This window comes from Pleurodeles waltl, chromosome 3_1 (assembly GCF_031143425.1).
Source record: "Pleurodeles waltl isolate 20211129_DDA chromosome 3_1, aPleWal1.hap1.20221129, whole genome shotgun sequence".
NCBI classification, from domain to species: domain Eukaryota; kingdom Metazoa; phylum Chordata; class Amphibia; order Caudata; family Salamandridae; genus Pleurodeles; species Pleurodeles waltl.
This window is the reverse complement of record NC_090440.1, coordinates 331,442,678-331,514,766: the sequence shown is the minus strand read 5'-3', so window position 1 is coordinate 331,514,766 and position 72,089 is coordinate 331,442,678.

The window sequence follows — 72,089 nt, the reverse complement described above, 5'->3', positions numbered from 1 at the left end:
CCAGTGCTCATAGTTGTGGCCTGAATGTGTTCCATGTGTGGTCCTAACTTTGTCACTGAGGCTCTGGTTACCAGAACCTCAGTGCTTATGCTCTCTCTGTCTTTAAAATTGTCACTGCAGGCTAGTGACCATTTTTACCAATTCCGATTGGCACACTGGAACACCCTTATAATTCCCTAGTATATGGTACCTAGGTACCCAGGGTTTTGGGGTTCCAGGAGATCCCTATGGGCTGCAGCATTTATTTTAGCACCCGTAGGGAACTCAGACCATTCTTACACAGGACTGCCATGGCAGCCTGAGTAAAATAACGTCCACGTTATTTCACAGTCATTTTACACTGCTCTTAAGTAACTTGTAAGTCACCTATATGTCTAATCCTCACTTGGTGAAGGTTAAGTGCAAAGTTAATAAGTGTGCGGGCACCCAGGCACTAGCCAAGGTGCCACCACATACTTCAGAGCAATTTCCCCGGACTTTGTGAGTGCGGGGACACCATTACACACGTGCACTACATATAGGCCAATACCTATATGTAGCTTCACAATGGTAACTTCGAATATGGCCATGTAACATGTCTAAGATCATGGAATTGTCCCCCCATGCCAAATCTGGTATTGGGGTGCCAATCCCATGCATCCCCGGGGCTCCAGCATGGACCCCGTGTACTGCCAAAGTAGCTCTATGGGGTTTTACAGCCCAGTCCCAGAAAGGCAGAACAAAGAATTTCCTCTGAGAGAGGGTGTTACACCCTCTCCCTTTGCAAATAGGTGTTGAGGGCTGGGGAGGAGAAGCCTCCCTCAGCCTCTGGAAATGTTTGAAGTGCACAGATGGTGCCTTCTTGCATAAGCCAATCTACACTGGTTCAGGGATCCCCCAGCCCCTGCTCTGGTGCGAAACTGGACAAAGGACTGACTGCTCCAGGACGCCTACAAAACTGCAACAAAGTAGCAAGACGACTACCAGAAACATTATAGCACCTAATTCTGCCAGCTTTCTTGACTGTTTCTTGGTGGTGCATTCTCTGAGGGCTGTCTGCCTTCACCCTGCACTGGAAGCCAACAAGAAATCTCTCGTGGGTCGATGGAATCTTCCCCCTGCTAACGCAGGCACCAAACGTCTGCTTCACCAGTCGTCTGGGTCCCCTCCCATCTCAACTAGCGTGGTCCCTGGAACACAAGAGCTGGATCCAAGTGACCCCGACAGTCCAGTGGTCCTTCTGCCAAATTTGGCATAGGTAAGTCCTTGCCTCCCCACGCCAGACAGTAATCCTCGGTACTGCGTGAACTGCAGCTGCTAGGGCTTCTGTGCACTTTTGCAAGGAATCCTTCGTGCACAACATAGCCCAGTTCCCCAGCACTCTGTCCTGCATTGCTCAACTCGCTGAGTTGACCACCGGCTTCGTGGGACCCTTCTCTGTAGTGTTGAGATGACTGCAGTGCTCAGATTTCTTGAACCCCCTGTTCAAGTGCTTCTGCTGGTGCTGCCTGTTTTTGCATGGGTTCCCTGTGTTTCTGAGCACCCCCTCTGTCTCCTCCTCCCAGGGGCAACTTCCTGGTCCTTCTTGGCCCCGCGCAGCACCCATTTTCTTCAACCACAACCTTTGCAGCCAGCAAGGCTTGTTTGTGTTTTTTCTGTGTAGAAACAACTCTGCTTTCTCCAGCACACTGTGTGACATCTTCTGTGCAAAGGAGGAGTTCCTGGCATCTTCCGTTGTTGCAGAATCTTCAGCTTCTTCCACTCGGAGGCAACCATTTTGCACCTTCATCCAGTGTTTAGTGGACTCCTGCACCCCCGGACACTTTCGTGACTCTTGGACTTGGTCCCCTTCCTTTGCAGGTCCTCAGGTCCAGGAATCCATCTTCAGTGCTTTTCAGTCAGTTGTTGTCTTTGCAGAATCTCCTATCACGACTTTAGTGAGTTTCTGGGGAAGTAGGGTAACTTTACTTCTACTTTTCAGGGTCTTGGGATGGGATATCTTGGACACTCTTAGTGTTTTCTTATACTCCCAGCGACCCTCTACACACTACACTAGCCGTGGGTTCCCTAAGTGGTTTGCATTCCACTTTCTTAGTATATGGTTTGTGTTGTCCCTAGGCCTATTGCATCCTATTGTATTCTACAGTGTTTGCACTACTTTTCTAACTGTTTACTTACCTGATTTTGGTTTGTGTGTATATTTTGTGTATTTTATTTACCTCCTATGGGGGTGTATAGCCTCTTAGATATTTCTGGCACATTGTCACTAAAATAAAGTACCTTTATTTTTTGTAACTCAGAGTATTGGGATTCTTATGATATAGGGGGTTATTACAACTTTGGAGGAGGTGTTAATCCATCCCAAAAGTGACGGTAAAGTGACGGATATACCACCAGCCGTATTACGAGTCCATTATATCCTATTGAACTCGTAATACGGCTGGTGGTACATCCGTCACTTTACCGTCACTTTTGTGATGGATTAACACCTCCTCCAAAGTTGTAATAACCTCCATAGTGCTACATGATATAAGTGGTATGGTAGGAGCTTTGTCTATCTCCTAATTCAGCCTAAGCTGCTCTTCTATAGCTACCTCTATCAGCCTAAGCTGCTAGAGCACTACTAATCTACTAATAAGGGATAAGTGGACCTGGCACAAGGGGTAAGTACCATCAGGTACCCACTATAAGCCAGGCCAGCCTCCTACAGTAACCGACTGTCCGGAGATCCCTGATAGGCTAGGTTGGTCATCCAGATCCCGGCGTCCAGAGCTGCTGTCATCACTGTGGGCCTCTTCTTGGGAAGGGGGGACTGGATGTTGCTGGCACCTCCTCTCCGGTGACCTTGGCTGGGGGACCTGTGGGGATGTAAATGCAGTGTTATTGTTTCTGCGTGTGACATCTTGTGAATGGGGGTATTGCCCTCTACTGTTGTTTTTGTCCTGGCAGCTTTGCCTTGTGTGAGTTGTTATTTGGTGGGCTAGCTGTTTCCCTCTAGTGTGCATGCTTTAGTGATAGGTGCCCATGCACGTCTGTGATGGGTGTCCATGCATTGGTGTTGCATGCAGGGCTTGGTATTGGGATGGGTGGGTTGTGATGGTGGGGTGTGTGGAAGGTGGTGGAGTGATGGGAGTGAGGGTTAGGGTGGGGGCATGTGATGGCATGCAGGTAGGGGGGTGAAAGTAGTAAAGAGTTGACTTACCAGAGTCCAGTCTTCCTCCTACTCCTGCCAGGCCCTCAGGATGCATGATTGCCAAGACTTGCTCCTCCCATGTTGTTAGTTGTGGGGGAGGAGTTGGGAGTCAACCACCAGTCCTCTGTACAGCTATTTGATGTCTTGCTGCCACGGAACGCACCTTCCCCCGTAGGTCTTTCCACCTCTTCCTGGTGTCATCCCTTGTTCTGGTGTGCTGTCCCATGGCCTTGACCCTGTCCACGATTCTCCACCATAGCTTCATCTTCCTACCAATGGATGTCTGCTGCACCTGTGATCGGAATAGCTGTGGCTTAACCTGGATAATTTTCTCCATCATGACCCTTAGCTCCTCCTCTGAGAACCTGGGGTGTTGTTGTGGTGCTATAGGTGTAGTGTGAGTGGTGTGGGTGAGGGTGTGTAGGGTGATTTGTTGGGGTGTGTGATGTAAGATGCGTGGATGGTGTATAGGTGATGGTTATGAGTGGCTGTGGTTTTGTCTGTGGTCTAGCATTCTCTCTTGTGGCACTTGTTTTTAGTTGTAAAGAGTTATGGGTAATGTGGGTGTGTGTTTTATAGTGGTGTGAGTGTGGTGTGTGTATGTGTGTGTCATCTGTGTGTAGTTTGAATTGTCCAATGTGGTGTTGTTTTCTATGTGTGTGTGTATTTTGAGCACGGCGGTATATACTGCCAATGGTTCAGTGCCATTGAATGTCCGCCATGGTGATTCATTGGTTATAACGTTGTGGGCGTAGTTCTATTGGCTTAACAGTGTGGGTTTGGATACCGCCAGTTTATCACCTACCTTTGGGCTGGCTTACTTGTGTGTGTGGCTGTATAGTGCCGGATTGCTATGTGTGTGTCATAATATGAGTAGCGGTAAACCGCTGTGGCGGCGGTATGTTGGTGGCAGTCGGCATGGCGGTAAGCGGTACTCACCGCCAATGTCATATTGAGGGCCACAGTTTTTTTCAAGAGCCTCTATTGATTCCTTTGCATTGATCAAAGTTTTATCATCAACGATTTCATGTATTACCTATGGGATCTCCCTTTCTAATTTCTTGGTGTGCTCTAAATATGTGTATATGCCTCATACCATACCGTGCCTGGAACACTTAGTAGCCACAAACTTAAATTTTCCTTGAACTTTGGATCTTCGATGACGATTGTTGGTTTGCTTTTAATCTGTAAACCCACAGAGATTACGCGGTGGCCATGTAACTGAATCTCAATCAGTCTCTTCGTGTAGCGATCATCTACTCTTGTTGGTGCTTTCTCAAGAAAGAGTCGACATTTCAAGAGTTAAGGTCTGACATAGATCTTGGTGAATGGGAATATTCAGTCAAAAACATGATGGATATCTCTTCCTCCATATTGCAATCCCATTACAGCCTATGGAAATCATAGTATGGCATACGGGATATCTGTCACATTTGTGTCAGAGTATTCCATCCATCAAGATCTTAATTAGACCCTTTGTCTGTGTAGTCCCCAGTGTAAGACAGTGTGTACTTCTCAGACATACTATTATGAAATATATCAATGAGTAGTCAAAGATGTCCATGTAGTCATGTAACTGCAAAGTTAAACTTTTTCAATTACATGTGACCACCTAGTATTCATGAGAACCTAGATATAGCATAATTGAAGATAGTAATGGTTCCCTTGAAGGAAGCTTTAAAGCCTATGCTTCCTTGGCCTGACCAAGGTGTCTACATCCACATATAAAGAAGTTGGTTTATTCATTGTATAGTTTTAGATCATGTACACAAAAATCGCATTTAATAGGAGTGCCAAAGGTGAAGTGATTGTGAGTAGTGGCAAAAGTGCATAACAGTGCACCAGTGCTGTTAATAAAAATAAGAAACAATGATGATGTTCACATAGTAATTAAATTAAAAAAAGTAAAACATGGTAAAATGGGGCATCTCTCTTTCCTTTATGTCAAAAGGCTTCCATCATGATCTCATTGAACTGCATTCTGTACAGTTGGATAGCTCTTAATCCTGGCCAACTCAATCAGTTTTTCTTTGGATGTTTCAGTTGGGGTTCACATATCCAAAATCTGATGACCCTCTACTTCAATTATAGTCATCATCTGGACTGCCATGCTCCATCTGCAGTATTCATCATGCAGGGACGTCCCCACTTAGATATGACAAAATTGGCTTATGGAATGAGAAACACTGCAGGTGATATTGGTGTTGTATTATTAACATATGAACTGAAGTGCACATATTGACTGTGAATATATACAAGGATGGAAAGTGAGGAGCCAATAGATTTATAGGCAGTGGTGCATTGTTATGAACTCCCTAGGGTAGAGTTAAACTTGTGGGAAGGGTATTGGCTTTTCTTCAGTAATCCTCATCCTGGTACCCACACCTTGAGGAATGTATTGAGATGGATGGAGAGACATTTCCAATCCAAACAGAAGATAATATAATATCAACCTAATTAGGTTTTTCATGCAATTGAGTAGTACTCTGCCTGCTTGGGTGTGACATGGATTAGAACAATCTGGATTGACATAATAAAAGCTAGCCTGCCTCTAGGGCCAATTGTCAAACTACAGCACCAGTGACTACAAGGCAGACAATGACTGTGGTCAGTAGGGAAGGGAACACCTTGTTGGAGTATCTGGCTTTCTGTGACTCTGAGCAGGGCTTAGGAGAAAGAAGAAAATGAGTTAGAGTTACAAGGATGTGCAAGACATCACTTAAAAAGTGGTCAAATCTGAATAACTGACAAAGAACTAAGGGCCAGATGTAGGTACTTGACAAATTGCGACTTACAATTTGCGAGTCAGAGCGACTCGCAAATTGCAACTCGCAATTTGCGATGCAGAAAGGTGTCTCAGACACCTTCTGCAACTCGCTATGGGGTCGCAAAGACCCACCTCATAAATATTTATGAGGTGGGTTGTAGTTTGCGAACCCATAGTGAGTCTAGGCACTCACGGGGATGGTGGCCTGCTGGAGACAGCAGACCACCATGTCCATGACTGCTTTTCAATAAAGCAGTTTTTTTTTCTCTTTGCAGACCGTTTTCCAAAAAGGAAAACGAGCTGCAAATAGAAAAAATACTGAAACCTTTTAGTTTCGCTTTTTTTCAGAGTAGGCAGTGGTCCATAGGACCACTGCCTGCTCTGAAAAAATATTTTTGTGAGCATTCACAAAGGGGAAGGGATCCCATGTGGACCCCTTCCTGTTTGCGAATAAGTTACCATCCACTTCAAGTGGATGGTAACTGCGAGTTGATTTGCGACCGCTTTTGCGGTCACAAAGCAACTCTACATCGCGGTGCGACTCGCAAATAGGAAGGGAACACCCCTTCCTATTTGCGAGTCTGAAACACATTTTGCGAGTCGGTACCGACTCGCAAAATGTGTTTCTGCATCGCGTGAGGGCTTTTGCGCTTCACAAACAGCGTTTTTTGCCGTTTGCGAGGCGCAAAAGCCTTCCTACATCTGCCCCTAAATGTATGCTGTGATATCAGAAGCTGCAGCAAACACAGAGAATAAGAGAGGTCCAAACATGACTGCAGGCCTATACCTTGGTGATTTTTACGATGTATTCAGACCAGGCTGGGGGTAGTTTAACTAATGCAGAAAACAAGATGACTACTGTGAGTCCTTTGAGACCTGCTAAGACCCATTATATGTAGTATTGTCTCCAAGGGTCCCAGTGGAATTCAAAGCTGGATTATGCATGTAACCTGAAATGTAACTTGTTCGTTGTTGTTCTCCGCCTTTGGTCACTGTTGTATCTCTCTCTCTCTGTGCCAGAAAAGATCAGGGTTGAAAATATCTTGGAGATTTAAACCGATCTGTTTCTAGGCTACTGATGGGAACTCATAGTGGAATGTATGGTGGCTACTATAGACACCATGTATGAGGTGCTGGGTCGCACATCTTGCATTCCTGAAGAGGTACAAGAAAAACCTCTGTCACAGGTGTTGGCCTCCTTTTCTCTGGAGGAGAGTGAGCCCCATAAGCTGGGAAAACAGTGTCACAGACATGATTAGTGACTGTTGGACAGTCCTAAGCTTTTGGTCCTCCCACTTTATACTAAGTTGTTCAAATGGTAGGTTTTGAGCATGACAGGCTAAATGCTAAAGTGTTCAACCTTCTCACCCTGCTTGAAGACAAGGGTGCCTAAATACCAAAGTCAGGTCCATTTCCTTATTTGTATGACAAAGTTATAAAAAATTTCTGGTCTCAGGACCCATCACAACCTTGCCTTCCTGTGCCTTGTTTAATAAAGTATGTTTTTTTAGGATTGGCTGTAGTATGATGCTTTACCTTGCACATGTACAGAGAAAAGAGAAAGCTAACAAGTATTGGTAAATGCATTAGGTTTTGCCTATGTGGTTATTAATAATTAGTTTATTTTGTGCCCACATCCTTCACATTTAGGAAGGTAAAATAACAGCAGAAAGAGCATCAGAAAGCACATTTAGTACTGTAAGATTATAAAATGAATCACACTTAGTTGATTTTTCTGTGGTATAAATAACCTAATGCTGTCATGGTGCTACATTCTCTGAATGCAATGACCACTGTCAATGAAATCACTGGTTTTGTGGTGCACGCTACTGAGGTTTATCCAGAATTGCTGCTCCAAGAGTGTGAGCCATGGTCTTGGAGCACAGGCACACCTGCCATTGCTGAAAAAAAGTGCAGCAACAAAACCATTGTTATGCTCATTACTCTATCTGCTTTGTCTTTCATGCTAATTCATACCAGATCACTAAGTGAACACTAAGGTGATCATTACAACATTGGTGGGAAAAGCCGCTTACCGCCTTGAAGAAGACTGCCAAGATACAGCTGCGCCGCAGAATTCCGCCACAGCTATTATGACACACATCTTGAAATCCGACAAAAATTCTGACACCCACACAAGCCCGCCACACCAAAGGTCAGTGATAAACTGGCGAAAACAAAACCTCCACTGTCACGCCAACAGAAATACACCCACGCGATCACGAACCACGAATCCACAAGGCGGTCTTTCAACCGCGGTATTCCATTGGCAGTACACACCGCCACGCTCAAAATACACACACATATACAAAACACAGCCACATTGGACAATTCAAAATACACACACCTGATACACATACACACACCACTCCCACACACCCATTACAATATAAAATACACACCCACATCACCCACAAACCCCTACGACCAATATTATAGAGAGAAGGCCAGAGAGAGACACCACCATCTACAAACTAGCATCCACAGGCACTCAACACCATCACCCACACAACTTCCACGCACAAAACACCACACACCACCACATATCACCACACTTATCACCACACACACCACCCCACACATCACCTACACCACCCCATGGCACGGCAAAGACACCCCAGGTTCTCGGAGGAGGAGCTCAGGGTCATGGTGGAGGAAATCGTCCGGGTAGAGTCACAGCTATTTGGATCACAGGTGCAGCACACCTCCATTGCAAGGAAGATGGAGCTATGGCGAAGAATAATCGTCAGGGTCAACGCAGTGGGACAACACCCAAGAAATAGGGATGACATCAGGAAGAGGTGGAACGACCTATGGGGGAAGGTGCGTTCCGTGGTCTCCAGACACCACCTGGCGGTTCAGCGGACTGGCGGCGGACCCCTACCTCCTCCCCCACAACTAACAACATGGGAGGAGCAGGTCTTGGCGATTCTGCATCCTGAGGGCCTCGCAGGAGTAGGTGGAGGAATGGACTCTGGTAAGTCAAATCTTTACTACTATATCCCCCACCCTTCCTGCATGCCATCACAAACTCCTACCCGTACCCTCACCCTCATCACTCCACCACCTCACATATACCCCACTATCACAAACCACCCATCCCAACACCAAGCCCTGCATGCAACCCCAACGCATGGACACTCATCACTAAAGCATGCCCACTACACATACCCATACAACCCCCTAAACCATCCTCACACAAGTCCCCACTTAGGAATGCAAGCACTGGGGTACACGGTCACCCACCCATTGCCCACCATGACACACACAGATGCAATAATTAAGCTTTTCCACCCCTGCAGGACCACTACGCAATGTCACCGTACAGGAGGGTCCAGACATCTCCACCCCACCCACAGAAGAGGCCCACAGTGATGACAGCAGCTCTGTCCAACTGGATCCAGATGACCAGCCCGGACCATCGTGGGCCTCGGGACAGTTGGTTCCCCTTGCACAGGCACAGACACAGGCCACCACAGACCTTCCACCCTCTGGCAACACCAGCACAGCACCCACGCAGCGGGCCCATACCTCCATCCCCAGGACACATCAATCAGCTGTGTGTCCACCACTACAGGGAACCCAGGATAACCCAACAACAGGGACCGGGGGGCAGTGGCAGTGGCACACGGTCCAGGGGGCGGAGGCACAGGAACACAGGGGAACTGGGAGGGCTGCTGTGCGACAGGGGATGGACAGGCCAAGGGAACCCACTCTCCACGAGGCCCTCTCCTCCATCATAGGAGCATACCACCACTCCCAGGAGACATTGGCAACGGTCCTGGCCAAGTTTCAGGAGGCCCAGAGCATGCAGGAGGAACAGTATTTGGGGTTCAGGGAGGAACTCAGAACCATCAGCTCCACCCTGGGCACCATCGTAGGGGTGCTGAAGGAAATACTCAACACCAGGAGGGACACTGTGGCACTCCAAGGGGCCCCTGACACTAGCATGGATGATGAACTGCCCACCACCTCCGCCGGCGCTAGAGGACAGGAACCACCGCCACAGGACCACCACACCAGCACCCCACCCCCTGCAGACGGAGTACCACCCCGCAAGCGGTCCCTGAGATCTAGGAACAAGACAGAGCACGATGGCAATACCCCCGCCAAGAAATGAGACCACCCTGATTGTCAACCCACTGTCCCACTTTGTCACCCTGTCCATATTGGAACTGCCCCAGCTCCACTTCCTATGCCCATATGGGCAATGCATCTATGAGACAAATAGACTGGACTCTGCCATGGACACTCCTCTGCCATCACCCCTCACCATTTAACTTCCCCCTCCAATATTTTGTATGTAAATAAACACACCTAAAGCACCAAAAGATCTGGAGTCTGTCTGTGATTTTGAAATAGTGTATTTGCAATTACAGTGACAAACTTTCCAGGAAATAGTGATGTCAACATACCTATGTCACACAGCTCTAGTCCATGAGAAATCTAAGCAGATGACACACATTGGAACCCACACCTGTGAAACCGTAAGGGAAAGTGACAACTCAGTAACCATACACTGGGTGAAATCGACAGACAGGATAGAGGTAGAACTGTAAAAGTACTTGTAGTAGGCAGGAATGTATTCTCACCTGTGTTTCACTGGAAATATTGCTGGATGACTGAGTCCATGTTGTCAATGTCTTCTTCCTCTGCTTCCTCCTCATCACTGTCCACAGGCTCCACAACTGCCACAACACCACCATCTGGACGATCCTCCTGCAGAAAAGGCACCTGTCGTTGCAAAGCCGAATTATGAAGCATACAGCAGGCCACGATGATCTGACACACTTTCTATGGTGAGTAGAATAGGGATCCACCTGTCATATGGAGGCACCTAAACCTGGCCTTCAGGAGGCCGAAGGTGCGTTCGATCACCCTCCTAGTCTGCCTGTGGGCCTCATTGTAGCGTTCCTCTGCCCTGGTATTCCTCACTGGGGTCAATAGCCATGACAGGTTGGGGTAACCAGAGTCCCCTAATAGCCACACCAGGTGCCTCTGTAGTTGACCCATCACATAAGGGATGCTGCTATTCCGCATGATGTAGGCGTCATGCACTGAGCCAGAGAACATGGCATTCACATGGGAGATGTACTGGTCTGCCAAACATACCATCTGTACATTAATAGAATGATAACTCTTTCGGTTCCTGTACACCTGTTCACTCCTGTGGGGGGAAACCAAAGCCACATGGGTCCCATCAATGGCCCTATGATGTTGGGGATATGTCCAAGGGCACAGAAGTCACCTTTCAAGACTAGGCAAGTCTTCCACCTGAGGGAAAACGATGCAGCTCCGCATGTGTTTCAGCAGGGCAGACAACACTCTGGACAACACGTTGGAAAACATCGGCTGGGACATCCCTGATGCCATGGCCACTGTTGTTTGAAAAGACCCACTTGCAAGGAAATGGAACTCTGATAGCACCTGCACTTGAGGGGGGATTCCAGTGGGATGGCGGATTGCTGACATCAGGTCTGGCTCCAACTGGGTACACAGTTCCTGGATTGTGGCACGGTCAAACCTGTAGGTGATGATCAAATTTCTTTCCTCCATTGTCGACAGGTCCACCAGCGGTCGGTACACCGGAGGATTCCGCCATATCCTCACATGTCCCAGCGAACGGTGCCTATGAAGGACAACAGCGAGCACAGAGTCAAACACCTCAGAGGTATGTACCCACAGTCTACACAGAACACCAATCATACACAAAATCTGTCCTGTATGTGTGTTGAGAGTAGGCCTAGGTATGTGTGACGCAGTTGGTAATTAGGCCATGTGGGCCCCTGAAATGGCGGCTGCCTGACCTCTAAAGTGGGACAATGGGATGTGAGGTAACTGCTCTGGCGTTGTACACCGTCACGGTAGGTGGTCGAAGACCGCGGCGCAATGCTGCATTGGTTAACATTGGACCCTATGGGTCCCAGGAGCCAATGACGATGTACGCCAGCGGTGATGGTACGCACCGCCACGGACGTGACCGCCGCGGACGTGACCTCCATTTTCTAACTGTTTAATCACTTGATACCTGATCTTCGACAGGAGACGACCTACACTGCAAGTGCTGCTGTGACCTTGGTCTGGAAGAGACAATGGCTCGTGCATCTGGGGAAAGGGCCCCTGCCTTCACTGCAGAGGATTTGGAGAAGCTCGTCAACGGGGTCCTCCCCCAGTACACGCTACTCTACGGTTCTCCAGACCAACAGGTAAGTACACAGGGAGCATGTTGTATGGGCTATGCCTGTGTGGAGAGGGCTGGTTGTAAGAAGGAAGGGGGCAGAGTTCTGCGTGCATGAAAGACGGTAAATGCATGTGCCACATGGCAAGGGTAGGGATGGGGGCCACTCACTTTGACGGTTCAGTTGGTAATGACTGTAGGAGGCTGGACTGGCTTGTAGTGAGTACCAAGGGGTACTTGCACCTTGCACCAGGCCCAGTTATCCCTTATTAGTGTATAGGGTGTCTAGCAGCTTAGGCTGATAGATAATGGTAGCTTAGCAGAGCAGCTTAGGCTGAACTAGGAGACGTGTGAAGCTACTACAGTACCACTTAGTGTCATATGCACAATATCATAAGAAAACACAATACACAGTTATACTAAAAATAAAGGTACTTTATTTTTATGACAATATGCCAAAGTATCTTAGAGTGTACCCTCAGTGAGAGGATAGGAAATATACACAAGATATATATACACAATAGCAAAAATATGCAGTATAGTCTTAGAAAACAGTGCAAACAATGTATAGTTACAATAGGATGCAATGGGGAAACATAGGGATAGGGGCAACACAAACCATATACTCCAAAAGTGGAATGCGAACCACGAATGGACCCCAAACCTATGTGACCTTGTAGAGGGTCGCTGGGACTATTAGAAAATAGTGAGAGTTAGAAAAATAACCCTCCCCAAGACCCTGAAAAGTGAGTGCAAAGTGCACCAAAGTTCCCCTAAGGACAAAATAGTCGTGTTAGAGGGAAAATGCAAGGAAAACACAAATCAGCAATGCAACAACGATGGATTCCTGACTGAGGGTACCTGTGGAACAAGGGGACCAAGTCCAAAAGTCACAAGCAGCTCGGAGATGGGCAGATGCCCAAGAAATGCCAGCGGTTGGTGCAAAGAAGCTCTTACTAGGCTGAAGAACTGTGAATACTGCAGGAACGACAAGGGCTAGAGACTTCCCCTTTGGAGGATGGGTCCCCCACGCCTTGGAGAGTCGTGCAGAAGTGTTTTCCCGCCGGATGGACGCCAACAAGCCTTGATACACGCAAATCGTGCGTTTGGCGTTTTTGGACGCTGCTGGGGCCCAGGAGGGACAGGAAGGTCGCAAATTGGACCTGCAGAGAGAGGGGACGTCGAGCAAGACATGGAGCCCTCACTGAAGCAGGTAGCACCCGGAGAAGTGCCAGAAACAGGCACTATGAGGATGCGTGAAACGGTGCTCGCCGAAGTTGCACAAAGGAGTCCCACGTCGCCGGAGACCAACTTAGAAAGTCGTGCAATGCAGGTTAGAGTGCCGTGGACCCAGGCTTGGCTGTGCACGAAGGATTTCCGCCGGAAGTGCACAGGGGCCGGAGTAGCTTGCAAAGTCGCGGTTCCCAGCAATGCAGCCGAGCGAGGTGAGGCAAGGACTTACCTCCACCAAACTTGGGCTGAAGAGTCACTGGACTGTGGGGGTCACTTGGACGGTGTCGCTGGATTCGAGGGACCTCGCTCGTCGTGCTGAGAGGAGACCCAAGGGACCGGTAATGCAGCTTTTTGGTGCCTGCGGTTGCAGGGGGAAGATTCCGTCGACCCACGGGAGATTTCTTCGGAGCTTCTGGTGCAGAGAGGAGGCAGACTACCCCCACAGCATGCACAAGCAGGAAAACAGTCGAGAAGGCGGCAGGATCAGCGTTACAGAGTTGCAGTAGTCGTCTTTGCTACTATGTTGCAGGTTTGCAGGCTTCCAGCGCGGTCAGCGGTCGATTCCTTATCAGAAGGTGAAGAGGGAGATGCAGAGGAACTCGGCTGAGCTCATGCATTCGTTATCTAAAGTTTCCCCAGAGACAGAGACCCTAAATAGCCAGAAAAGAGGGTTTGGCTACCTAGGAGAGAGGAAAGGCTACTAACACCTGAAGGAGCCTATCAGCAGGAGTCTCTGACGTCACCTGGTGGCACTGGCCACTCAGAGCAGTCCAGTGTGCCAGCAGCACCTCTGTTTCCAAGATGGCAGAGGTCTGGAGCACACTGGAGGAGCTCTGGACACCTCCCAGGGGAGGTGCAGGTCAGGGGAGTGGTCACTCCCCTTTCCTTTGTCCGGTTTCGCGCCAGAGCAGGGGCTAAGGGGTCCCTGAACCGGTGTAGACTGGCTTATGTAGAATTGGGCACATCTGTGCCCAACAAAGCATTTCCAGAGGCTGGGGGAGGCTACTCCTCCCCTGCCTTCACACCATTTTCCAAAGGGAGAGGGTGTCACACCCTCTCTCAGAGGAAGTTCTTTGTTCTGCCATCCTGGGCCAGGCCTGGCTGGACCCCAGGAGGGCAGCTGCCTGTCTGAGGGGTTGGCAGCAGCAGCAGCTGCAGAGAAACCCCAGGAAGGGCAGTCTGGCAGTACCAGGGTCTGTGCTACAGACCACTGGGATCATGGAATTGTACCAACAATGCCAGGATGGCATAGAGGGGGCAATTCCATGATCATAGACATGTTACATGGCCATATTCGGAGTTACCATGGTGAAGCTACATATAGGTAGTGACCTATATGTAGTGCACGCGTGTAATGGTGTCCCCGCACTCACAAAGTTCAGTGAATTGGCTCTGAACAATGTGGGGGCACCTTGGCTAGTGCCAGGGTGCCCTCACACTAAGTAACTTTGCACCTAACCTTTACCAGGTAAAGGTTAGACATATAGGTGACTTATAAGTTACTTAAGTGCAGTGTAAAATGGCTGTGAAATAACGTGGACGTTATTTCACTCAGGCTGCAGTGGCAGGCCTGTGTAAGAATTGTCAGAGCTCCCTATGGGTGGCAAAAGAAATGCTGCAGCCCATAGGGATCTCCTGGAACCCCAATACCCTGGGTACCTCAGTACCATATACTAGGGAATTATAAGGGTGTTCCAGTCAGCCAATGTAAATTGGTAAAAATGGTCACTAGCCTGTTAGTGACAATTTGGAAAGAAATGAGAGAGCATAACCACTGAGGTTCTGGTTAGCAGAGCCTCAGTGAGACAGTTAGGCACCACACAGGGAACATATACATGCACACCTATGAGCACTGGGGCCCTGTGTGACAGGGTCCCAGTGACACATACATATAGGCCACAAACCTATGAGCACTGGGGTCCTGACCAGCAGGATCCCAGTGACACATAACAACCATACTGAAACCATAGTGTTTTCACTATGAGCACTGAGGCCTGGCTATCAGGATCCCAGTGAGACAGTGAAAACAGTGACAAACACCCTGACATACACTCACAAACAGGCCAAAAGTGGGGGTAACAAGGCTAGAAAGAGGCTACCTTCTCACACAACCCCCCCCCAAACGAAGGACAATAAGGCTAACCTTGGCCAGTTGAGACTTTATTGTCTAAGTGGTGATAAGTAGAGAGTAGCTCTGCAATAGACTGGTTACTCCCTTTATCATCCACTATATGGTTACTTCCCTGTGGGGATGTAAACCACCCTGTTTGAAGTTTTTTAGCTAAGCAACAATGTGAAGATGTATTTTCAGAGTTTCTATCAGTAAGTTTTAGTTTAGAGCAGTGGGAATTGTCCACTGAACCTATTTGTAGTGATGGAAATGCCAGACAGGGATGCTGTCTCAGAAAAGCCATAGCTGGGCAAAAACTTTGTCCAGATGGCTGGAAGAGAGAACAGGGATGCTGTTTCTCTTGGGTTGGAGCAGGGCAGGGATGCTGTCCTATCAGCTCCACACTAGGGCAGGGATGCTGTCCTAAGTGTTGTGAGGCAGTGCAGAGTTTCTGCACTAAAGTTTCTCTGGGAGGGTTGGAGGGATGCTCCATATTAACTAAAATGGTGCTGTTTTTCTCACCAATGTTAGTTATCCCACAGAGAGGTACTTCCACCTCAGGGAGTCCAGCTTTGCCAGCTGATGCTTCCCTTGGAACAGGTGCCACCCCAGGAGAGGTTTCTCCCACCACAGGAATAGTATCCTGAATGGTAGGGTGGTTAAGGGATACTGTGATAGCCTTTTTACCTGTTGATGGAGAGGGATCCTGAGTTTTCAGGCCTTCTCTCCTTTGCTTTTTCATTTCACTTGAAATGAGAGGGAACAATTCCTCAGGGATGCCCAGCATGGCTGCATGGGCATAAAACTCTACATCAGCCCAACCTGAGGCCTCTAGGTCATTACCTAAGAGACAGTCTACAGGTAAGCTAGGTGATACCACCACCTGCTTAGGGCCAGTAACTCCACCCCAACTAAACTGAATTATAGCTAAGGGAAGAAACTTAGTGGAGTTATGGACATCAATAATCTTATACTGTTGTCCAATGATGTGTTGTTCAGGAGGCACTAGGTTTTCAGTCACCAAAGTGAAACTGGCACCTGTGTCCCTGTAGGCCAAGGCCTCAACACCATTTATTGAAACTGTCTGCCTGTACTTATCCATTGTAAGGGGACAAGCAGCCAGTGTGGCAAGGCCAGTGCCACTAGGTGTGACAGAAACTGTCTTGGGACTGATTACATCAGTTTCCACTATGGACCCATAAGTGAACCCAACTACACCCTTTGCTTGACTGTTGCCAGCAGTCCCACCACTAGTACCACTACTGCTAGGGGCACTAGAGCTTGATGTATTAGTGGTGGTAGGCTCAGGGGGTTTACCTGGACAGGACTTATCCCCTGGCCTATGGCCTCTGTTTTTACACACAAAGCACCAGGGCTTTTTAATGTGTGCAGGTTGGGAAGAAGAGGAAGAATTTGTTTTATCCCCACCCTCTGAAGAGTGTTTAAGATTTGAAGTGGGATCTTTGGTTTTACCCTTATCCCCATGCTTATCTTGAGATTTTTCACCATCTTTCTTCTTATTGCCATCTTTGTCACCCCCTGTATGAACTTTTCTGTTCACCCTTGTTCTGACCCATTTGTCTGCCTTCTTTCCCAATTCTTGGGGAGAGGTCAGATCAGAGTCTACCAGGTACTGGTGCAACAAATCAGACACACAATTATTAAGTATATGCTCTCTCAGGATTGTGTTATACAGGCTTTCATAATCAGTAACTTTACTGCCATGTAACCACCCCTCCAAGGCCTTCACTGAATGGTCAATGAAATCAACCCAGTCTTGTGAAGACTCCTTTTTGGTCTCTCTGAACTTTATCCTGTATTGTTCAGTGGTTAAGCCATAACCATCCAGGAGTGCATTCTTAAGAACTGTAAAATTATTGGCATCATTTTCTTTCACAGTAAGGAGTCTATCCCTACCCTTTCCACTAAATGATAGCCATAGGATAGCAGCCCACTGCCTTTGAGGGACATCCTGTACAGCACAGGCCCTCTCAAGTGCAGCAAACCACTTGTTAATGTCATCCCCCTCCTTATAAGGGGGAACTATCTTGTGCAGATTCCTGGAATCATGCTCTTTTGCAGGATGACTATGGGGAATACTGCTGCTGCCACCATGGGTATCTAAACCCAACTTCTGTCTTTCCTTCTCTAATTCTAAAGACTGTCTATCCAAATCCAGCTGTTGCTTCTTGAGCTTCAGTCTGGTTTGTTCCACTCTCAATCTATTGAGCTCCCTTTCTAACAATCTGTCATCAGGGTGGGTGGGAGGGACATTTCTAGATACAGAGGTATGATGGGAATGAACAGAAGGAGACCTGTCCCTTACAGAGGGCACCCTAACAGCTTGGCTACCAGTATAATGTGAGAGCACACCATCAGTATGGTGTGATTCAACCTCTGTACCAACTATGCTAGACTGTCTAGTAATGGGCAGGCTGAGAAGTTTCTTTCCTGAACCTTTTCCTGGGGGAGTCCCTGGATCAGATTGAGAACCATTAGCTACTTTTTCTACAGATTGGGCACTTATGGCCTTATCCTGTACTCTAAGCATATTAATTAACAGTTCTAAGGAAGGATTCTTCCCTACACTCAAACCTCTCTCTATGCAGAGACTCCTTGCTCCTTTCCAGCTAAGGTGATCATATGCAAGTTTGGACAGTTCAACATTTTTGCCTGTGCCAGACATTTTTTAGAGAGAGTTAAAGTGATAGAAAAAGAGAAAAAAGTTTTCAGAACTTTTTGGAAAGACAGAAAAAACTTTTTAAACTTTTAAGAACTTTTTGAAAGTTTAGAAGTACTTTTCAGCACTTAGAAAAGAGTGAAAAGAGGAAATGCAAAACTTTTTGGCTATGTGTATATACACTGACCTTGTTTTGTATATTTTTCTCTTATGAAAAGTACAATGACAAGAGTGGTAAGTAGTCTCAAGCACTTATCCCACCGCTGCACAACCAATGTAGGAGGCTGGACTGGCTTGTAGTGAGTACCAAGGGGTACTTGCACCTTGCACCAGGCCCAGTTATCCCTTATTAGTGTATAGGGTGTCTAGCAGCTTAGGCTGATAGATAATGGTAGCTTAGCAGAGCAGCTTAGGCTGAACTAGGAGACGTGTGAAGCTACTACAGTACCACTTAGTGTCATATGCACAATATCATAAGAAAACACAATACACAGTTATACTAAAAATAAAGGTACTTTATTTTTATGACAATATGCCAAAGTATCTTAGAGTGTACCCTCAGTGAGAGGATAGGAAATATACACAAGATATATATACACAATAGCAAAAATATGCAGTATAGTCTTAGAAAACAGTGCAAACAATGTATAGTTACAATAGGATGCAATGGGGAAACATAGGGATAGGGGCAACACAAACCATATACTCCAAAAGTGGAATGCGAACCACGAATGGACCCCAAACCTATGTGACCTTGTAGAGGGTCGCTGGGACTATTAGAAAATAGTGAGAGTTAGAAAAATAACCCTCCCCAAGACCCTGAAAAGTGAGTGCAAAGTGCACCAAAGTTCCCCTAAGGACAAAATAGTCGTGTTAGAGGAAAAATGCAAGGAAAACACAAATCAGCAATGCAACAACGATGGATTCCTGACTGAGGGTACCTGTGGAACAAGGGGACCAAGTCCAAAAGTCACAAGCAGCTCGGAGATGGGCAGATGCCCAAGAAATGCCAGCGGTTGGTGCAAAGAAGCTCTTACTAGGCTAAAGAACTGTGAATACTGCAGGAACGACAAGGGCTAGAGACTTCCCCTTTGGAGGATGGGTCCCCCACGCCTTGGAGAGTCGTGCAGAAGTGTTTTCCCGCCAGATGGACGCCAACAAGCCTTGATACACGCAAATCGTGCATTTGGCGTTTTTGGACGCTGCTGGGGCCCAGGAGGGACCAGGAGGTCGCAAATTGGACCTGCAGAGAGAGGGGACGTCGAGCAAGACAAGGAGCCCTCACTGAAGCAGGTAGCACCCGGAGAAGTGCCAGAAACAGGCACTACGAGGATGCGTGAAACGGTGCTCGCCGAAGTTGCACAAAGGAGTCCCACGTCGCCGGAGACCAACTTAGAAAGTCGTGCAATGCAGGTTAGAGTGCCGTGGACCCAGGCTTGGATGTGCACGAAGGATTTCCGCCGGAAGTGCACAGGGGCCGGAGTAGCTTGCAAAGTCGCGGTTCCCAGCAATGCAGCCGAGCGAGGTGAGGCAAGGACTTACCTCCACCAAACTTGGGCTGAAGAGTCACTGGACTGTGGGGGTCACTTGGACGGTGTCGCTGGATTCGAGGGACCTCGCTCGTCGTGCTGAGAGGAGACCCAAGGGACCGGTAATGCAGCTTTTTGGTGCCTGCGGTTGCAGGGGGAAGATTCCGTCGACCCACGGGAGATTTCTTCGGAGCTTCTGGTGCAGAGAGGAGGCAGACTACCCCCACAGCATGCACAAGCAGGAAAACAGTCGAGAAGGCGGCAGAATCAGCGTTACAGAGTTGCAGTAGTCGTCTTTGCTACTATGTTGCAGGTTTGCAGGCTTCCAGCGCGGTCAGCGGTCGATTCCTTATCAGAAGGTGAAGAGGGAGATGCAGAGGAACTCGGCTGAGCTCATGCATTCGTTATCTAAAGTTTCCCCAGAGACAGAGACCCTAAATAGCCAGAAAAGAGGGTTTGGCTACCTAGGAGAGAGGAAAGGCTACTAACACCTGAAGGAGCCTATCAGCAGGAGTCTCTGACGTCACCTGGTGGCACTGGCCACTCAGAGCAGTCCAGTGTGCCAGCAGCACCTCTGTTTCCAAGATGGCAGAGGTCTGGAGCACACTGGAGGAGCTCTGGACACCTCCCAGGGGAGGTGCAGGTCAGGGGAGTGGTCACTCCCCTTTCCTTTGTCCAGTTTCGCGCCAGAGCAGGGGCTAAGGGGTCCCTGAACCGGTGTAGACTGGCTTATGCAGAATTGGGCACATCTGTGCCCAACAAAGCATTTCCAGAGGCTGGGGGAGGCTACTCCTCCCCTGCCTTCACACCATTTTCCAAAGGGAGAGGGTGTCACACCCTCTCTCAGAGGAAGTTCTTTGTTCTGCCATCCTGGGCCAGGCCTGGCTGGACCCCAGGAGGGCAGCTGCCTGTCTGAGGGGTTGGCAGCAGCAGCAGCTGCAGAGAAACCCCAGGAAGGGCAGTCTGGCAGTACCAGGGTCTGTGCTACAGACCACTGGGATCATGGAATTGTACCAACAATGCCAGGATGGCATAGAGGGGGCAATTCCATGATCATAGACATGTTACATGGCCATATTCGGAGTTACCATGGTGAAGCTACATATAGGTAGTGACCTATATGTAGTGCACGCGTGTAATGGTGTCCCCGCACTCACAAAGTTCAGTGAATTGGCTCTGAACAATGTGGGGGCACCTTGGCTAGTGCCAGGGTGCCCTCACACTAAGTAACTTTGCACCTAACCTTTACCAGGTAAAGGTTAGACATATAGGTGACTTATAAGTTACTTAAGTGCAGTGTAAAATGGCTGTGAAATAACGTGGACGTTATTTCACTCAGGCTGCAGTGGCAGGCCTGTGTAAGAATTGTCAGAGCTCCCTATGGGTGGCAAAAGAAATGCTGCAGCCCATAGGGATCTCCTGGAACCCCAATACCCTGGGTACCTCAGTACCATATACTAGGGAATTATAAGGGTGTTCCAGTCAGCCAATGTAAATTGGTAAAAATGGTCACTAGCCTGTTAGTGACAATTTGGAAAGAAATGAGAGAGCATAACCACTGAGGTTCTGGTTAGCAGAGCCTCAGTGAGACAGTTAGGCACCACACAGGGAACATATACATGCACACCTATGAGCACTGGGGCCCTGTGTGACAGGGTCCCAGTGACACATACATATAGGCCACAAACCTATGAGCACTGGGGTCCTGACCAGCAGGATCCCAGTGACACATAACAACCATACTGAAACCATAGTGTTTTCACTATGAGCACTGAGGCCTGGCTATCAGGATCCCAGTGAGACAGTGAAAACAGTGACAAACACCCTGACATACACTCACAAACAGGCCAAAAGTGGGGGTAACAAGGCTAGAAAGAGGCTACCTTCTCACACAACCCCCCCCCCAAACGAAGGACAATAAGGCTAACCTTGGCCAGTTGAGACTTTATTGTCTAAGTGGTGATAAGTAGAGAGTAGCTCTGCAATAGACTGGTTACTCCCTTTATCATCCACTATATGGTTACTTCCCTGTGGGGATGTAAACCACCCTGTTTGAAGTTTTTTAGCTAAGCAACAATGTGAAGATGTATTTTCAGAGTTTCTATCAGTAAGTTTTAGTTTAGAGCAGTGGGAATTGTCCACTGAACCTATTTGTAGTGATGGAAATGCCAGACAGGGATGCTGTCTCAGAAAAGCCATAGCTGGGCAAAACTTTGTCCAGATGGCTGGAAGAGAGAACAGGGATGCTGTTTCTCTTGGGTTGGAGCAGGGCAGGGATGCTGTCCTATCAGCTCCACACTAGGGCAGGGATGCTGTCCTAAGTGTTGTGAGGCAGTGCAGAGTTTCTGCACTAAAGTTTCTCTGGGAGGGTTGGAGGGATGCTCCATATTAACTAAAATGGTGCTGTTTTTCTCACCAATGTTAGTTATCCCACAGAGAGGTACTTCCACCTCAGGGAGTCCAGCTTTGCCAGCTGATGCTTCCCTTGGAACAGGTGCCACCCCAGGAGAGGTTTCTCCCACCACAGGAATAGTATCCTGAATGGTAGGGTGGTTAGGGGATACTGTGATACCCTTTTTACCTGTTGATGGAGAGGGATCCTGAGTTTTCAGGCCTTCTCTCCTTTGCTTTTTCATTTCACTTGAAATGAGAGGGAACAATTCCTCAGGGATGCCCAGCATGGCTGCATGGGCATAAAACTCTACATCAGCCCAACCTGAGGCCTCTAGGTCATTACCTAAGAGACAGTCTACAGGTAAGCTAGGTGATACCACCACCTGCTTAGGGCCAGTAACTCCACCCCAACTAAACTGAATTATAGCTAAGGGAAGAAACTTAGTGGAGTTATGGACATCAATAATCTTATACTGTTGTCCAATGATGTGTTGTTCAGGAGGCACTAGGTTTTCAGTCACCAAAGTGAAACTGGCACCTGTGTCCCTGTAGGCCAAGGCCTCAACACCATTTATTGAAACTGTCTGCCTGTACTTATCCATTGTAAGGGGACAAGCAGCCAGTGTGGCAAGGCCAGTGCCACTAGGTGTGACAGAAACTGTCTTGGGACTGATTACATCAGTTTCCACTATGGACCCATAAGTGAACCCAACTACACCCTTTGCTTGACTGTTGCCAGCAGTCCCACCACTAGTACCACTACTGCTAGGGGCACTAGAGCTTGATGTATTAGTGGTGGTAGGCTCAGGGGGTTTACCTGGACAGGACTTATCCCCTGGCCTATGGCCTCTGTTTTTACACACAAAGCACCAGGGCTTTTTAATGTGTGCAGGTTGGGAAGAAGAGGAAGAATTTGTTTTATCCCCACCCTCTGAAGAGTGTTTAAGATTTGAAGTGGGATCTTTGGTTTTACCCTTATCCCCATGCTTATCTTGAGATTTTTCACCATCTTTCTTCTTATTGCCATCTTTGTCACCCCCTGTATGAACTTTTCTGTTCACCCTTGTTCTGACCCATTTGTCTGCCTTCTTTCCCAATTCTTGGGGAGAGGTCAGATCAGAGTCTACCAGGTACTGGTGCAACAAATCAGACACACAATTATTAAGTATATGCTCTCTCAGGATTGTGTTATACAGGCTTTCATAATCAGTAACTTTACTGCCATGTAACCACCCCTCCAAGGCCTTCACTGAATGGTCAATGAAATCAACCCAGTCTTGTGAAGACTCCTTTTTGGTCTCTCTGAACTTTATCCTGTATTGTTCAGTGGTTAAGCCATAACCATCCAGGAGTGCATTCTTAAGAACTGTAAAATTATTGGCATCATTTTCTTTCACAGTAAGGAGTCTATCCCTACCCTTTCCACTAAATGATAGCCATAGGATAGCAGCCCACTGCCTTTGAGGGACATCCTGTACAGCACAGGCCCTCTCAAGTGCAGCAAACCACTTGTTAATGTCATCCCCCTCCTTATAAGGGGGAACTATCTTGTGCAGATTCCTGGAATCATGCTCTTTTGCAGGATGACTATGGGGAATACTGCTGCTGCCACCATGGGTATCTAAACCCAACTTCTGTCTTTCCTTCTCTAATTCTAAAGACTGTCTATCCAAATCCAGCTGTTGCTTCTTGAGCTTCAGTCTGGTTTGTTCCACTCTCAATCTATTGAGCTCCCTTTCTAACAATCTGTCATCAGGGTGGGTGGGAGGGACATTTCTAGATACAGAGGTATGATGGGAATGAACAGAAGGAGACCTGTCCCTTACAGAGGGCACCCTAACAGCTTGGCTACCAGTATAATGTGAGAGCACACCATCAGTATGGTGTGATTCAACCTCTGTACCAACTATGCTAGACTGTCTAGTAATGGGCAGGCTGAGAAGTTTCTTTCCTGAACCTTTTCCTGGGGGAGTCCCTGGATCAGATTGAGAACCATTAGCTACTTTTTCTACAGATTGGGCACTTATGGCCTTATCCTGTACTCTAAGCATATTAATTAACAGTTCTAAGGAAGGATTCTTCCCTACACTCAAACCTCTCTCTATGCAGAGACTCCTTGCTCCTTTCCAGCTAAGGTGATCATATGCAAGTTTGGACAGTTCAACATTTTTGCCTGTGCCAGACATTTTTTAGAGAGAGTTAAAGTGATAGAAAAAGAGAAAAAAGTTTTCAGAACTTTTTGGAAAGACAGAAAAAACTTTTTAAACTTTTAAGAACTTTTTGAAAGTTTAGAAGTACTTTTCAGCACTTAGAAAAGAGTGAAAAGAGGAAATGCAAAACTTTTTGGCTATGTGTATATACACTGACCTTGTTTTGTATATTTTTCTCTTATGAAAAGTACAATGACAAGAGTGGTAAGTAGTCTCAAGCACTTATCCCACCGCTGCACAACCAATGTAGGAGGCTGGACTGGCTTGTAGTGAGTACCAAGGGGTACTTGCACCTTGCACCAGGCCCAGTTATCCCTTATTAGTGTATAGGGTGTCTAGCAGCTTAGGCTGATAGATAATGGTAGCTTAGCAGAGCAGCTTAGGCTGAACTAGGAGACGTGTGAAGCTACTACAGTACCACTTAGTGTCATATGCACAATATCATAAGAAAACACAATACACAGTTATACTAAAAATAAAGGTACTTTATTTTTATGACAATATGCCAAAGTATCTTAGAGTGTACCCTCAGTGAGAGGATAGGAAATATACACAAGATATATATACACAATAGCAAAAATATGCAGTATAGTCTTAGAAAACAGTGCAAACAATGTATAGTTACAATAGGATGCAATGGGGAAACATAGGGATAGGGGCAACACAAACCATATACTCCAAAAGTGGAATGCGAACCACGAATGGACCCCAAACCTATGTGACCTTGTAGAGGGTCGCTGGGACTATTAGAAAATAGTGAGAGTTAGAAAAATAACCCTCCCCAAGACCCTGAAAAGTGAGTGCAAAGTGCACCAAAGTTCCCCTAAGGACAAAATAGTCGTGTTAGAGGAAAAATGCAAGGAAAACACAAATCAGCAATGCAACAACGATGGATTCCTGACTGAGGGTACCTGTGGAACAAGGGGACCAAGTCCAAAAGTCACAAGCAGCTCGGAGATGGGCAGATGCCCAAGAAATGCCAGCGGTTGGTGCAAAGAAGCTCTTACTAGGCTAAAGAACTGTGAATACTGCAGGAACGACAAGGGCTAGAGACTTCCCCTTTGGAGGATGGGTCCCCCACGCCTTGGAGAGTCGTGCAAAAGTGTTTTCCCGCCAGATGGACGCCAACAAGCCTTGATACACGCAAATCGTGCATTTGGCGTTTTTGGACGCTGCTGGGGCCCAGGAGGGACCAGGAGGTCGCAAATTGGACCTGCAAAGAGAGGGGACGTCGAGCAAGACAAGGAGCCCTCACTGAAGCAGGTTGCACCCGGAGAAGTGCCAGAAACAGGCACTACGAGGATGCGTGAAACGGTGCTCACCGAAGTTGCACAAAGGAGTCCCACGTCGCCGGAGACCAACTTAGAAAGTCGTGCAATGCAGGTTAGAGTGCCGTGGACCCAGGCTTGGCTGTGCACGAAGGATTTCCGCCGGAAGTGCACAGGGGCCGGAGTAGCTTGCAAAGTCGCAGTTCCCAGCAATGCAGCCGAGCGAGGTGAGGCAAGGACTTACCTCCACCAAACTTGGGCTGAAGAGTCACTGGACTGTGGGGGTCACTTGGACGGTGTCGCTGGATTCGAGGGACCTCGCTCGTCGTGCTGAGAGGAGATCCAAGGGACCGGTAATGCAGCTTTTTGGTGCCTGCGGTTGCAGGGGGAAGATTCCGTCGACCCACGGGAGATTTCTTCGGAGCTTCTGGTGCAGAGAGGAGGCAGACTACCCCCACAGCATGCACAAGCAGGAAAACAGTCGAGAAGGCGGCAGAATCAGCGTTACAGAGTTGCAGTAGTCGTCTTTGCTACTATGTTGCAGGTTTGCAGGCTTCCAGCGCGGTCAGCGGTCGATTCCTTATCAGAAGGTGAAGAGGGAGATGCAGAGGAACTCGGCTGAGCTCATGCATTCGTTATCTAAAGTTTCCCCAGGGACAGAGACCCTAAATAGCCAGAAAAGAGGGTTTGGCTACCTAGGAGAGAGGAAAGGCTACTAACACCTGAAGGAGCCTATCAGCAGGAGTCTCTGACGTCACCTGGTGGCACTGGCCACTCAGAGCAGTCCAGTGTGCCAGCAGCACCTCTGTTTCCAAGATGGCAGAGGTCTGGAGCACACTGGAGGAGCTCTGGACACCTCCCAGGGGAGGTGCAGGTCAGGGGAGTGGTCACTCCCCTTTCCTTTGTCCAGTTTCGCGCCAGAGCAGGGGCTAAGGGGTCCCTGAACCGGTGTAGACTGGCTTATGCAGAATTGGGCACATCTGTGCCCAACAAAGCATTTCCAGAGGCTGGGGGAGGCTACTCCTCCCCTGCCTTCACACCATTTTCCAAAGGGAGAGGGTGTCACACCCTCTCTCAGAGGAAGTTCTTTGTTCTGCCATCCTGGGCCAGGCCTGGCTGGACCCCAGGAGGGCAGCTGCCTGTCTGAGGGGTTGGCAGCAGCAGCAGCTGCAGAGAAACCCCAGGAAGGGCAGTCTGGCAGTACCAGGGTCTGTGCTACAGACCACTGGGATCATGGAATTGTACCAACAATGCCAGGATGGCATAGAGGGGGCAATTCCATGATCATAGACATGTTACATGGCCATATTCGGAGTTACCATGGTGAAGCTACATATAGGTAGTGACCTATATGTAGTGCACGCGTGTAATGGTGTCCCCGCACTCACAAAGTTCAGTGAATTGGCTCTGAACAATGTGGGGGCACCTTGGCTAGTGCCAGGGTGCCCTCACACTAAGTAACTTTGCACCTAACCTTTACCAGGTAAAGGTTAGACATATAGGTGACTTATAAGTTACTTAAGTGCAGTGTAAAATGGCTGTGAAATAACGTGGACGTTATTTCACTCAGGCTGCAGTGGCAGGCCTGTGTAAGAATTGTCAGAGCTCCCTATGGGTGGCAAAAGAAATGCTGCAGCCCATAGGGATCTCCTGGAACCCCAATACCCTGGGTACCTCAGTACCATATACTAGGGAATTATAAGGGTGTTCCAGTCAGCCAATGTAAATTGGTAAAAATGGTCACTAGCCTGTTAGTGACAATTTGGAAAGAAATGAGAGAGCATAACCACTGAGGTTCTGGTTAGCAGAGCCTCAGTGAGACAGTTAGGCACCACACAGGGAACATATACATGCACACCTATGAGCACTGGGGCCCTGTGTGACAGGGTCCCAGTGACACATACATATAGGCCACAAACCTATGAGCACTGGGGTCCTGACCAGCAGGATCCCAGTGACACATAACAACCATACTGAAACCATAGTGTTTTCACTATGAGCACTGAGGCCTGGCTATCAGGATCCCAGTGAGACAGTGAAAACAGTGACAAACACCCTGACATACACTCACAAACAGGCCAAAAGTGGGGGTAACAAGGCTAGAAAGAGGCTACCTTCTCACAATGACTTCTCTTCTTCCCCTGTACATTTCAATTAGGTCAGCGCCCACCAGAAGAAAGATATTTGGTGTGCCATTGCCAAGGACATCCGGACCCTGGGGGTCCACCACAGACGGAGCACCCACTGCCGGAAGAGATGGGAGGACATTCGCCGCTAGAGCAAGAAGACGGCGGAGGCTCAGCTGGGGATGGCCTCCCAACGTGGGAGGGGTATCCGTCGAACCATGACCCCCCTGATGTTCCGGATCCTGGCGGTGGCCTACCCTGAGTTGGATGGGCGCTTGAGGGCATCACAGCAGACACAAGGGGGTGAGTACACTATCATTCAGCTGACTTTGCGCGCAGTGAAGGTGTTTGGGTGGGGGTGGAGGGCTGTGGTTTCCCCTAGGCCAGGGCGAGTTCCGTAGGCTAGGCCCATTCGTCAGGCATGGCCCTGTGACCCCCCTCACCCCACCTCTGTAGAGTGCCAAGTACAGCTATTCAGGCCCCAGGGTCATCTATGTGTGCAGATGTCGTCCATAGCCTTGTAGGCCATTTCCCAGGAATTGCACTGTAGAGCCCAACAGCGCGACGTAGTGCAGAGGGCTGCTGTGTCTGTATTGTCCGCCAACGGTAGCGGTAAGCCACCGCTGAACAGGTCAAAGACTGCCATGGCAAGCACCGCTGAACAGGGTAAGCACCGCTGAACAGGTCAGGGACTGCCAACTCAAGCACCGCTGAACAGTGCAAGCACCGCTGAACAGGTCAGAGACTGCCAACTCAAGCACTGCTGAACAGGGCAAGCACCGCTGAACAGGGCAAGCACTGCTGAACAGGGCAAAGACCGCAATGGCAAGCACCGCTAGCCCATTAGCTGCAGGGGCAGTGACGCAACTGGTACCGTCACATGGTGAGTGCTGCACTCTGAGCATCAGTCCCCCTCCAGAACCAGTGGAGACATGCATCCACTCCGTCTGTCCTGCACAGGATGAAGCACTCTGGGCACCAGTCCCCCTCCAGAACCAGTGGAGACATGCATCCACTCCGTCTGTCCTGCACAGGATGAAGCACTCTGGGCACCAGTCCCCCTCCAGAACCAGTGGAGACATACATCCACTCCGTCTGTCCTGCACAGGATGAAGCACTCTGGGAACCAGTCCCCCTCCAGAACCAGTGGAGACATGCATCCACTTGAGTGACTGTGGCTTTGCACTCCCCAGGATGGTACAGTGGGCAACCCACCCACTGTAGAGACTTGAGAGACTGTGGCTTTGTACTCCCCAGGATGGGACAGTGGGAAAACCACCCACTGTAGAGACTTGAGAGACTGTGGCTTTGCACTCCCCAGGATAGTACAGTGGGCAAACCACCCACTGTAGAGACTTGATAGACTGTGGCTTTGCACTCCCCAGGATTGATCAGTGGGCATGGTGCCCCCTCGTGGATCTGGTGTTGTGCACTCATCCGGCTGAGGTGCCCCCCCCTTCCCTTCCCCCTGAGGTGCCTGTTGTATTTCTATCTGATGCCCCTGCAGTGTTCTCTCCATCATGTTCGGGTATCTTGTGTGGGCCTCGCCCATGCATTTTGGGCCCAGTGGTCCACAGACTATGAATCATGCAAAACCTGGACTACTAATCGGTGTATATTTTTTGTATATAGTGTATATATATATATATATATATACATATATATATATATATATATGTATATTTTTGCTTACTGATTTTTGATATTTTACAATAGTTACACTCATTTCCTTTTGTCTTAGCATTTTTCCGGGGGGCTGGAGGGTGTTACTGTAATGTATAGATATGCATTGGTGTGTGTGTTGTAGTGGGTGAGGGTCGGGTGGGGGTTGGGGTGTTGAGTGTGTGTGTCCCTGTTTTTTGACTCCCCTATGTCGTAGGTGCAATACTCACTGTGGTCTTCGCCGCCGGCATTGGTGCTCCTCGTAGAAGAGCAGGAAGACTAGCATTTGGGAGAATATGAAGTTCCAGCTCCATGCTGTCCTCCTTCCTCGTGGAGTGTATAGAGGTGAGCGTTTTTCATTCGAAAGGCCTGTTCCGCCGTGTTTTTATCTGCGGTGAATCCGCCCCAGAAAAGGTGGCCAATTGGCCTGTCATAATAGTGTGGGCGGTACATTGTCTCCCGCCTGTCTGTTGGCGGTGACCGCCGCGCTGTTTGTCTGTACCGCCGTGGCAGTCTGAGTGTTAAAGTGGCTGTCTTTGTTGGCGGTTTCCGCCGCGATCGTAATTGCAACATTTTTACCGCCGGCCTGTTGGCGGTCTTACCGCCGCTTTAACACCGTCCGCCAGGGTTGTAATGACCCCCTAAGTGCCTGAGCAGCCAAAGGAATCCTGACTCAAGAAGGAATGACAGTATGCACCTGGAACCAATCCCTAAAAAACATGAGCCATAAGACTAAACACATTTGGCACCTGGTGCAGCCTAAAATCCAATGCATACTTAAATACAAAATGACATTCCTATAAGCATGATGCCATATGCAAATGTTTATCAGTGTGCATTGCATGCAGGTATGCAGAGAAAAAAACAGGCATTGGCTTTTGCACAGAATCACAGAATGTTGAGTGGATGCCATGACTAGAACCTGTTTCCTATGTTGCAAAATCACCAATAAAATGTAGCATTAGAAAGCTGATGGGAGCTTCATGTCATAACAATGGACAGCATTGGATTCTCCCACTGTTTGTAATTAAAAGAAGATGGCGGGCACTACTTTGGAACACGAAATTGAAATGCATTCCCATTATGTGTTCCAAAGCAGCACCAGCCATCTTGTTCTTTTCCTCCACATATGACCAGTCGAAGTGAATGTAAGAAAGTAATAACCTCAGTTGACATCATAATTCGATTTCTCACTGTGAGCAAGGTTCTTTTAATGCCATTAAAACACATACACTTTCAACATAACATCCAGTTTTAACAAGCCCTTTAAAGCCCTTTGCTGTCACCATGCGGTGTGTACGCCGTGTCTGTTTGTAATGCAGCCGGTGCTCATGTAAAGCGCTCCGATACCATAGGGACCACACAGATGAGCAGGAAACAATTGAAATAAGCTCAGCGCACCAGCTTAAATAGAAGGCCAAAGGAATGAAGAAAATGGTAATCAAAGGGGAGGAGACACAGGGAGTTGTAGTCAGGAGCAAGCCAGGATAAGAATACGGTCCCGTTTTACAGACTAAAAAGGAAGAACTGTATGTGGTAGTGGGTATGTTAAAAGTGAGCGATATGGCTCTGCTACACTAAAGATACTGGCCAAAGTGAATAAGAACAAGGAAGAGAGAAACTCTGCAAAATATTTTTTTTTTAAGTTCCCCAAAAGCGTATAGAAACACACATGGAACAACATGAAGTAGTATGCCACAGCCAAAAGAAGTGGAGTGAAAGTAAGTGACAAGCATGGGAACCAATGACCAGCAAGGGGTGGGATGTAAGAACCTTTAAGATATATATTAGCAATAGATTTCACAAGCACAGAGCAAGCGATAGGAACAATCAATTCCTGTTTCCCTGCCCAACATTTAAGTAAACATTTGAGCCTTAAATGGTGTCTCAGTCAATTGATCATTTGCTACAGAAAACAAAGTGGCAATTGGTCAGACACCCATATTAAGTAAGATTAGTACCTTTAAACTTGATAGCAGAAGCATCTCTTGTTTGCGGTGTGTGGAAAAAAACAGATGTGCAGAAGGAGGGTGTCATCAAAACTAATGGACTGCTGCACTGATTGTGCCACCCACATGAGTAGCGATGCAAACATGGCTTAGATTGCCACTGCAGTGCCTGTGTGCAGTTTTAAACTGCCAATTCAACCTTGCAAGAGTACTCACCAACCAGGCCCAAACCTGCCCTATTATACATGTAAGGCACCCCTGAGGTATGCCATAGGTAGCCCCATGGGCAGCATGCAGTACATATTAAAGGTAGGACAGGTAGTGATGTGTTTTATATGTCCTGACACTGAAACACTGCCAAATTTGTTTTTCACTGTTGCAAGGCCTATCCTTCACGTAGGTTAACATGGCGGCTGCTTCTAAATAACATTTAAGGGCAGTTCGCCTTTTGGGAGCAGATAGAGATGTGCAATTTGGGTCTATGAACTCACAATTTAAGAATACATATTTCAGTAAAGTTGTTTTTTAGATTGTCAGTTTGAAAATTCCGCTTTCAGAAAGTGGGCATTTGCTTGCTTAAACTATTCTGTGTCTCTGCCTGCATGTGTATTCCAGGTCTGGGACAGACTGACAGTTGGGCTGTTTTTTGAATCTCCACTAGACAGTGACACAAAGGGAGCTGGGATATAGCTTTCATATCCTAATGGCTCATCTGGGCTAGAGTGGAGGGGGGGAGCTGACAGTTATACCTGAATGGGCTGTGCCTGCCCTCACACCACACACTCTTCAACCCCCCTCTTCCCCCGGGTGTGTCAGGGGGCAGGCCTGGGCAAGGCAAGATATTGTGAGCAGAGACATTCCTTTGAAGTTTGCCTACTCCAAAGGCAGAAAGGGGTAAAAGTAGTGGATCCAAAACCCTAGATTTTCAATTACATTTGGAATCAAGAGGAACAGCTGAAGAGCTGGCAAAGGAGTACTACCCCCTTGCCTGTGACTGTGCTTTGCTGGGTTGGCTTGGTGTTGCTGCTTCTGCCTGAAAGAGGACAAAGACTGGACTTTGTGGTATATTCCTGCTTGTGAAGTGTTTCAAAGGGCTTGGACTGAGCTTACCTCCTGTTTTGAGGCTTCCTCTGCAAGCACCTGGACTCTCTGCTGAAACTCCCCTAACCAGTTCCTGAGCCCTCGAAAGGTGAAGCTGGTGGAACCAAGGTGGAAATCCATGCACAGGAGCCATGCAGGGAACATTTAGATGCACCACCTGCAACGTGGATGTTAAAAGAATGCACCACCCGCATCACAGCTGAAATCGCTGTACCACCTGCATCACGGCTAGGAAATCAACGCATCACCTGCTTTGCGGCTGCAGAAACAATGCAACACCCACTTGTTGCTGCTAAAATTGATGCAAACCCCATGCAATGCAGATTCTCATCCTCTTGTGACCGGATTTCGCACGCAACATCACTGGGCGTCAGTATCGACATGAACCTGCCTGGACCAGAGGTGCCAGTCCAGAAATCAAAGCATCACTCTCTTGTGGGAGAGAAAAACTATGCATCGCCTATCCAACCAGAGAAGAAACAACACACAACCTCTCTTGCGAGTAAGGAATCAACACCTCGCTGACTTTTCCGACGCAGGCTTGCATGTGCGGCTTTATTTTTCACGCAAACCAGGTACTTTGTGTAACAACACCATTTCCTTTGTTTTTTATGGGGTAAGAATATATTATTTTAAAAATCCATGACTTTACTTGTGTATGTTGGATTTTTGTCATTTGGTCTTGTTTGGTTTATATAAATATTGGCTATTTTTCTAAACTGGTGGGGTGTCCATTTTGTAGTGTTTTCACTGTATTACTGTGTGTTTTGGTACAAATACTTTACACATTGCCTTTGAGATAAGCCTTACTGCTTGTGCCAAGCTATCGATGGGGTGAGCAGGGGTTATCTTAAGTGACTATCACCCTTTCCCTGACCAGAGTGAGGGTCCCTGCTTGGAAAGAGTGCAAACTGACTGCCAACCAGAGACCCAATTTATAACAGGGGTGTTGGCATTCTTGTCTCCCTGTTTTCAATCCTCTTGTCAAATCATATTATTCCTGGTTCACTGTAGGAAAGTACCATCTTGCCTGGCATGTTACCCCCAGTTTAACTGTATGTATGTTTGTTTTAGCCCTTGTGTCACTGGGATCCTGCTAGGCAGGATCCCAGTGCTCATAGTATGAGCCCTGTATGTGTTCCCTGTGTGATGCCGAACTGTATCACTGAGGCTCTGCTAACCAGAACCTCAGTGCTTATGCTCTCTCTGCTTTCTAAATTTGTCACTGCAGACTAGTGACTAAATTTACCAATTCTCATTGGCACACTGGTACACCCGTATAATTCCCTTGTATATGGTACTTAGGTACCCAGGGTATTGGGGTTCCAGGAGATCCCTATGTGCTGCAGCATTTCTTTTGCCACCCATAGGGAGCTCAGGCAATTCTTACACATGCCTGTCACTGCAGCCTGAGTGAAATAACGGCCACATTATTTCACAGCCATTTTTCACTGCACATAAGTAACTTATACGTCACCTATATGTCTTACCCTCACTTGGAGAAGGTTGGGTGTCAAGTTACTTAGTGTGTGGGCACCCTGGCACTAGCCAAGGTGCCCCCACATCGTTCAGGGCAATTTTCGTGGACTTTGTGAGTGCGGGGACACAATTACACGCGTGCACTACACATAGGTCACTACCTATGTATAGCATCACAATGGTAACTCTGAACATGGCCATGTAACATGTCTAAGATCATAGAATTGTCACTCCAATACCATTCTGGTTTTGGGGGGACACTTTCATGATCCCTCGGGTCTCTAGCACAGAACCCGGGTACTGCCAAACTGCCTTTCCAGGGTTTCCACTGCAGCTGCCAACCTGTGACACAGGATTCTGCCCTCCTGGGGTCTTGGCAGCCCCGGCCCAGGAAGGCAGAACAAAGGATTTCCTCTGAGAGAGGGTGTTACATCCTCTCCCTTTGGAAATAGGTGTGAAGTGCTGGAGAGGAGTAGCCTCCCCCAGCCTCTGGAGATGCTTTGATGGCCACAGATGGTGCCCATCTCTGCATAAGACAGTCTATACCAGTTTAGGGATCCCCCAGCCCTGCTCTGGCGCGAAACTGGACAAAGGAAAGGGGAGTGACCACTCCCCTGACCAGTAGCTCCCAGGTGAGGTACCCAGAGCTCCTCCAATGTGTCCCAGACATCTGCCATCTTGGATTCAGAGGTGTTGGGGGCACACTGGACTGCTCTGAGTGGCCAGTGCCAGCAGGGGACGTCAGAGACCCCTTCTGATAGGTTCGTACCTCTCTTGGTAGCCAAACCTCCTTTCTTGGTAGCCAAACCTCCTTTTCTGGCTATTTACGGTCTCTCCTCTGAGGTATTCTTCAGACAACGAATGCAAGAGCTCACCAGAGTTCCTCTGCACTTCCCTCTTTGACTTCTGCCAAGGATCGACCGCTGGCTGCTCCAGGACGCCTGCAAAACTGCAACAAAGTAGAAAGACTACTACCAGCAACATTGTAGCGCCTAAGCCTGCCAGCTTTCTCGACTGTTTCCTGGTGGTGCATGCTCTGGGGGTCATCTGCCTTCACCCTGCACTGGAAGCCAAGAAGAAATCTCCTGTGGGTCAACAGAATCTTCTCCCTGCCAACGCAGGCACCAAAAGACTGCATCACCGGTCGTCTGGGTCCCCTCTCATCCTGACGTGCGTGGTCCCTGGAACACAGGAACTCTATCTAAGTAACTCCCACAGTCCAGTGATCCTTCAGTCCAAATTTGGTGGAGGTAAGTCCTTGTCTCACCACGCTACACTGCAAACCTGTGCACTGCGGAATTTGCAGCTGCTCCGGCTTCTATGCACTTCTCCAAGGATTCCTTTGTGTACACCCTAGCCTGGGTCCCCAGCACTCCATTCTGTAGTGCTCAACCCTCTGAGTTGGACTCCGACGTCGTGGGACCCTCCTCTGTGACTCTGAGCCAGCTCTGGTTCACAAATCTTCTAAGTGCCTGTTCCAGTACTTCTGCGGGTGCTGCCTGCTTCTGTTGGGGCTCTCTGAGTTGCTGATTACCCCTCTGTCTCCTACTCCAAGGGGTGACATCCTGGTCGTTCCTGGTCCCCAGCAGCACCCAAAAACCTCTACCACAACCCTTGCAGCTAGCAAGGCTTGTTTGTGGTATTTCTGCGTGGGAACACTTCTACAACCTTCAGCACACCGTGTGACATCTTCCTTCCACAGGAGAAGTTCCTATCCTTTTTCGTTGTTGCAGAATCCTTGGCTTCTTCCACCCAGAGGCAGCCTTCTTGCACCTTCATCTGGGGTTTCCTGGGCTCCTGCCCCCCTGGACACTATCGCGACTCTTGGACTTGGTCCCCTTGCCTTGCAGGTCCTCAGGTCCAGGAATCTGTCTTCAGTGCTTTGCTGGTGTTTGTGGTTCTTGTAGAATCCCCCTATCACGTCTATTGTGTCCTATTGGGGTAGTAGGTGTACTTTACTCTTACTTTTTAGGGTCTTGGGGTGGGGTATCTTGGACACCCTGACTGTTTTCTTACTGTCCCAGCGACCCTCTACAAGCTCCCATAGGTCTGTGGTCCATTTGTGATTCGCATTTCACTTTTGGAGTATATGGTTTGTGTTGCCCCTAGACCTATGTTCACCTATTGCTTCCTATTGTAATTCTACACTGTTTGTATTACTTTTCTTACTCTTACTTACCTGTGTTGGGTTTGTGTACATATAACTTGTGTATATTACTTACCTTCTTACTGAGGGTACTCACTGAGATACTTGTGGCATATTGTCATAAAAATAAAGTACCTTTATTTTTGGTAACTCTGTGTATAGTGTTTTGTTATGATATTGTGCTGTATGATATAATTGGTCTAGTAGGAGCTTTGCATGTCTCCTAGTTCAGCCTAAGCTGCTTTGCCATAGCTACCTTCTATCAGCCTTAGCTGCTAGAAACACCTCTATTCTACTAATAAGGGGTAACTGGACCTGGCACAGGGTGTAAGTACCACAAGGTACCCACTATAAGCCAGGTCAGCCTCCTACATTCACTAAATGATGATTCTGAATAAAGAGCTATTAGAGATAAGCTCCTCACAATAAAATAACCCATATGCCACTTCCTCATGTGTTAGAACACATATAAAGAAATGTGTCTTTTTAACTGTTTCTTATGATTTGTAGATTGCATTGTGTTGGCTATGCTAATAAGTCATTTTAGCATTATTTTACTGTAGGGAGCTGGGTGCTGGTTGCAGTACCCCTCACTATTTTGCCTGGTTCTTAGGTGCAACTTTGACTGAAGTGCACTGGGTTCCTGCCAACCAGGTCTTCAGTGCCAGTGTTCCTTCCCTAAAACAAGACAGCTGGTCAATTGATCCCCAACTGACCAGGCCCTTCAACACATCTGTGCCAAGTAAATGGGGCCCCTGGGACATGGACAAGGGTCCTGAGGAAGTTCTCCTCAGAGCTGCAGCACACCTTGAGCCACTCTGAGGGACCCAGCAACAACCTTATGCAGACTGCCATTGCAGACTTCATGACAAAGTGCTCACACAATTGAAAACACAACATGACACACACTTGTGTGCCTTCTCCCATAAAACATTGCTTGTAATATCTGTAAGTCACCCCTAAAGCAGGCCTTCAGTCCTAAGGCAGGGTGCATTATATTACAAGTGAGGGCGTATATGCATGAGAAAATATGTCCCTACAATGTCTCTGATGATTCCTAGACATAGGCCCTCATTCCAACCCTGGCGGTCATAGACCGCCAGGGTGGCTGATGACGGAAGCACCGCCAACAGGCTGGCGGTGCTTCAATCATTATTCCGACCACGGCGGTACAGCCGCGGTCGCCCAGCCGGGTCCGGAGGTTTCCCGCCGGATTAACCCCGGCTGGGAGAATCCTCCATGGCAGCGCTGCAAGCAGCGCCGCCATGGGGATTCTGACCCCCTTCCCGCTAGCCTGTTTCTGGCGGTTTTTACAGCCAGGAACAGGATTGCGGGAACGGGTGTCCTGGGACCCGGGGCCCCATGATGCTTTTCACTGTCTGCCTAGCAGACAGTGAAAAGCGCGACGGGTGCAACTGCACCCGTCGCACACCTGCAACACCGCCTGCTCCATTCGGAGCCGGCTTCAGTGTTGCAGGCCTCTTTCCCGCTGGGCCGGCGGGCGCTATATTGGCTAGCGCCCGCCGGCCCAGCGGGACAGTCAGAATGGCCCCAGCGGTCTTTTGACCGCAGAGCGGCCATATGGCGGTTCCCGCCTGGCGGGCGGCGACCGCCGGCCGCCGGGGTCGGAATGACCCCCATAGTAAGTGTGCAGAGAAGCCATTTTAAATACATGTGCTGGGCAATGGTCAATTCGAGTTCCCCAGCTACATGATAGATTCCCTGAACCCAGGGATGTTTCATATCAAACATCTTGTATTAATAAACTCCCTTATTAGAACAAGCACCAAGAAGGCACATTAGAGGTGCCCCCGGGAAAACCTACCAATGGCTGGTGAGTTCACTGACCGGTTCTGTCCAGCCTGCCACCAACAGATGAAAATCTGACCTGCCACGGGGACTGCCTCTGCTCTTGAGTGGTCAGAAACAAAAGCCTTTCCTGGCTGGAGTGTTACCCACCTCTCCCCAATGGATGACCTGCATTCCAAAGCATGAGCCTCAAAGAACCTTATCACTTTTGATATGCAGAACTGGCCTTCCTCAGAGGAAGATGCCAACCCCCATGTCTCAGGACCCGTCTGGTATCTGGACAGGCTGGAATATTAGCTATGCAGGAGGTGACTCACCCTTACAAACTGGAAATACCCCTAAGGTGGCCAGCCTGAAGGAGACAGAAATTTCACCATCTTGCATGTAGTGGAATTTAGGAACTCTGGACAGCGTGATGCTTACTCCTCACAGGAAATGGTCATCTAGGGGGTGTAGTGACCACAGAGGGTAAGTAGCCCATTGGCTACTACCCCTCATCCCCTTAACAGCTCCTAAATTGAGTTTTTAGAGGGCCCAATACCAGGTTTGCAGATCTTTGCTATACCCAAAAGAAGGAGTGGGCAAAAAGACTGCTGGACCCAAGAACCCAGGAGCATGACTGACTTGGTACCAGCTCTGCCGGCCTGCCTGCTACACCTGATCCTCGAGGAGCAATTGACCTGTCCTGCCACTGCATCCTCCAGGGAATGGGGAGAGCTGCATGTGCTTCACCAATAGCCAGGAAGATCTCCCTTGGAGTAGAGGAGCTGCTCTCCTGTATCCGAAGGCACCCAAGAAAGCCCTGAGAGGACCGAATCTGCCAGAAACCTGACACCAGACATCACCTCTGCACCCGAGCTTCCCAGTCCGTGTTGAAGTAGGCCAAATGGTGTCAGCCTAGTCCCCAGGCCCTCCAGATAAAAAGCTCACCCTGTGCTCACCCACTGTGGACTTCACCAAGGAATCTGCAGGCTGTTTCTGCAGACCCCCTGCAACCGCAAGTGACCAGGAGGCAAAACCTGATGCCCTAGGACACCTCTGCATTTGTCCGCCATGGACACAGAAGAGGAGATCCAAGGATGCTCCCATATCTCCCCACCTCGTGATACCTGTTCTCACTTGTTGACTAGGTCGGACTGGACCCTAAGTTCATGTCTGTAGAGTGTGTCTGCGGGCCCTCTGCAATTGTGAGAAATTCCAGTGCTGGACCTGATGCCAGAAGAGACCCCTGCACCTATGCCCTACAGCCCAAGGAGGAGTGGACTGACATTGTCTCCACATGCCGCAAGACATCAAGGATAAAGCTATGAGTGGATTCTCCTGGACTGCCCTTCCAGTCCGTCCCCGAAGTGGCTTTGCAACCAGAGTGATCCACATTGACTTGAATAGGACACTCAATACCGTAACACCTCTGCACCTGGACGCACAAGAGCTCCTAAAGGTGACCTATTGGTGTGGTTCTGAACCTTGCCCAAAAAACCCTTTCGGTCCAGGAGATTGGTCCCGTAAGTCGTTGTACTCTACTTGGATTTCCAACTTTGTTTTCCTCCACAGCTTTCTGAAAGATGCACTGTGTGGCCACTTTTAAAAACTCTAAAAGTTAATAACTCCAAAAGTACTCACCTGACTCTGGTGATCTTGATATCAAAGTTTATACAAAAGTATGTGTTATTTTAATAAATTGGTGTTGGATTTCTTTATTGAGTGTGTGTCTCACTGCCCTACATACTGAGCACTACCCTCTGATATGCCTAACTCCTTGACCACACTACCCAAAAATAAAGTATTTGGGGTGTTATTTGTGCCTCTGTGATACCTCTGGGGATTTTTTATACTCCTTGGACAGTGTATCTCATTTTGGTACACTATATAAAGAGCCATCTTCCTACAACCACCTACCATAATCCATAATAAATTTGCATGGTAGCTGTTTCTCTTCCAATGCTGTTAAACATATTTTAAAATTTAAATGTAGGTGTGTATGCAGCTTGCTCAATGCAAATAATATGTTGCTGCAATTACAGGTCTCGGGTTTTTTGGACGTGAAACGCATTTTCTTGTGGCGGCCAGAAATATGTGAGGAAAATCACGTACACCATAATTTGTCGCGATATATGGAGATCCAGACAATTGTTGGAGCCATAGACATGCAACATTTGAACAATGCGCACCTAACGTAAGTGAAGTATTTGGAAAGAACAGCCGTTATTCACATTTATAAAACATGTATAGAATCGCTAGGCAATTCAGAAAATCACATGAGGTCCTGGAGAAAGTATTTTTAAGCTGCTTTTATATGAAATTGTAATAATAGTTCAAATGAATTTTCACAATGCCGCAGTAGTCTCTGAACACCTATTCATTTTCCTAATTTTAATAATAACTATATTTTTCATAATCATTGAATATTGTTATATGTAGTTCAAGTACACGATGCATAATTATGCGGGAAAAGTCAGTGATTACCATTTTTACCTTCAAGAATTAATTCTGCATTTCACCACTGACGGGAACACTTTCTGGATTACTGTGTAAGCAGTGCAAACCACCCATTTGTATGATATATTCTATAAAAAGAAATTATAGGTCTGAAGACTAAAACTTCACACCCGTGTCAATAAATATATATGTTTAATTATTGCTCACTTTATCATCACAATAGTTGAAACTATATGGATGTAGCTGCACTACTTTGAATACCTTTCCATTTGTAACCATATCAATTACATATCCATTTCTACTTAGTACTAAGCCCGTCACCTTTCCCCCATTTAAGGGAGCTTCAAAGGCTGTCGAGTGAATGTCGTATATCTGAATTTTGAACGAGCTAACGCTTTGCTGGCCGGGTTAAAATTGCGTCATGGTAAACGTTACCTGTACCACGCTGGAAGTCTGTTAGCCCAAAATTCCTGTTCGGGGCACTTGTCTGCTGATTCCAGGATGGAGGGACGTTCAGTTTCCATTCAGATATGAACATTAGTGAGGGACATTAGTCTGTGCAACCTAAGAACTTCAGAGCTGGGGGTGGGGCTGGAACATATTGATTAATGACTTCTGGGTACGTTGTCCCAGACTGCATCGCGTGCATAGGTTTCAGGGTTTTAACCTGTATCTGGAGAAACAGTGGATGCATTTCCAATGTTGAAGTAGTGGACTTGTACTTCTTTAGATCATAGTACATCCTGGACATTATAATTCTAAGGGCCAGATTTACAAGGCAGTTGCACCATTGGAGCACCACTTTTTGTGACGCTCCGGAGACTCTGTGCAGTGCACCACATTTACAAGGCAGCGCTTAGCCACTTTTTGTGTCTTCACGCCATCTTGTAAACATGGGCCTCTCCGACACAATTTTCTACATCAGAGGGGCATGCAATGAGTGTTTCTCAGGGTATTCCACCGCAATAACCATTGCTTTTGACACTGCCACAGATTTACAAGAAGCCATAAATCTGTGGCAGTGCCTAAAACTAACGCCACCTGTAGGAAAGTACCATCTTGCCTGGCATGTTACCCCCATTTTTACTTGTGTGTCAGTTTGTTTTTGCCTGTCTCACTGGGATCCTGCTAGCCAGGATAGCTAGCTCATAGTTTGTGGCCTGAATGTGTGTCCCTGTGAAGTAACTAACTGTGTCACTGAGGCTCTTCTAATCAGAACCTCAGTTCTTATGCTCTCTCAGCCTTTAAACCTGTCACCATAGGCTAGTGACCATTTTCACCAATTCTACCTGGCACACCAGAACACCCTTATAATTCCCTAGTATATGGAACCTAGGTACCCAGGGTATTGGGGTTCCAGGAGATCCTTATGGGTTGCAGCATTTATTCTGCCACCCATAGGGAACTCAGACAAATCTTACACAGGACTGCCACTGGAGCCTGAGTGAAATAACGTCCACGTTATTTCACAGCCATTTTACACTGCACTTAAGTAACTTATAAGTCACCTATGTGTCTAACCATCACTTAGTGAAGGTTAGGTGAAAGTTACTAAGTGTGAGGGCACCCTGGCACCCTGGAAAGGTGCCCCCACATAGTTCAGGGCAATTTCCCCGGACTTTGTGAGTGCGGGGACACCATTACACACATCCACTACATATAGGTCAATACCTATATGTAGCTTCACAATGGTAGTTCTGAATATGGCCATGTAACATGTCTACGATGATGTAAGTGTCCCCCCATGCCAAATCTGGTATTGGGGTGCTAATCTCATGCATCCCAGGGCTCAAGCATGAACCCTGGGCACTGCCAAACCAGCTCTCTGGGGTTTTCACTGCAGCTACCGCTGCTACCAACCCACAGACAGGCTTCTGTCCTCCTGGGGTCTGGGCATCCTAGTCCCAGGAAGGCAGAACAAAGAATTTCCCCTGCGAGAGGGTGTTACACCCTCTCCCTTTGGAAATAGGTGTTAAGGGCTAGGGAGGAGTAGCCTCCCCCAGCCTCTGAAAATGCTTTGAAGGGCACAGATGGTGCCCTCCTTGCATAAACCAGTCTACACCGGTTCAGGAATCCCCCAGCCACTGCTCTGGCGTGAAACTGGACAAAGGAAAGGGGAATGACCACTCCCCTGTCCATCACCACCCCAGGGGTGGTACCCAAAGGTCCTCCAGTGTGTCCCACACCTCTGATATCTTGGATGCAGAGGTGTGAGGGCAGAATGGAGGCCTCTGAGTGGCCAGTGCCAGCAGGTGATGTCAGAGACCCTCCTGATAGGTGCTTACCTGACTAGGTGGCCAATCCTCCTCTGAGGGCTATTTAGGGTCTCTCCTGTGGGCTTTTCCTCAGATAACGATGTGCAATAATTCACCAGAGTTCTTCTGCATCTCCCTCTTCGACTTCTGCCAAGGATCAACCGCTGACTGCTCCAGGACGCCTGCAAAACTGCAACAAAGTAACCATAAGACTACCAGTGACATTGTAGCGCCTAATCCTGCTGGCTTTCTCGACTGTTTCCTGGTGGTGTATGCTCCGGGGGCTGTCTGCCTTCACCTTGCACTGGAAGCCAAGAAGAAATCTCCAGTGGGTCGACGGAATCTTCCCCCTGCTAACGCAGGCACCAAACCTCTGCTTCACCCGTCCTCTGGGTCCACTCTCATTGTGACGAGCGTGATCCCTGGAACACTGGAGCTGGATCCAAGTGACCCCAACAGTCCAGTGGTCCATCTGTCCAAATTTGGCAGAGGTAAGTCCTTGTCTTCCCACGCCAGACAGTAATCCTGTATACTGCATGAAGTGCAGCTGCTAGGGCTTCTGTGCACTTCTGCAAGGAATCCTTCGTGCACCGCACAGCCCAGGTCCCCGGCACTCCATCCTGCATTGCTCAAGTCGCTGAGTTGACCATCGGCTTCGTGGGACCCTCCTTTGTAGTGTTGAGATGACTGCAGTGCTCATTTTTCTTCAACCCATGTTCAAGTACTTCTGCAGGTGCTGACTTCTTGTGCAAGGGCTCTCAGTGTTGCTGAGGGCCCCCTCTGTCTTCCCTTTCAAGTGGCAACCTCCTAGTCCTTCCTGAGCCCGGGCCACACCCTTTTTCTTCAACCAAGACCTTTGCAGCTAGCAAGGCTTGTTTGCAATCTTTCTGCATATAAACAACTGCATCCTCTAGCATTCCGTGGGACATCTTCCGTGCAAAGGAGAAGTTCCTGTCATCTTCTGTTGTTGCAGAATCTTCAGCTTCTTCCACCCGGAGGCGGCCATTTTGCACCTTCATCTGAGGTTTAGTGGGCTCCTGCCCCCCCTGGACACTTTTGTGACTCTTGGACTTGGTCCCCTTCTTTTACAGGTCCTCAGGTCCAGGAATCCGTCTTCATTGCTTTGCAGTCAGTTGTGGTCTTTGCAGAATCTCCTATCACGACTTTAGTGTGTTTCTGGGGAAGTAGGGTCACTTTACTCCTACTTTTCAGAGTCTTGGGGTGGGGTATCTTGGACACCCTTAGTGTTTTCTTACACTTCCAGCGACCCTCTACACACTACACTAGGCCTGGGTTCCCTAAGTGGTTCGCATTCCACTTTCTTAGTATATGGTTTGTGTTGCCCCTAGACCTATTGCATCCTATTGTATTCTACAGTGTTTGCAATACTTTCCTAACTGTTTACTTACCTGATTTTGGTTTGTGTGTATATTTTGTGTATTTTACTTACCTCCTAAAGGAGTATATCCTCTGAGATACTTTTGGCACATTGTCACTAAAATAAAGTACCTTTACTTTTTGTAACTCTGAGTATTGTGATTCTTATGATATAATGCTATATGATATAAGTGGTATAGTAGGTGCTTTGCATGTCTACTAGTTTAGCCTAAGCTGCTCTGCTATAGCTACCTCTATCATCCTAAGCTGCTAGAACACTACTAATCTACTAATAAGGGATATCTGGACCTGGCACAAGTTGTAAGTACCATCAGGTACCCACTATAAGCCAGGCTAGCCTCCTACACCACCCCAGGGTGGCATTAGCATGGCACAACCAGGAGGAATACTTTTATTCCTCCTTGTTTTTGCTTTTTCCATGTGTTCTACATTTTGCAGTACATATAAAAAGAGTAAAAGGAGATTAATAAATGTTTATGTGCAGGAAGGTGTCCCTTCCTGCACATAAACAATCAATCCCCTCGATGCAGACACCCTTGAACTATGGTGCTAAATTTTGCATCAGCGCAGGGAGAAACACAGGGGTGCCTCATATTTTAGTAAATATGGCACATCCCTGTGTTTCTAAAGTGACGCAGAGCAGCGCTGCTAATTTTGGCGCAGCACCACGCTGCAGCGCATTTTAGTAAATCTTGTCCTGCGCTGACTGAGCTTGAACCCAGCAATAAAAAGAACAATTTGGTTACCTGTAAAGACTGCTGCATGTGGTGCCCTAGACAGCATCAGCGACAGGCCACGGGCCCTATTAGGTGCCAGAAGCCTGAACCTGTAGCAGCCATCCCAGGGAAGGTTGAAAAGAAGGAGTCTGATCATTTCATCTCACCTGTTACTCTAAAACCCCATTTTTGGAGCAAAAAGACCCACATTCACTGCAAGTGCAGAGTGAATGCGAATAGGAGGAAAACCATCAAATTATAGCTACATTTTACCTCATGTTCTCCATTACTTATCCACCTTAAAAACAAACTTTAAATGAGAGTGTTTGTGTGTATTCTAAAGAAAAGGTTACCATAGGCATTACAGATGGTTCTGAACAAGCTAATTTAAGTCTTCTGTCACCTAATAAAAGTAATCAAAAAAACATTGGAATGCATGGATGCCTAGTTTTTGCAAAGGAATGCTGAAAACTGAGCACTTGATGCAAAAGAATGCATTTTGTGATATTGTTTCAGATGAATAGTTATCATTCATTGTTTTCAGAACTGTGCACTAAATACATTTTCGCTGACTGGTGAAAAACAATTTACATGTTGGTCTTCATCGTTCACTTAATTTAGGAACAGAAACGTGGCTTTCGGCTTAATCTTTAGTATGCTACCATTCTTAATATTAATAACATATAAATGTTTCATATGATATACATACTGTAGGAAAGTAGCCTCTTTCTAGCATGGTTACCCAAACTTTTGGTCTGTTTGTGAGTGTGTGTCAATGTATTTGTATTGTCTCACTGGGATCCTGCTAGCCAGGACCCCAGTGCTCATAGATAAAAAACCTATACGTCAGTGTGTTTTGCCTGTTTCACTGGGATCCTGCTTGCCAGGACCCCAGTGCTCATAGTTTGTGGCCTAATACATATGCCTGTGTAGTGCCTAACTGTGTCACTGAGGCTCTGCTAATCAGAACCTCAGTGCTTATGCTCTCTCTGCTTTTAAATTTGTCTGGGCTCTGGGGTGGGGTAATTTACTTACCTTTACTTTATTCTTACTCTCCCAGCGATTCTGCACACACTGCCTTTGTCTAGGGGGGAATTTGTGATTCACATTCCACTTTTTTAGTATATGGTTTGTGTTGCCTCTAGACCTATTTTCTCCCATTGCATTCTATAGGATTTCCTACTGTTTGCATTGTTCTATGACTATTTGCTTGTCTAATGTTGGTGTCTAGTGTATATATTGTTTATAATACTTACCTCCAGAAGGAGTATAGTCTCTAAGATATTTTTGGTACTGTGTCACCAAAATAAATACCTTTATTTTTGGTAACACTGAGTATTGTCTTTACTTGTGTATAAGCACTGTGTAACTATAAGTGGTATTACATGAGCTTTGCATGTCTCCTAGTTCAGCCTAAGCTGCTCTGCTATGGCTACCTCTATCAGCCTAAACTGCTAGAACACTACTTAATTCACTAACAAGGGATAACTGGACCTGGTGTAAGGTGGAAGTACCCAAGGTACCCACTACAAACCATGCCAGCCTCCTACACATACTATATCTTTTTCTTTTTGTTTCACAGAAATCTTAATTTGTATGCTACGTTTTGCGGATATTTTAATACTTGTTTAGTGTTCCTTACTTTTCACATCAAACCTGCGACTGATCTAAACTTTATAAAGAGAAAGTAGACGTTTTCACATTTTAAAAATTAATTCCTTGAACTGATTTTAAGATGCGCAGTTGTGTGCTAATTGTATCTGTGATCTTTGTGTGTCAGTAAAATGCCGAAAGGAAACAATTCTGTGCAGTCGAGTCCCTTTAACTGTCAACAACCACAATACTTATCTTTTTTCACTGTTAATTTAATTGAATTGTCTAATGTCAATATACTAGGACTGTTTAAAAGCAGAAATCATAATAGTGAATTATACATGATCTTTTCCAATAGGGGATTTATACTGAGAAAATTGCGAACTTCTTTTAGTTAGTTGAAAGGGGTGTGAACTTGAATGTTTCAAAATCTCTGTATAATTCCTTTTTGAACAGTGAAAGATATTACGCACAGGATAGGGTACCTCCGGTGATAAGCTCACAAATATTTTAACATTCCCCGAATGAAAGCTGATTTAAAGCAATCTCTATTGTTCGTATTTACCTTGTAACCAAGAAAAGGCCAGACGTCACGTATAGAAACATCTGGAAACAGCTCTTCTGAAATCCCCTCGGACAGCAAAAGAAAACTCATACAACACCATCGGAGTACTTGACAATGAGTGAAAGTTATACATTTTTCAAGATTCCATAGACGTTACAGCTGCATAAAGATACAGAAGCAACTGAGAAGCATCAAACCAAAAATATACCTAGATCCGATACAATTCTGTATAAAATGATCAAAGACAGGACCCACTGTTCAGTCTAGCAATCAGCTCATGTACATTCTCCTGAAAGTGGTACAAAGTGCTCACATCACCCATATAATATGTAAACAGTGACTATCTCGACCCTACTAATTAAAGAGGTGTCTATGTAATATATCAAATATATATTAAACAATCTTAAATTAAAGGATTCTGACATCTATCAAAGACACAAAACTCAAGTAAGATTTCTCACTAATCGCAAATCCTTAGTCTGTCTTCGTCAGCTATTTGTAGTATAGACCTTGAACTACAGCTATCAGTACCCTACAAAAGGAGAATGGTACAGGCACTCCTCTAAAGACACTACAACACATCAGTTAAAATAAGATCAAAGTATTACAGCTGCCTCTTTTGTACCACATACAACGATACAGAATGCTATACATGAAGCACAAGAACACTAAACATAGGCGTTGATTACCATTTAAACAGCGAAGCTCCAAAGACAGTGACGCAGACACACTTAGAAAGTAGAGCCATATCAGAGCTCGAAACAATGTTACCAGATCCTTGTTTCAAACAATAAACATACTCATTTACAGCCCCAGAAGTGAGGAAATATACCATTGTAGCCCACCATAATGGGCTATACAAGCCACTAAATGACCTCTACACTGATATGTGCCCGATCTGAAGAATAGAGCCTGTTAACAAAGGACTCAGAGCACACTATGGTGCCATTATGGCAAAATATCCTAATTTAAAAAAGAAGCTTCTTGGAACATATGGAGTTTACAACCTATCACACCTACAAAGCATGAGTGCCTTTTACACATCTGTGTATATTCCTTATAATTACTAGAATACACTTACAGCAGGAGTTATGATAGCAAGAAGCAGTCAGACCCTGACTCTTCTTGAGCTGAAGGAGGCAAAATCTGAGGAGAATTCCCCATTCTCTCTTTCTGAGACTTCCATGACATTTAGAACATTGGTTGGAAGGAAGGAAGATGGGTCACTGTATGTCCTCCTCTATTGCCACTGGCTATTTCTTCCCTCTTTATAATACACACCGACTGTGGAGAGAGTGAGTGGGAGGCTTGTGTCTATGACATTGGAAAGTTGACAGCAGTTGGCCAATACCAGTGGGTATAGTCCACTGTTGTTCCATTGTCTTCAATTGAGCTTTTAACATTCCACTGGCCTAATATAAGCTCTAGAGAAGCAGGGCTGCTGACTCCATGATCCTTACAAATGAGTATGAGATGTTCATACAATGATCAAGTCTATGGCATATCTGCTGGATCACTCTTGACCCCCAGGGTCCACTGTTATAATTCATGGTGAGACGAGAAAACACATTTGTTTACAAAGCACACTACCATATGTAACAAGATGTACCCAACACAATAGCCACCCTGTGTGTGACATGATGGCCTCCTTGTATAAGAAGATGGCAGCTGATTGGAGCAACCTTCATCTGTTCCTTTTCACTTTGAGAATCATGCTCATAATTAGGGCCATGTCTGTTCCAACATTTCATAAAGCTAACTCAATTCTCCATAAAGAAAACTTACCTCAAATCAGGAACTGCCTAAACCTGGCTATATGTTTTGCTAGTAGATGAGGATGACATGCCTAATCATAGGTGCTATTTAGACTCACCTTGTAACTTTTACATTGTAAGAAAGTGGAGTATTAAGCAAGGGGATGCGTACCCTGCTCAAAAAACAACCACAATCCTTGTCAGTGTGAACCCTCTAAATCACTAAATTAACCTGAGCTCAATCCCATGGTAGCTTTGGTACCGAGCAGACAGTCCTACCTTAGAGGCAATATGTAAAGTATTTATGCAGTACTCAAACAGTAATAAAGCCACAACAAAATACAAGAAAATTCTCATGCCAATTTACAACAATAGAGTAAATTTTAATAAATAAAATGGCACTTCATTAACAAAAATTCAATAAGGGAAATTGGGGTAAAGAATTCTTAAAGTTTAATGTTCAAAATAGCATCAGAAAGCATTAAGCACCAACTGTGATCATTATGTTGTGCTTGACCAGCACTTGACCGGTAGCTAGGTGAATGTTTAGGCCGACTGCGAGTAGCGAGAGTTGGATACAGAAGTGAGGTTAAACCTGGTGAAAGTTTTACCTTTGAACTTAGCCTCTGTAATAGAATTCAAAATTCATCAGTGTTATCCATGTTATCAGATAGCAGCTAGAGGAGGTCTAAGTGAAGAAATTGAATACTGGAAGGGAAGGTCTGAGGGGGAGAATTTTGAATTTTGCTCCAAGAGAAGGTCCCTCACCATCCAATAATTTTAACACCTTCTCCCGCTGAAGTTTTATACCTCCCGACTCAGGGCCTTATTTAGATCTAGGGGGATGGGTTACTCTGTCACAAACATGATGGTTATTCTTTCCACCGTATTACAATTTCATAGGATATATTGGAATCTTAATACAGCGGGCATCATGTTTTGACAGAGTAGCCAGTTCATCAAGATCTAAATCAGGTGATATGTCACTGTTTTATGAGCTCAGATTCTTCCAGCCGAGCAAGACTACAGGCGGTAGCTGAAGAGGGCTCCACAATGCTGGATATCTTCGTTGCGAGATCACACTGAAGAGGAATGTGGTGCTGTGGAGAGGAACGTGGTAAGAGATATGGGAATATTTGGCCCACCAGCAGCAATGCACCTTCAACTGATCAGCTTGGCAAGACGCTCCCGGTTCCCCCCCCCCGCCATGTTCTCAGGGTAAAAAGGTTTTTTGTGTTCCAGGTTTCAGGATTTTCTAGTAGGAGTACACTTTGATACCAGCCAAGGAACCAGTACCGTGGGGACAGCTCTTGGAGCTTACCAATTACTGTAGCAGAAGCTAGCAGCAGGGTCCAGGGCAGGTTCATGCCGGCTCCAGGGCAGGTCCAGTTGGTCAGCTGGGAGTACAGGAAAAGGGCCCCTTGAACCTTTTTGTGTCCCTGTAGCCCAAACAGGAGGTCAACCATATGACTATTGCAGTCCACTTCTTTGTGCTCAGTACAAGTGGTAGAGCAAATGTAGCCTTCAGGCCTCTCCTTAGGTCACAAACAGTAAGCTGAGTGCCCTTCCCTTCTTCCAGAAGTGTGCTGAGGAGAGTACTTGTCATGACCCATTTATGTCTGGCACCAGTCTGAAGGTGGGGATAACTCCTAGGTCCTCTCTAATCAATGGGGTAAAATGTCCTACGGGCAGCCCTACCCATTTTGTTTTTCAGCACTTACTGTGTGCCCTTCTGCAAACAATTCCACAGTGCTCCCATCTGCCTAAAGACCATAAGGGGGAATCTTTATTCCATTATACACAGCTCCTGTGCCCACCAAAGAGGTATGGCAAGGAAAAGGAGCACCCTCTCCTCTGTGGTCACTCTAAACCAGTTCTGTGGGCAGTTTCCCTTCTACTTCGCTTGGTGCATGACTGGTTAGGGAGACAAAAGAAGGAGGCACTCTTAGGTGTTAGCTACATCTGCCTCTGCCAAGGTAGGCCCATTTGACATTAATTGAGTTCCTATGCACATAGCACATGGCTAGCCTGTCATAGAAACAACACCCCTCCCCACCTCTGTGGCCTACATCTCACCACTGGGAGTAGGTTCACACCTCATCAAAGGGGCTATTCACCTCCTGGATGACAGTAGGAAGCTCATGCAAATGGACTTCTAGTGGCCTCAGGCAGGTAACCGGTAACATTCTAAAACATGTATTACAAATCTGACTTTACCAATTAATAGAGCCTGTAATAAATCTGTACATGTTTCATAGGCGGGTACAACTATATTACCTTTATTATTGCATCTCATTGCTTTCCTATAGAACACACAACCCTGCTACAGTAAAGCAACCTCTTGGGCCCCTTCACTGTAAGGGTATGTTTAACACTAAGGCCCTCATTATGACCATTGCGGCCGCACTCCCACCGCGGCCATTTGGAGATCCCCACTGGGCCAGCGGGGATCTCAGCCGCAACACAGGAGCCGGCTCCAAATGGAGCCGGCGGTGTTGCGGCCGTGCGACAGGTGCAGTTGCACCCGTCGTGCTTTTCACTGTCTGGATAGCAGACAGTGAAATGCTGCACGGGGCCCTTTCAGGGGGCCCCTCTACTGCCCATGCCAGTGGCATGGGCAGCAGGGGCCCCCCGGGGCCCCACGACTCACCGTACTGCCAGCCTTTTCCTGGCGGTTCAAACAGCCAGGAAAAGGCTGGCGGTAGGGGGACTCGTAATCCCCCGGGCAGCGCTGCAAGCAGCGCTGCCTTGGCAGATTACAACCGCTGGGGCCATTGTGGAGGGAAACCACCGGCCCCGGCGGTCCGACCGTGGCGGTTGTAATGCCTTGTGAAGCACCACCAGGCTGTTGCCGGTGCTTCCTCAGGAACAGCCCTGGCGGTCTTGGGCCTCCAGGGTTTGTAATGAGGGCCTAAATGTCTATATGTCCTACCTTTTAATACCATGACCTCTACCTTATTGGCAACTCAGGGGTGACATTAATATTTAAAAGTAGGGTTTAGGTCTGTCAAAAGGTGGTATGTTGACGGGTCAACCTGGTGGCTTAAAACTTGCAGAGTCAGGCTACACATAGAGGTATGCTAGATATGCCATTTAGGGGTATACTAATTTCATCATTTGAAAGGGGAAGCACAGGCTCTTCACCACTGGTTTGCAGGGATATTAGAAATTGGGTCTCTAGTTGACAGAGGTATGCTCCTTGTCCAGGTAGGGACTACAATCCTAATTAAGGTAAGTCAGATACATAACCTAAATTAACCTGTGCTCATCCACTGGTAGCTTGGCATAGGGCAGTCAGGCTTAACATAAGAGGTAATGTGTAAAGTGTTTGTGCAACACTTACATTACAGTAATACAGTATAACCATTAAAAGACTCCCCACCAGTTCAGAAACATAAAGGCTATTTTATGAGTAAAATAAGACCAAAACAACAAAATTCCAAAGAGTAGAACTCAAGATATGAATTTTTAAAGAATAACTGCAATAGAGTGTTTAGAAGTTAATATCACTGAAAAGGTTACTTAAGGTTGCGGTAGACCAGGGTATATTCAAATTTCAGACTGACCATGATGGAGGGCAGGCCACCTAAAGGACCCATGCAGGGCTGTCTGAAATGTACCTTGGATGGACTGTAGCATTGATGTTGGGAATATGATGTGAATGTGATTTGTCGGTTCTGATCCATGAGGTTGTAGGGGATGTTTTGTCGAGCCATGCAATTGGCAGATTGGTGTCCTTGAGGTGCGGCATTGAACTCTTTGAGATGAACGTGATGCGTTGTTGTTGAGCTGCGCAGCCTGTGACGCAAAGGTGAAGAGCTGAGGCTGGTGGTAATATGTCAATCCTGAGACACTCAGTGGTGGATGTGGAGACCTCAGCACCTCTTTGCAGTTCAGAACTCAAAAGGGCAGGGTCCATAAGCTGAAGCAGGATGGAAGGAAGTCTTTAATAGCCCTGAGATGTCCTCAGATCTAAACGTATACAGATTTGGGGGGGGGTTTGAGGTCCACTACTTATACCCAGTTGAGCCTTTGAAGTGGGGGAGGACTGTAAAGAGAGGTCTTGGAAGTGCTCAAGCTCCCTGGCCTTCCTTCCCTGGCTCCAGACACTCTACATGTAGTTATAAAGCTCTTTGTGTGGGGACAGGAATAGCCCTATTCAGGTGGAAGTATCAGCTCTTCCCACCAATCTAGCCCACGAAGGCCCATGAATGACGTGATGGGCCATCAGGATGTAAATGCCAAACCCCAGCTCCCTTTGTGTGTGACTATCTAAAGGGAATGCACAAAGCCCAGCTGCCATCAAGCCCAGAGGTGTATTCAGAGACAGGCAGAGGCACAGACTGGTTAAAGTAGGAAAATTACAACTTTCTAAATGTGGCATTTTCAGTGTTAACATTTATAATCCATCTTCACCATAAATTGTGATTTTAAATTGTGAGTCCAGAGCCATCAAACTCCAGATTTTCATCTTTTCCCAATTGGAATTTACACTTAAATATTGTTTCAAGGTAATCACAATGTCCTATAGGAGAGGTGAGCCTTGCAGTAATGAAAAACAAATATAACAGTTTTTGATTAACAGGACATGTTAAATTTAAAAGTACATGTTCAACTTTTTAAATACAGTGCACCTTTCCATCGGTTCTGGCTAGGGCCTACCCCATGGGTGACTTGCATACAATGGAATTTAAGCTTTGGGCCTGGAAAGTGGGTGCACTAATCAGGTCAAAATGACAGTTTAAAACTGTACACACAGGCTTTTCAATGGCAGGCCTGACAATGTTTACAGGGCTACTGTAGTGGGTGGCACAATCAATGCTGCAGGTCCATTTGTTACAGTTAATTTACATGCCCTGTACACATATGGTGGACTTTACTAGTGACTTACAAGTATGTTAAATATGCCAATTGTGGAAAAGCCAATGTCATCATGTTTAAAGTACAGAGCACCTGCACATTAGCACCTGCTAGCATGATCCTGAAGTCAACAAAAATGAGGTCAGAAAAGAAGAAGGTCAGAAGGCAAAAAGTCGGGAGAAACCACACCAAGGATGCCAGGTGTACCCAAAGATAAAGTGCAGAAAGTTCTGCAGCCAGCAAAAACATTCCAGACAAAAACCTAGGGGTACACCACAAAAATATGGTAATTTTGAACATACATTAATGGCAGTTGACAACTGTGACAACAAACACATACAAAGACTGTGAAGTTCACCTAATGATTACTTGGAATACCTGGAACAGAACAACCTACTCGACTTCTCACAATCAGGATTCCAGGCCAACCACAGCATGGAGACTGCACTAATTGCTGTTGCAGACGACATCAGAACCCTCCTTGACCGCAGAGAAACTGTGGCCCTGATTCTCCTCAACCTCTCCACCACATTCAACACCATCTCCCACCAAACCCTCATTGACAGACTCCTCAACATTGGCATTCAGGAAAAAGCCCTCAAGTGGTTGGCCTCTTTCCTGCCAGGTCACACTCAAAGCGTCCGACTGGCACCCTTCATGTCCGCACCAAAGGACACAGCGTTCAACATCTACATGATCCCCCTCACAGAAGTTATCAGATCCCACAGACTCAACATAATCTCCTATGCAGATGACACACAACTAATCCTCTTGCTTACCAAGGACCCGTTTAAAGCCAAAACTAACTTCTGCAATGCCATGTTCAAAGAAGCCAAATGGAAGAGAGACAATTGCCTCAAACTGAACTCTGACAAAAACAAAAATACTGATCTTTGTGAAGGACGCCTCCATATGGGACCACAGCTGGTGGCCAGCAAAACCCAGACTGACACCCACACTGACAGATCATGTAACCAACCAAGACATCAAATTCGACAGTCAGGTGCCCATGAAACAATAAGTCAATGCAGTGAGCAGCTACACCTTATTCACCTTTTGCATGCTTTGCAAAATCTTTAGATGGATCCCAATCAACACCAGACAGACCATCACCCAGGTCTGATTACCAGCCACCTTGACAATGGCAACACCCTCTATGCTGGTACCTCCACCCAGCTCCTCAGAAGACTCCAGACCATACAGAACAATGCTGCCAGACTCATCCTGGACCTCTGCAAATGCACCCACATCATCATCCACCTCAGAAACCTCTACTGGCTCCCCATCCAGAAAATATGCCAGTTGAAGTTCCTCACACATGCATACAAAGCCCTACATGATCAAGGACCATTCTACATCAACCATCAACTGAACTTCCACTTACCCTCAAGACACCTGCATTCCACCTCATTCACTCTTGCCCAAACCCCCTCCATCCTTTGCAGTGGAGGTCACTCCTTTTCCTACGTCACCGCCAAGTCTTGGAACAATCTGCCACTCCACCTCCAAACAGCGCCCTCCCTGATGGACATTAGATAGGAACTCAAGACCCGGCTTTTTGATGGAGATGTGGCACCCTCATTGTCCAGATACCCCTAGGGGTGACAGTGCTGCCCTATACAAAAGCTGATTGATTGATTGATTGACTGAGAATATTTGGAGACATGGTCACCTTACTGCCTATGAGCACAATGTGACCAGCCTACCAAGATGGAACTGGATTCTCTGTCCAGTATATTTTTCCAGTACTCACACAGTGGCCTTATCCATCTCTAGTCCCCTGCAGTGCAAATCTGCAGCCCTCACAGGCTCCATGCAATTCTGTGCATTTGTTCAAATCCCCATACACTTGTGGCAATTACATAGCCATCTCCTGTACCATACTAACTGCATGGCTGGCCTTGCCTCCTATTCACACTGGCCCATCACCATCACTGTGCTCCTTGAGCCCTATTGTTAATGATGCTGCTCCACCACTCACACAGTGACGGCTGGTGCCCTCCTCAAAGAAACATCTAGTCAGGATTAACTTGAAATGCCCACATGCTGCAGTGGGCCACAAGCAACTTCAATTCAATTTTGAATCCATTTCAACCAGAATTCTCTCAACCTGGAATGCTACCTGCACAATCTCATAAGATCAACTAACTTATCTCAACTCTAAATTCTACTTGTCAGCTTCTGCTCTGTTCTCTGTATATAGACAGCCAACCCTACTTTTCAACATTCACTCTGCTCTACATATCTAGACCTTGCTAATTGTTAACTTGCTGATGTTAATTTCAGTAATCCACACTAACTCCATTCTGTGCATTCATTGGCAACTGTGGACGATTCTCTACAATGTAACCCAATATAATCAAGCATCTTATCTATAGATTGGGGGATAGACCATTAATCTTCCATCATGGTGGGCCTGCCCCATCTCTTGGGCAGGTAGTTGTCCATCTTCCATAGTCCTGAATGACCACAATCCACCATAATGGAGCATGGTCCATCAGCTGTCATTTAGCACACCATCATGGGTCTTTGTGATATATTTAGAGTTGTGTGCCATCACAGATGGACCCTCACAAAAGAGGAAAGGAATGGCAGACACTGTGGGCTCATCCATCAACATTGATGGAGACGTCTTTCAACAAGCACCTGATCAAATTCTTCTAAACAACAATACCCGCAGCTCCTACTACAAAACATCTCCCACTAACCACACCAATTATTTATCGCTCAGAACACAAACTAATAGCAGCACACCTATATCTTCATTATTTGCAAAAATGTCTCAAAGAATACTATCCACTTTATTTTACGGGTGTATGAAATAAATTGGCTTGAGCCCCAGTTGTTTGGAGCACTGGTGCAGACCATAACCATAAATCAGAGAACGGAAATGTGGACAAGAATTGTGGATATGGTGAATGTTTTCTCCAGTAAGAGATGCTCACAGGACAACATCCGCAAATGGTGGACTGGCCTTTGGGAAGAGTCTATTACCTCACTTTCAAGGCACACCAAGATGTGTCTTGGAAAAAAAATTAATCCTGTGAGATTACAGGATTATTTGTAGGTGTGTTCTAAAGGCCTCTCCTCACATGGATGAACACAGACATGCAATTTACACTGTATATTCAATAAGACTTTAATAAACGAACCCTCTTAGCCTAGTGTACTTTAAGTGAATACATATTATCATTAAAAAAACAGAATTTTGTGGCAAAAACAAATCAAGCTGACAACAACTCCTCTCACCTCCAGCCTTTCCATGGGGGTCTGACCAGCAAGGAAAGACTGACAGTGAGGCTGTTATGGGAGCCCCTCTGCCCAGCACCCTCAGAATGCGCATTGTCTGCTTGGCAGACAGTGCACATTCACAGGGCGCTGATTGCCCCCGTGCTACGAGATAGCACTCAGGTCCTTTCAGCCGTAGCACTGTTCCTGCCAGTCTGACCAGTGGGAGTGCTCTATTGCAATGTACCCGCCAGTCAGACCAGTGGGAACATTGTAGTATGGCAGGGGGGTGCCACTACCATGGCGGTGGCATCCTACCTGCAAGTTTAGCGGTCCCACGGTGAGACCACCAAGCTCCTAATGAGGCCCATAGTTTTCATTAAGCATATTTGTTAAAAATAACATCATTTTATAATTACCGTTATGTGTTTTAGTTCATATATTAATTTTGAAGCTAAATGTTGTTTGCATAATTATTGACAATATTTTTAAATATAGTTTGTAATCTTAAGTGGTGTATAGGTTTTAAGGTAATTACTAATAGTAATTTTTAGTGTAGCAGCGAGTTGTGAGGTTTGTAATGGTACAGGGTAGGAACTTAAGTAATTATTAATTCATTCTTAATTATTTCATTGATTATTAATTATGTAAATTGTGTAATTATTATATTTTGTATGTTATATACTATGTGTGGGTTGTTAGGTGTGTACGAGCATATGGTAGGAAGTTAATTAAGTAATACTTGATTAATAATTTCTAATGTAATAATTAAGTATTTGATTTTTAAATTATAAATTATGTGTAGGTTGTTGGGTGTCCAGGGGCACAAGGTAAGAAGTTAATAATTAATTACCAATTATTTAATCATCATATTGATTCATTAATGATAATTTAACTGTATTTTATCATGTAAATTATGTAATAAATATATTTTTTAAGTTATATATTAGGTGTGGGCTGTTGTGTTTGAAGGGGCATAGGGCGGGAAAGTTATTTAGGTAACAGTTAACAATTAATTATTGATTTATTAGCAATTATTTAATTGAATATTTAATATGTGAATTGTGTTATACTTATTTATTTTAGGTATATTTAGTGGGCTTCTAGGTTTTTGGGAGTATAGTGTAGGAACTCAATCAAATAATAAATTAATAAGACTTCTTAAATTCATAATTAATGACTACATTTTTGTATATATTTATATTATTATATATATATATATATATATATATATACACGTATATATACATATATATACATATATATAGATATCTATCTATCTATCTATATATATATATATATATATATATATGTATATATATATATATATATATAACCGACTGGTGGTCGCCAGTAGGTAGTTATGGTTAGCACCATGTTTCCATAGGAAAAATGTTTTTTTGACTTGCCTATATCTTTGGCACCGTTTTGACAAATCTTCATGAAGAAAGTGTTGCGGTGATTCTTGTTGTGCATGGAAAGTTTCAGGGTGATCCGTCAAGCGGGGGCCGAGCAAATGGGAGCTCAAAAAAATATTGCATTTCCCATGTTAATTTTCATAGGATTCTTTAGACACAACTACAGGCCGAACAACTGGATGGAATTACATCAAATTTGGCAGAAAGCTAGATGTTGGTATGCTGAATATGCTTTTGCTTATTTGGTGTGAGTCTGTTCAGTAGTTTTAGAGATATTGAAAGGAAAATAATTCTTTATATCTCTGGCCACAAATAAATCATGAATAATTTGCAAAATTTGTGAATTTTCCATGAATACATGTGCGCAAAGAAGTGTTGCAATTGGCTGACTGCAACCTGACTACAATGCACTCATACATGCACTCAGAGACTCATGCGTTCACTCACACACCAACTCAGACACTCATGCACCCCCTAACAACCACTCAGGCTCACACACTCACTTTCAGACCCACTCAAACACTCAGGTACCCACTCACAGATCCACTGACAGAGACAGGCCCTGTGGCCAACCTGTGCTGCCCACAGCCAAAGGACTGTGTGGAATGGGGTTGGGTGGTTATAAGGGCCTTGCAACCAATCCATGGTTATAGTACATTAAAAAAGTCATTGAAATTCACTGACAAAACCAAAGGTTACAGGGATGTTATAGTTAGGTTCTTAATTTACTAACAGAAAACCATAGAAATTCAGCAGTTATAGTTAAAGTTCTTTTAAGTAACTATAACTCGCGCCCTAAGGTAACTATAACTCGCACCTTTGCCATGCACAGCTAACTACTTCACATATTAGAACATTGATGAGATCTTGTATCGCATCTTTCATATTGTCACTGCAACATGTGCTTGGCGCGAGTGATAGTTACCTAAGGCGCAAGTTATAGTTACTTAAAAGAACTCTAACTATAACTGCTGAATTTCTATGGTTTTGTATGAGTAAATTCAGAACATAACTATAACGTCCATGTAACCTCAGTTTTTGTCAATGAATATATATGTACATACATACATACAAACATACATATGCATATATATATATAGATACATAGATATATAAATAGATACATGGAGGGGCCTGTGGTCTGTCTGAACCCGGAAGTAAGTCCCAAACAGGTATGGTCTCAGCTTCTTCAGTGCCCAGACCACAGCAAATGCTTCTCTCTCAATAGCACTCTACCTCTGTTCCTGTGGTAATAGTCTTCTACTAATAAAGACTACTGGTTGGTCAAGACCCTGCTCATTTAGCTGTGCTAGAACAGCCCCTATGCCATGCTCTTAAGCGTCTGTCTGCACAATAAATTCCTGGGAGTAGTCAGGGGCCTTGAGCATGGGGGTCGTACACATGGCTTCCTTCAGGGAGTCAAAGGCTTTCTGACAAGCCTCTGTCCAATTCACCAACCTAGGTTGCCTTTTGAAAGTAAGTTCTGTCAAGGGTGACACAATGGATCCATAGCCCTTGACAAATCTACCGTAATATCCTGTGAGGCCTAAGAAGGCTCTCACCTCTGTTTGGGTTCTAGGTGGTTGCCAGGCCTTGATAGTTTCAATCTTGGCCTGAAGGGGCTGCACCTTGCCACCACCTACTAGGTGTCCCAAGTACACCACGGAACCCTGCCCAATCTGGCACTTACTGGCTTTGATGGTCAGGCCTGCCTGTTGCAGGGCCTGAAGCACCTCCTTGAGGTGGAGCAGGTGTTCCTCCCAGCTGGAACTATAGATGGCCATGTCGTCTAGGTAGGCTGCGCAGAAGGTATACTTGCCAGCTACGATCCGTCAACCAACTGTTGGAAGGTAGCGGGGCATTTTTCAATCTAAAGGGCATTACTTTGAACTGGTTATATCCCTCAGGAGTCGAGAAAGCGGATCTCTCTTGAGCACCTTTAGTCAAGGAGATCTGTCAGTATCCTGACGTGAGGTCAAAGGTACTAAGGAACTTGGCAGTGCTGAGCCTGTCTACAAGCTCATCAGCTCATCAGGGAGCATTTGTCTTTGTGACAGAGTTGAGACCCGGGTAGTCCACACAGAACCTAAGTTCTGGCTTGGCACCGGGAGCAGCCACTTTGGGAACCAACACCACTGGGCTGGACCAGGGACTGCTGGACTTTTCAACCCCACCCCCCAAGAGCCAGCATCTTGGAAACCTCATCCTTGATACTGGGCCTCACTTTGTCTGACACCCTGTAAATTTTATTCTTCACAGGTGGACTGTCTCCTGTGTCAATGTCATGGACACACAAGTGTGTGAGTCCAGGAGTAAGGGAGAACAGGTAACAGAACTGCTCCAAAAACTCGTGGCAGTCTCCTCTCCGATCTAGAGACAGGGAGAAAGAGATATTGACACCCTCCACTGACCCATCACCTTCTTTGGCAGGGGGAAGGTCGGGGAGAGGCTCACTCTCCTCTTTCATGCCCTCATCTGTCCCTTGGGGGTGTCTAGGGGTCTTGAGGTCCACTAGGTAAGTGGCCTCCCAGTTCTGCTCCTTGATCTCAAATGGGCCAGTCCAGCAGTCCTGGGAAGCTCTAGGCTCTTCTGGCTCCATCACCCAAACTTTGTCGCTAGGTGAGAATTCAACCAGAGTGGCCTTCCCGTCATACCACTCCTTCATCACCTCTTGACTGGCCTAGAGGTTAATCGAGGCCAGTGATCATGCCTTTTAGGGTCTTGATGAATCTCTCAACAAGCCCATTGGATTGAGGATGGTAAGGGGTGGTAAACCAGTAGGTTACCCCTTACTCATCCCACATGGACCTTACTTATGCATGTATGCTGACATGAAGTTTGTGCCTCTGTCAGACACCACCTCCTTTGGGAACCCCACACAAAAAAATCCCATCAGAGCTCTGGTCACCACTGGTGCAGTCACTGTCCTCAGAGGGATTGCCTCTGGGTAGCGGGTAGCATGGTCCACCAGTAACAGGATAAACCTGTTGCATAAGGAGGTTTTGGGGTCCAAGGGACCAAGAACTTTGATACCCGCCCTTTTGAAGGGGGTGCCAATGACGGGGTGTGGGATCATGGTGGCCTTAAGCCTTTTCCCTGTCTTCCCCCTAGCCAGGGAGGTGGGGCAGGCCCTACAAAAATTATCTGAGGCCACCCACACTCTAGGCCAATGGAAGTGGGTGACAAGCCTGGCAAAGGTCTTGTCTTGGCCCAAATGTTCTGCCAGGGGAATGTCATGAGCGAGGCTCAGTAGGAAGGCCCAGTAACACTGGGAGTCCACCAGCACACATGTTGCCCCAGTGGCCAGAGCCTTAGGCTCACTGTAGAGGAGATCATTCTCTTAGTATATATGGTGATTGCCAGAGGCTTCACCTGCTGCTTGGGCTGAGGCCTGTTGTCTCAGACCCTCAAGAGTGAGGCACTCCTTCTGCGCTTTGCAGAATTCCTCCCTGGTTGGTCCACCTTCTAATTGCCAGCCAGCAAGTTCAAGCAAGTTAACAAGGTCGGCAATATCCTCCCCAGTTGGCTCAGGGGCTTCCTCCTCTGGGACCCCACCGAGGGAATATTTGAGGCAGGTTTCGCACACCCCTTGCCCTTCCTCTGTGCAGCTGTGTGGGCCATTGTTTCAGGCTCCAAATGCCCTTGACTGCCTTCCTGGGCAGCCATGAACCTTGTGTCATGCAGACCCACTCAGGCAAACCTAACATCTCCAGGTGGGATCTGAGCTCTACCTCTTTCCAGGCAGTCAATCAATCAATCAATCAATCAATCAGAACATTTCTAAAGCGCACTACTCACCCGTTAGGGTCTCAAGGCACTGGGGAGGAGGATGCTACTGGTCGAAGAGCCACGTCTTGAAGCATTTCCTGAATGTCAGGAGGTCCTGGGTCTGGCGTAGGTGGAGCGGTAGGGAGTTCCAGGTCTTGGCAGCGAGGTGAGAAAAGGATCTTCCTCCAGCAGTGGTACGGCGGATGCGGGGGATGGTGGCAAGTGTGAGGCTGGCGGAGCAGAGATGGCGGGTGGGGGCGTGGAAGGTGAGTCTTTTGTTGAGGTAGGCTGGACCTGTGTTGTGGAGAGCTTTGTGTGCGTGGGTCAGGAGCTTGAAGGTGATCCTCTTCGAAATGAGTAGCCAGTGCAGGTCTCTGAGGTGGGGGGAGATATGGTTGTGGCGTGGGACATTAAGGATGAGGCGGGCGGATGCGTTCTGTATTCTTTGCAGTTTAGTTTGCAGCTTAGCCGTTGTGCCTGTGTATAGAGCGTTGCCGTAATCAAATCTGCTGCTGACCAGGGCGTGAGTGACAGATTTCCTGATCTCGACGGGAATCCACTTGAAGATTTTGCAGAGCATGCAGAGAGTGTTGTAGCAGGAGGAGGTGATTGCGTTGCCTGCTGAGTCATGCTGAGAGTGGAGTCCAAGGTGAAGCCCAGGTTGTGTGTGTGGGTGGTGGGCGAGGGGGCGGTACCTAGGGAGCTGGGCCACCATGAGTCATTTCATGCTGAGGGGTCGGAGCCGAAGATGAGGATCTCAGTTTTGTCGGTGTTTAGCTTTTGGCGGCTCGATTCCATCCAGCTGGAGATGGCTTGGAGTCCATTGTGGAGGTTGTTTTTTGCAGCTGGGTGTCGTCTGCGTAGGAAACTATGTTGATGTGGTGGGACCGTGCGATGTTGGCGAGAGGGGCCATGTAAACGTTGAAGAGCGTTGGGCTGAGGGATGATCCCTGGGGGACGCCACAGATGATCTTGGAGGCCTCTGACAGGAACAGTGGAAGGCGGATTCTCTGGGTTCTGCTGGTGATGAAGGACGAGATCCAGTTGAGCGCCTTGTCGTGGATTCCGCCGTTGTGGAGTCGTGTGATGGCATACCATGTCGAAGGCTGTGGAGAGGTCCAGGAGGATGAGTGCCGCGGTCGAGCATGGTCCTGATGTCATCCGTGGCAGCGATGAGTGTGATCTCGGTGCTGTGATGTTTTCGGAATCCGGACTGGGAGGTGGTGATCGCCTTGCTGTCTTCCAAGAAACTGGAAAGTTGGGCGTTGATGACTTTTTCCATGACCTTGGCTGGGAAGGGGAGGAGGGAGATCTTTGGGTCGTATGGGTCCGCCTTGGGCTTCTTAAGTAGGGAGTTGACTTCTGTGTGTTTCTGGGAAGGTGGCTGAATCGAAAGAGCTGTTGATGGTGTCGCAGAGGTGGGGTGCGATGATGTTGCTTGCTTTATTGAAGATGTGGTGAGGGCAGGGGTCCGATGGGGATCCAGAGTAAATGGAGGCCATGGTGTTGGTGATGTCTTCTTTGTTGACGAGGGTCCAGGTGTGAAGGAGGTTGGTGTTGCTCGGGGCGTTGGGTTCGTGGGGGTCTGTGCTATGTCAGTGGGTCTTGGGGTTGAAGAATTTGTGGATTTCTTCTATCTTGCAGCGGAAATGGGTGGCGAGGGCGTTGCAGAACTCCTGCGAGGGTGGGGTTTCTTTGGAGCAGGTCGTGGGGTTTGAGAGCTCTTTGACGATGACGAAGAGTTCTTTACTGTTGTAAGCGTTTTTTGAAGTGGGTCCTTTTGGTGAAGCAGATCAGCTGGTGATGTTTGCGGATGGACTCCTTGAGTGCGGTGAGGTGGGGTTCGGTAGGATCCTGGTGCCAGGTCTTCTCCCTTTTGCGACATTCTTGTATAGAGTTCTGTAGGTCTGGGGTGAACCAGCTGGCCTTGGTGCTAAGGAGGGTGTTACAGGGTTTTTTGCGTGGCACAAGGGTTTTGGCACAGTCTTCTAACCAGCGATGTAGGTCAGTGGCAGCTGTGTTGGGGTCCGAGATCAGTTGATCTGTTGAGATTTTGCTCCAGTTGCGTCGGGGGGGTTGTGTGCGTGGTGGTGAGTGGTTGTTTCAGGTAGGAGAAGTGGATGCAGCGGTGGTCTGTCCAGTCGAGTTCGGCGGTGTGGCTGAATGAGACATGGCTGCTGGCAGAGAAGATGGGGTCGAGTGTGTGGCCTGCGGTGTGAGTGGGCGATGTGACGAGTTGTTTGAGGCCGAGGTTAGCAAGGTTGTCCAGCAGGTGGTTGGTGTTGACATTGTTGTTGTTTTCTAGATGGAAGTTCAGATCGCCGAGGAGGATGTAGTCTGCTGAGGCGAGGGCCTGGGTGCTTACGATGTCGGCGATGGTATCGCCGAATTTTGCTCGGGGGCCCGGGGGTCTGTAGATCAGTGTTCCTTTGAGGGTGGTTTTGGCCTTTGTTGGAAAATGGGTTATTGATAGGGCAGGTAGGTACCTACACCTAGCAACAAGCCACAAACCTCCACAAAAGTACAGTTAGGTCTCAGTAAATTAATCCCAGCTCTACCCTTGGTAGCTTGGCATCGAGCGTCAAGGCTTAACTTAGGAGACAAAGTGTAAAGCATTCAAATATCACAAAACAGTAATTAAATAAAACACAGGAAACAGTTTAAAAATCCAAAACCAATTTATAAAAATAGCTTATATTTTTATTTTTAAAATGACACGAAAACGATTAAAATCGGTTCAGGGGAACCGGAGATATGAATTTTTAAAGTATTATTATTTTCTAGCGCTTAGAAACAAAAAGCGCCAATCGGGTCATCTGGTTGCACCAGGACCGGGGCAAAGTCAAACTTTCAGGCCGACCGCGATGGAGCCCTGCTCGGCTACAAGTCGCGGGAGGCCTCGGTTAAAAAGTTACCTTCTGACTTAGGCCCTCATTCTGACCTTGGCGGGCGGCGGAGGCCGCCCGCCAAAGTCCCGCCGTCAGGTTACCGTTCCGCGGTCGAAAGACTGCGGCGGTAATTCTGACTTTCCCGCTGGGCTGGCGGGCGGTCGCCTTCAGACCGCCAGCCAGCCCAGCGGGAAAGAGGCTTCCACGATGAAGCCGGCTCGGAATCGAGCCGGCGGAGTGGAAGCTGTGCGACGGGTGCAGTTGCACCCGTCGCGTATTTCACTGTCTGCGCAGCAGACAGTGAAATACATGTAGGGGCCCTCTTACGGGGGCCCCTGCAATGCCCATGCCAGTGGCATGGGCACTGCAGGGGCCCCCAGGGGCCCCGCGACCCCCCCTACCGCCATCCGGATCTCGGCGGTCCGACCGCCGGGATCTGGATGGCGGTAGGGGGGGTCGGAATCCCCGCGGCGGTGCAGCAAGCTGCGCCGCCGCGGAGGATTCAATGGGGCCGCGGTACACTGGCGGGACCCCGCCAGTGGTGCCGGTCCGACCGCGGCTTTACCGCCGCGGTCGGAATCCCCATTGGAGCACCGCCGGCCTGTCGGCGGTGCTCCCGCGGTCCTCCGCCCTGGCGGTCAAAGACCGCCAGGGTCAGAATGACCACCTTAGTCTTTATTTTGAAGTTTTTCTTCACCGGGACGAACCTGCCAGTTGAATCCGACCTCCTGGAGCCCTTGTCCGGATACGCGAAGTCGGTTTCCTCGGTGGTGATTTTTACCTTCGGACTTAGTCGTTTTTTCGAGATGAAAATCCTTCGACCGGGGTAAACCTGGATCTTGATCCGACGTCCATGGAGCCCTTCTCGGATACGATGGCTGGGAGGTCCCGGTCAACTTTTTACGTTCGGACTTAGTCTCTTTTTTGGATGTTTTTCTTTACCGGGACGAACCACGAAGTCAGGCCGGGTCGCGGTTGAGGCAAGCCGGCTAGAATTTCCGCGTCGGGTCGGTCACTTTATGGAGCTTTTTTCCAAAATTTCTCCAATCTTTTCCAAACTTCTGGGGCTTCACCCAGATGTTCTTTTAAGGTTCTTTTGGGGTCCACAGCTCACCCCAAGGGTCCAGAAGTTCTGTGATGGTCCTTGGGAAGTGCGGACTTCAACTCCCAGAATGCACCTGGCGCAAACTCCTTTTTGGCCACTGGACAGTGGTCAGCTGGTCACTTTTTCAGGAGTTGGTGCAGGGGACTCTGGTTAGCAATTTTTCACCTGTAGCAAACAGGGAGTCCCTCCTTGAACCAGTGGAAGCCAAGCAAAGTTCTTCTTGTGGTGAAGCCCAAGTGTGCAGCTGGTGCAGTCTTTCTGAGTGCAGGGTCCAGGTGCAGGCCAGGGGTCCAGCAGGGCAGTCCTTCTTCTCCTTGTAGTTCTTTCTTCTTGAAATTTGGTGGGGATCTGAGGCGTGGGTGCAGGTCTGCCAGTTTTATCCTTGCCCCTGGGTGAAAAGCAGGGGGGCCCTGGTCCTCCAATCAGGGACAGGGTCGTCTCCCTGTGATGACCACTTCCTGGGAAGTGTGGCAAAAATCCATCCCAGAAGGCAACAGTCTCTAAAAATTCAAAATGGATGAATCTGATTTTTAGAGGAGAGATCTGGCTGAGCCCACCCACTGGTGTGGCTAAAAATCATAAACACACCCCTCTCCTGCCCTCTCCTAATCTAATCAAGGGGGCACCTAGCTGTCTGGGTTTGCAGGATGTGGGGGTGTTGCTGGGTGCTCCAGATGTCCTTCTCTGCCTTTGAAGACCAGTTTGGCAGCCCTCCCCCTTCCTGCCTCACCATCTGCTGAGGGGAGATTCTCTCCCCCAAGCACATTCCTTTGTGTGAAGTCAGGCCACTTCACACCTCATTAAAGTAGCCTGGCAGAAGCTGCTGCAGGCTGGCCAATCAGAGCACAGGAGCAAAAACAATGCAGAGCTGAAATTGGCAACTTTTTAGGTAAAGTCTAAACTTTTTACCTGCACTAGTTATATTAAATCCAACAACTGGAAGTTGTGGGATTTATTATAACAATCAATTTGATACCAAATTCTTGGTATGTAACATTTAAGGAGACTTTAAAATTTAAAATAAAGTCTGCCCATTCTAGCCTATGAAGGCCATTTACTTCAATGAGGGAAAAACGAATTTGGCTGTTTTTACCTCACCAGGGCTTATAAATCTATTTTTATAAAGTCCCTGCTTATAGTTACATGGTACCCAGCCCTAGGGGCACATAGGGCACACCTTAGGGGTGACTTATATGTAAAAATAAGGTAATTTAAGACTTTGGAAGTACCTTTAATTCCAAAGTCGAATTTGCATATAACTTTAATTTAAAAGCAGCCAGCAAGGCAGGCTTGCTTTTAAAATGACACTGGGCACCTCAGCAATGCACCTAGGTGTGCACCACCTATGCTGTGGTCCCTAAACCTACATGCCCTACCATATACTAGGGACTTATAGGTAGGTTAACTTAGCCAATTATAATTAGCCTAATTTGCATATCCATTTTACACAGAGCACAGGCCCTGGGACTGGTTAGCAGTACCCAGGGCACCATCAGAGTCAGGAAAACACCAGCATAAAGTGGAAAATGGGGGCAAAAAGTTAGGGGGCCTCTGCAATCAGCCCCAGTTTCTCACACAACCCCCCCCCAGCCCACACGCCCAGGAGACTCAGCCCAACCCTGGGAGAGTCTTCCTGGCTTGTTAGGCGAGGAAGACAGTGAAGAAAACTGGCTGTCCCTTTGCAGGGCCTACTCTGCCTTATATCCTCCTGTCAGGGTCACTCCCTCTGGGTAGTGAAGCCATCCCAACAGTAAAAGGACCCAACTCAAACTGAAACTTCCCTCTAGGGGGGTCTTCCTCCTCTCTCTCTGCCAACTTGGGTAGTGAGGTGCCCACCTCCCCTACTCCAAACTTTGCTAGGGCAACACCTAGCTTACCCAAAGAGGTCACCCAACACTTGAGCAACCCCACCATGACCAATAGGGTCAGGGGGCCTACTTTGCTATTGGCTCTGGGGTCTGCCTCCCAGGCCAAGTACAGTGCTGCCAGGAAGGCTAGCACCCAGCAGAGGCTACTGACAGCTGTCAGTACCCAGAACCACACCCTAAGCTCTCCACTGACAGGTGGCTGAGCTGCTTTAGGGGCATCTTTGGGGTCCTGGCACCCCTCTTGCTGTCTAGAGTGGGGGGTTACCACCTCCTGTGGCAGACACCCTCCTTCCACTCTCCCTTCTGTCAGTGCAGGGGCAACACCTTGCATCTGGACAGCTGCCTGACTACTCAGGACTTCCTTGGGGTCAGGTGAGGCCTCACCAGTGCCAACTCTGGGCTCCCCCCTTACTGGGGCAGAGGGCCCTTGGCTCCCTGGAACTCTCTTTAAGAGTGGCCTACCCTTCCTTTTCTTCTTTCCTTTTCTTGGGGACCCCTGTCTCCTAACTGTAGGGACTGACTCCCCAGGACTTTGGGTTGGGGGGGCGCCCTGGGCGACCACCCCATCTGTGACCAGACTCACCTCTGGGAGGTCATTGCCCAGGATACAATCTAGGGGAAGGTCAGCACTGACTACCACCCTAATCCAGCCAAGGATACCCTCCCTCTCTAGGGGCACTATGGCTACAGGTTTGGAGGTGACCTCCCCTGTGGCTATCCTGACTTTCTTTGTCTTTCCTGGGACATACATGTCTGGGGTCACTAACCGGTCACTCACTACAGTGTGACTGGCACAGGTGTCTCTCAGGCCAGTGGTAGGGATCCCATTCACTTGAATGTGGTGGAAGTGCCTACTCCCACCCTCAGGGATCACCAGCTTACCATCTGGTCCTGTCTCCCAGCACAATGCTAGGAGGACTTCATCATCTGAGGAATCCTCCTCTATGGCTACACTGGACAGCCCAGTGCTAACCACTTTCTTTGGACAGGCTGCATCTCCTCTGAAGTGACCTGTCTGCTGACAGTCAAAGCAAGCCCTACTGTCCAAGAGCTTTTTTAACCCTGGGTCTCCCTGTCTCTGCATGTCAGAGTGGGAGTGGGATTTACTCTCCTCCTTCTTAGGGTTCTGGGGTACAGAGGGAGTCTCTGTGGTGGGCTTACCACCTCCCTCCTTAGGTTTTTGGGGACCTGTCCCCCCCTTCTTGGAGTCTCCCCCCTGGGACTTGACAACCACCCTGGTTCTCAACCACTCATCAGCTGCCTCCCCTAGCTCTCTAGGGTTGGTCAGCTTAGAGTCCACTAGATGCTGGCGTAACCTTTCTTGGATACAATTGGTCAAGATGTGCTCTCTCATGATCAGATTGTATAACCCCTCATAAGTATTTACTTTGTTGCCAATAATCCAGCCCTCCAGTGCTTTTAGTGAGGTGTCTACAAAGTCAACCCAAGACTGGGTACTGACCTTCTGGGTGTCCCTGAACTTCATTCTATATTGCTCTGGGGTCGGACCAAACTTCTTGGCTAAGCACCTTTTCATACTAGGGTATGAATCTGCCTCCTCCCCCCTTAAGGTCAGAAGCCTATCCCTCCCTGAGTTGGGGACCAACTCCCACAAAAGGGAACCCCAATATTGAGGCCTAACCCTTCTCATTTGGAGTGCCCTCTCAAAGGCCTCCAGCCACTTATCTATGTCATCCCCCTCTACATAAGTAGGGACCACCCCCTTGGGTAATCTGGGGCAAACTCCCCCACCCATGGACACCTCAGCTTCTTTATCGCTGCTTCCATCTCTTTTTTCTTTGTATGCCCACTTTTTCTTTTCTAGGGCCAGCTTCTCTGCTTCCAAAGCTATGTAGGCTAGCTGGGCTTCCAGCTCTCTTTCCCTGATGGATGGGTTCTCTCCTCCTGAAAGGACCCTCTTCCTACCACTAGCTTTGGGTCTGCCCCTAGTGACTGTATCCATTGAGGACCGTTCCTCCTCTTCCTCACTTGGGGTCTGATGCCTTCCCTCCCCTGAGTGGTTAGAGCTAGCATCCTCCCTTCTTTCTCCCTCCTCTGGAGCTTCTTCTGACTCTACCTCTTGGGCCTGAGCCCATGCTGTCAGGGATGTGATCAGGATTTGCTTCCTGAGATCAGTGGTTGCAGGCAACCCTCTTTCAATACACAACCCCCTAAGCTGGACTACTGTCAGTGTGGGTAGGCTAGCCAGATCAAGCTCCATGGTTCCCTAGTTTTGTGTCAACAAAAACTTTTTGCAAAAATTGGAAACAAGAATTTAGAAAAATTACAAAAATTCAATAATTGAAATTAATCCAAATTAAAAATTAAAAACAATTTTTGCACTAGGACAATTTAAAGGATTTTTAATTTGTTTTACCTAAAACTGTAACGTGATATTGAACACAAGTACAGGATCCCGTCGCTGCTTCCAATTATGTTGGAAAATGGGTTATTGATAGGGCAGGTAGGTACCTACACCTAGCAACAAGCCACAAACCTCCACAAAAGTACAGTTAGGTCTCAGTAAATTAATCCCAGCTCTACCCTTGGTAGCTTGGCATCGAGCGTCAAGGCTTAACTTAGGAGACAAAGTGTAAAGCATTCAAATATCACAAAACAGTAATTAAATAAAACACAGGAAACAGTTTAAAAATCCAAAACCAATTTATAAAAATAGCTTATATTTTTATCTTTAAAATGACACAAAAACGATTAAAATCGGTTCAGGGGAACCGGAGATATGAATTTTTAAAGTATTATTATTTTCTAGCGCTTAGAAACAAAAAGCGCCAATCGGGTCATCTGGTTGCACCAGGACCGGGGCAAAGTCAAACTTTCAGGCCGACCGCGATGGAGCCCTGCTCGGCTACAAGTCGCGGGAGGCCTCGGTTAAAAAGTTACCTTCTGACTTAGTCTTTATTTTGAAGTTTTTCTTCACCGGGACGAACCTGCCAGTTGAATCCGACCTCCTGGAGCCCTTGTCCGGATACGCGAAGTCGGTTTCCTCGGTGGTGATTTTTACCTTCGGACTTAGTCGTTTTTTCGAGATGAAAATCCTTCGACCGGGGTAAACCTGGATCTTGATCCGACGTCCATGGAGCCCTTCTCGGATACGATGGCTGGGAGGTCCCGGTCAACTTTTTACGTTCGGACTTAGTCTCTTTTTTGGATGTTTTTCTTTACCGGGACGAACCACGAAGTCAGGCCGGGTCGCGGTTGAGGCAAGCCGGCTAGAATTTCCGCGTCGGGTCGGTCACTTTATGGAGCTTTTTTCCAAAATTTCTCCAATCTTTTCCAAACTTCTGGGGCTTCACCCAGATGTTCTTTTAAGGTTCTTTTGGGGTCCACAGCTCACCCCAAGGGTCCAGAAGTTCTGTGATGGTCCTTGGGAAGTGCGGACTTCAACTCCCAGAATGCACCTGGCGCAAACTCCTTTTTGGCCACTGGACAGTGGTCAGCTGGTCACTTTTTCAGGAGTTGGTGCAGGGGACTCTGGTTAGCAATTTTTCACCTGTAGCAAACAGGGAGTCCCTCCTTGAACCAGTGGAAGCCAGGCAAAGTCCTTCTTGTGGTGAAGCCCAAGTGTGCAGCTGGTGCAGTCTTTCTGAGTGCAGGGTCCAGGTGCAGGCCAGGGGTCCAGCAGGGCAGTCCTTCTTCTCCTTGTAGTTCTTTCTTCTTGAAATTTGGTGGGGATCTGAGGCGTGGGTGCAGGTCTGCCAGTTTTATCCTTGCCCCTGGGTGAAAAGCAGGGGGGCCCTGGTCCTCCAATCAGGGACAGGGTCGTCCCCCTGTGATGACCACTTCCTGGGAAGTGTGGCAAAAATCCATCCCAGAAGGCAACAGTCTCTAAAAATCCAAAATGGATGAATCTGATTTTTAGAGGAGAGATCTGGCTGAGCCCACCCACTGGTGTGGCTAAAAATCATAAACACACCCCTCTCCTGCCCTCTCCCTAATCTAATCAAGGGGGCACCTAGCTGTCTGGGTTTGCAGGATGTGGGGGTGTTGCTGGGTGCTCCAGATGTCCTTCTCTGCCTTTGAAGACCAGTTTGGCAGCCCTCCCCCTTCCTGCCTCACCATCTGCTGAGGGGAGATTCTCTCCCCCAAGCACATTCCTTTGTGTGAAGTCAGGCCACTTCACACCTCATTAAAGTAGCCTGGCAGAAGCTGCTGCAGGCTGGCCAATCAGAGCACAGGAGCAAAAACAATGCAGAGCTGAAATTGGCAACTTTTTAGGTAAAGTCTAAACTTTTTACCTGCACTAGTTATATTAAATCCAACAACTGGAAGTTGTGGGATTTATTATAACAATCAATTTGATACCAAATTCTTGGTATGTAACATTTAAGGAGACTTTAAAATTTAAAATAAAGTCTGCCCATTCTAGCCTATGAAGGCCATTTACTTCAATGAGGGAAAAA